The sequence below is a fragment of the Onychostoma macrolepis genome, chromosome 09 (assembly GCF_012432095.1).
Source record: "Onychostoma macrolepis isolate SWU-2019 chromosome 09, ASM1243209v1, whole genome shotgun sequence".
Lineage (NCBI taxonomy): Eukaryota > Metazoa > Chordata > Actinopteri > Cypriniformes > Cyprinidae > Onychostoma > Onychostoma macrolepis.
Window position 1 is genome coordinate 5,124,250 of NC_081163.1, and position 61,334 is coordinate 5,185,583.

The 61,334-nt window shown below is 37.5% G+C and overlaps 5 protein-coding genes across 5 annotated transcripts; 2 read left to right on the forward strand and 3 right to left on the reverse strand.

Moving 5' to 3' along the window:
* Positions 1-4,699: 4,699 nt before the first annotated feature.
* Positions 4,700-7,674, reverse strand: LOC131547138 (C-X-C chemokine receptor type 1-like). Its single transcript, XM_058787474.1, has 2 exons — positions 7,561-7,674; positions 4,700-6,728 (listed from the first exon to the last, which is right to left on the reverse strand). Exon 2 carries the CDS (start codon positions 6,704-6,706, stop codon positions 5,678-5,680), a length of 1,029 nt encoding a protein of 342 aa, XP_058643457.1. The 5' UTR covers positions 6,707-6,728; positions 7,561-7,674; the 3' UTR covers positions 4,700-5,677.
* Positions 7,675-18,931: 11,257 nt separating this feature from the next.
* On the forward strand, positions 18,932-20,217 carry LOC131547544 (uncharacterized). Its single transcript, XM_058788200.1, has 2 exons — positions 18,932-19,478; positions 19,770-20,217. The coding sequence occupies exons 1-2, from the start codon at positions 18,939-18,941 to the stop codon at positions 20,094-20,096; spliced, it is 867 nt and encodes a 288-aa protein (XP_058644183.1). The 5' UTR covers positions 18,932-18,938; the 3' UTR covers positions 20,097-20,217.
* Positions 20,218-30,687: 10,470 nt separating this feature from the next.
* LOC131547058 (C-X-C chemokine receptor type 1) lies at positions 30,688-35,307 on the reverse strand. The gene is made up of 3 exons (XM_058787312.1): positions 35,153-35,307; positions 34,342-34,643; positions 30,688-33,288 (listed from the first exon to the last, which is right to left on the reverse strand). The coding sequence occupies exons 2-3, from the start codon at positions 34,346-34,348 to the stop codon at positions 32,204-32,206; spliced, it is 1,092 nt and encodes a 363-aa protein (XP_058643295.1). The 5' UTR covers positions 34,349-34,643; positions 35,153-35,307; the 3' UTR covers positions 30,688-32,203.
* A 7,052-nt stretch (positions 35,308-42,359) lies between these two features.
* On the forward strand, positions 42,360-56,362 carry arpc2 (actin related protein 2/3 complex, subunit 2). Its single transcript, XM_058787034.1, has 10 exons — positions 42,360-42,588; positions 43,592-43,626; positions 43,802-43,914; positions 45,681-45,726; positions 45,810-45,996; positions 46,591-46,684; positions 48,052-48,178; positions 49,793-49,893; positions 50,141-50,241; positions 56,004-56,362. The coding sequence occupies exons 1-10, from the start codon at positions 42,515-42,517 to the stop codon at positions 56,023-56,025; spliced, it is 900 nt and encodes a 299-aa protein (XP_058643017.1). The 5' UTR covers positions 42,360-42,514; the 3' UTR covers positions 56,026-56,362.
* Positions 56,363-56,868: 506 nt separating this feature from the next.
* Positions 56,869-59,254, reverse strand: LOC131546911 (cilia- and flagella-associated protein 251-like). The gene is made up of 2 exons (XM_058787035.1): positions 58,667-59,254; positions 56,869-57,616 (listed from the first exon to the last, which is right to left on the reverse strand). The coding sequence occupies exons 1-2, from the start codon at positions 58,905-58,907 to the stop codon at positions 57,120-57,122; spliced, it is 738 nt and encodes a 245-aa protein (XP_058643018.1). The 5' UTR covers positions 58,908-59,254; the 3' UTR covers positions 56,869-57,119.
* Positions 59,255-61,334: the final 2,080 nt, after the last annotated feature.

The window sequence follows — 61,334 nt, forward strand, 5'->3', positions numbered from 1 at the left end:
TGTTACTGTGCTTGATTGGCCAGCAAACTCGCCTGACCTGAACCCCATAGAGAATCTGTGGGGTATTGTCAAGAGGAAGATGAGAGACACCAGACCCAACAATGCAGATGAGCTGAAGGCCACTATCAGAGCAACCTGGGCTCTCATAACACCTGAGCAGTGCCACAGACTGATCGACTCCATGCCACGCCGCATTGCTGCAGTAATTCAGGCAAAAGGAGCCCCAACTAAGTATTGAGTGCTGTACATGCTCATACTTTTCATTTTCTTACTTTTCAGTTGGCCAAGATTTCTAAAAATCCTTTCTTTGTATTGGTCTTAAGTAATATTCTAATATTTTGAGATACTGATTTTTGACTTTCATGAGCTGTAAGCTCTAATCACCAAAATTAAAAGAAATAAACATTTTAAATATATCAGTCTGTGTGTAATGAATGAATATAATATTCAAGTTTCACTTTTTGAATGGAATTAGTGAAATAAATCAACTTTTTGATGATATTCTAATTATATGACCAGCACCTGTATATTGCCACGGCTGTGATTCGAGGGCAAGTGTGATATTGCGTTTATACAACAGTTCAACGGCACGAGTGTGTAAATAATTTAGAAATAACAACAGAGTATCTTTAAAAGCCCCCTTTTGTGCAGAACTACTTCCTTCCGCCACGGATTTAAATCTAAATTGACAGTTTAACAATGTAACTAAAATCACCATCACAAACACACGCACCATGTGTACTAAACACTATTAAATACTATTATTATTTATATAAAATAACACTAATTGAATAATCACATTTAATAAACAAAAACAAAGACTGGCCTTTAGATTTACCCAACATGAATTTATATCTCATGTTTGCCAGCGGCAATTTCCAGAAGATCTGGCCGCGGGTGAGGCGCTCTCTGCGGGTGTAATGAGCGCTGAACTGCCGCTGAACCGCTTGAGATCCTGTCTCCGAAAACGTTGAAGCAAATTTTGAAATAGACCGTATCTTTATTAACAAACCGTATATTTTAAGTCCAAGCAAGCACATTCTCGCCTAAAAAATCCTTAAAACTGCATTCCGTGACACAAAACAGTATTATTTTTAAGTTATAGTGGATTTGGGCGTCCGCCATGACACTAGATAGACGAAACATAGATAGACCCGGTTAGAACAAGCGGAGTGATACAAAATTGTGAAAGCGCGTTCCTGTAGCGATACCAGTACAATATCTCACGGTTCTCAACCAATCAGATTTGAGAACCAGAACAAACTGTTGTATAATCATAAATATATACATAGTAAATAATAATATATGTCATATATAATTTGGCATTTTAAAAAGTAAGAAAAAAAAGCGAAATTATTTAGATAAAAATGGGACAAATAATTAGCTGTAGAACTGTCAAAAAAGAGACTAATAATAATTAATAATTATAGGGAGGGATTTGCTGTGTGAGAAAAAACAAAACAAAAACGTGCTTACATCTGGCCAGAAATGGATTATTAGTTCTTCATATACTTCCACTGATTCTTTGATTACCTAAACTCTAACTCTTCTTTTAGTCTTTTTTATTTATTAATATTGGGAATAACCACCAGTGTGCTTTAATTCAAGCTAGGGCTGTAGCTATCGAATATTTTTGTAATCGAGTATTCTACCGAAAATTCTATCGATTAATCGGATAAGAAGAACTTTTTCTTAAAGGTGCTGTATGTAGGATTGACACCTGGCGGTTGAACTAGGTATTGCAGTCCAAATTCAAAATATTGGAGAGGGTTTTTTTTCACCAGGCCCCTCCTCCTCAGACTTGACGCAGGTTGCCAGATTAATGACACCAACAGGAACGAGCACACATGACAATGAATGAAATTAAATACGCTGTGTTTTCTGCCTACTGGCAACCCGGGGTGCCGAAATACAATTGGGTAAACTGGCAGTGGGCGGGTTTCACAAACCATAACAAACACAGACATTCCGGGACTGAATGCACATTTTCAAAGCAGAATAACTGACTGTAGCATTGTTTTTCAGATAAACAAGTATGTTAACTTAGCATGTTTCTTAAATATCTGCAAACATATTATGGTATTTTTATGCTTTAGTAGAGTCAAAATCCTACATACAGCACCTTTAATTAATGAGAAATACTAAATATACAAGAGAAAATAAGACAGGTCTCTTAAAATGAACAAGTAATTTGTTTCCTTTTTTGAAAAATGTACATTTTTATTGCTGAAATTGCATATATTAATAACTGTGAAAACTAAACCCATTTAGTGCATTTAATTGCCATATATCATTCAAAATGCAAATATAAATATATAAAAATATAAAAAGCAATTTCAAATTACTTTAAAAAAGGTAAACATGGTACAACCTAAAACTAAGACATAAATCAAAATAATAGTAATAAAAAAATAATAATAAAACCTAAACATGCAACTTAACTTTCAAGTTTCAGCCTAACTACAGCTCAGGCGTGACATAAGCCTTTACTGTCCTCTTAGAAGGCTTTGTGGCTTTTGTAAGAGGCAAAAATTTGTGGGCAGGAAGCTAACATGGAACAGAAACAACAGAGTCCATACACACAACATTTATTAACACATTTTTCAGCAACATGAATTTAAAGTTATTTGGAGATTAAACCCTCTTAAATGTCTCTCTGCATACTGGTGTGTGTGTGTAATCCTTTAAAGGAGCATGTGGTTGCAAACACAGTGCACGCTATGCAGTTACAGGGATGCACCGAAATTACAATTCTGGGCCGAAACCGAGAATTCTGGATGTGCTTGGTCGAAAACCAAAGCTGCTTTGTAATAATTATTTATTTTATTCAATAATATAAAGTAGTTTTGTAAGACTTTTTAATTTAACTCAATTTTAATGACACAGAATTTAAAAAACACAAGCCAATAAAATAACCACACTTTTATTGAAAGAAAATTGGACAGAAAATATATTAATATTAAATATCAATGTATTATTTTTATTCAGTTCTATGCAACAGAATCAGACATAACTGTTGTTGTTGTTGTTTTTGACTAATTATCCAAATAATGTATAGTCCTGCAAACAGGGTTTTCCTTTCTCAAAATGCGGCGGAGGTGGTACCATCCTGATCATGTGCATTGTGCACACAATGTACCCACCCTTCAAGTGGATGAAACAAACACTTTTTACACGCAACATATTTTAGGTGTTATAATAATTCTAGCTATGATTAAAGAAAATGATATAAAGTTATGTTTTATTTTCTGTCATCTAATGTTTTATTGTTATTTATTCTTAAAATAGCCTTATGAAATGTTTTATTTTTCCTCATAAATTCTGTGTTGTGTATCTGGTTATCAAATGAAGGCATAAAACATTAATTTTATTTATCTTTAAATGATTGAAAAATAAACTTTTTGGCAAACAAAGGGGATTTACTATTCAAATTAAAACATGGAAGAAATGTTGTGTGATCATTCCTTAAATAATAAAGTTTTCATAATTTTAGTAGTAGTAGTATGTACATTCTGCTGAACAATAGTAATATATATCTGCTGCAATGTCTTCAAATTAAACCGGACTTTTATTTTGACGGGTAACCGTGAATACCTTTACATTTCTGTGTGAATATAATATGAAGCTAGTTTTACTCAAATGAAACGGTGAAACGCTAACGAAGTGACTCTCAGAGCAGTTCTGGGGATGTAGTTCGTGTGTTTATGTCCATATTGAGACGCAGAGGCTGAAATCACCGCGAGCGTCACGCGCGCGTCAGTGTGTGTGTGTGGTAAAGGAAAACCCGCGTCTCTGCCATTCATTCATACAGAGATATGATCGCGTAATATGAGTTAATGCTCATCAGATCGCGTAAGTACAGCTGTACTACATACAGCATGTCACAGCACAGTAACGCTACTGCAAACAGGAACAAGTATACTACATAGAAATTTCTTGTCGGTGCGTTATTTGAGTGGCATGAGTGGTAAATGAGCAGAATGCGCACTGATAGAGTGCAATATTGAACGGAGCGTCACGCGGCGGCCGAAAATTCAGTGCATCACTAGTAAATGAACTAAAACGATTCTTCGCACAAATAATTTGCCTCAATGACTTTTTGTATTGGAGTTACTCGAGGAATCGTTTCAGCCGTAATTCACACACACAGAAGTAGGCACACTGATTATAGGTTAAACCGAGGTTAACACTGATGATGAGGATAAACTTGAGATTATGGGATGGACACAGCATTAAGAATTAGAGAAGAGTTTGTTTATGCAAAAAGACAGAAGTGAACTGTATTGTTTCAAAAGCACCTTTTCCTGTTTTCATTTCTCAAGACTTCAACTATACGCAATAAGGATCCATGAATGACGTGCCACATAGACAGGTGCAATATTATCTTGGTTAACACCTAGTCAAAATAGCCATTAAAATTAATAAAACAATCTTTTAAATATAATTTAGAAGATAAAACCTAATAACACTTTTACAGTTTACCCATATTTTGCATTTATCTGTTTGTGTGTGCATGATGTTGTAATGTTTTTTTAGGGTTGTGCTCTTTGAAGGAGGAAAACAGGTTGTTTCACTTCTCTCTGTTTTTTTTTTTTTTTTGTGGAGAGGAAGTGGAGACATTAGTGAAATCATGTCATTGCCTGACCTAGAGCAGACTGATTACTCAAACAGAGTTTAATGTACAAGTGTGAGAGACATATATTTCTGAAGCAACTTTATTTGAAACACGTGTGAAGCCAAAACATAATTTGCTTTTTACATTATTTTAGAATAAAAACAAAAATAGTAATAATTTTCAAATGTTTGTGGTCAATAAGATTTGAAAAAAAATAAAAAATTTTGATAATAAGAAATGTTTCATGAGCAGCAAATCAGCATATTAATTTGAGCTACAGCTTTCCTGTAGCTCAAATAGTAGAGCATGGCGCTAGCAACGCCAAGATCATGGGTTCGATTCCCAGGGAAAGCAAGAGCTGATAAAATGTAAAAACTGTAACTTGAATGCAATGTAAGTCGCTTTGGATAAAAGCGTCTGCTAAATGCATAAATGTAAATGTAATATTAGAATGATTTCTGAAGGATCGTGTGACACTGAAGACTGGAGTAATGATGCTGAAAATTTAGCTTTGCATCACAGAAATAAATTACATTGTTAAACATGAACTTAAAAAAAAAAAAAAAGTAATAATATTGTACAATATTAAAAGCAGCCTTGGTGAGCATAAGAGATTTTACCAACCCCAAAATGAAAAAAAAAATGCAAAACAGAAAATCTCTACCTTCACCTTTTACTAATTTCCGACAAAATCTGAAACCTCTGCAGAGTGTTTTTCACAGATCATTTTGATATGAACACACAGCGTTCAAAGTAAAAGCTTGGTGTGCTGGCTGAAACCACAAAAAAAACCTTTCAAAGATCATTATCATCAGAAAAAAAGCTACAGAAAGTCAACGATACACAAACACGTTCTTATCTATACCTTTAAATCTATAATTCTATAAAAACAAAACTTAGTTTATGTGGAAGCAATTTTCTTAAAGGAACAGTTTATTTAAAAATGACAATTCTGTATGAGATAGTAACGAGATAAAATTTCTGGCTAAACTCTTTCTTTAACAGTATAGCAAAAGAGGAAGAATACGTATAATTTTAATATTATAAGAGGATAACAGTTGACTACAGAGTCACTGACATTTGCCTTGTGCTTCCAGAGCTATGAACAGATCCCACTCGATATTTCGACATTGTGTTTCTCCCTAACAGGCCTTTCTTAAAGAGAGACGTCAGGAGCTGGTTGCGGAATTTCTTTCCAATGAAGGCATACAAAATGGGGTTTATTGCACAGTGGGCAAAAGTCATTGCCTGTGTGACGTACAAGGCCACGTCTATGCTGTCTCTCAGCTCACACGTTTCCATCACCTGGCCGCCTCGCATCAGGGTGTCTATTAACTCTAGGATATTATTGGGCAGCCAGCAGATGATAAAAGCCAACACGACAGACAGGATGACCCGCATGGCCTTCTGCTTTTGGCTGTTGCGCGAGCGGCAAAGCGTGCACATGGTGAAACCGTAGCAGAACATCATGACGGCTAATGGCAGGAAGAATCCCAAAGTGTGGTGGAGAATCCGCAAACTCATCCTCCAGCTGTCCATGCTTCCTGCGGTCAAATTGTCATGGCACGTATACTCCTGCGTATATACAGACACAAAGGCCTCACGATTCACTATAATGGGCAGGGACAACAAACAGGCACATAGCCACACCACTGCACACACTATACCAACCAGATGGCGTTTTTGGGTGAGGAATTGGGTTGCTTTCACGATGGCCAGGTAGCGATCAAAACTAATGCAAGCCAGCAGGAAGACGCAGCAGTAAAATGTGGCTTCCTGCAAGCCTGAAATCAGTTTGCACATAAATGTGCCGAACATCCAGTGGCCGGCGTAATAGTAAGCAGCCCAGAATGGGAGAGTCAAGGCAAAGAACAGGTCGGCGATGGCCAGGTGCATCAGGTAAACATCAGTAGACGTCCTGCGGTTCTCCATGCAGCTCACCACGAAGATCACCACCATGTTGCCCGGCAAGCTCAGACAGAAAACTATGACGTAAACTAAGACCAAAACCGCGTGGTTCATATACTGCATGTTGTCTGGGCAGGGAGACACCCAATCAGGGTATATGAAATCTGCAGTAGTAGCTTCCATGTTTAAGATGTTTGACTGCCAACTGTGGAGGGACAGCTTTATTAGAGCCAGCATATTTCAATATAAATCATTCAAATGATTTATCAGCTAAAAGTTTGGACATTCTGTACAATATGTAATTTATGAAATAAATAAATATACTCATATATGTGTTATTTTATAGTTTTAATGACTCTCTTAACTGCCTTCTGAAGAGCTGCTTATAAACAAATTAAGCTAGTTTTACACTGTAAAAAACTGTTTCAATTTGAAAAAGCTGCTTTAAAATTCTGCCTTAAAATTCATAAATTTAGTTAAAATAATATGTTAAATTGCTCTAAATGACAACTTGGATATTTGAGTTGTCTAAACTTAAATTTTAAGGCAGCATGAACATTTACTTTTTAGTTGAAACAACTATTTTTTAAGGTTAATTTAATTAACTTTGTGCTATTAAACTGAAATGAATCAACAATCAACTGACTTTGTTCCCTTTGCGACATTCACACTGTCAACACTGACCTACATTGAGCTGTATAATGACACTTGTCTTTTTAGAGCTGCTTTACATCTGAAATGATATACAGTATGTTGAATATTGGATTGAATATGTGCAACATAAGTTTTCTTGTTTATTGCTTTGATTCTGCTATGAAACAATCTGTATTGTATACATAAAAGTGCTAAAAGTGCAAAATAATAATAAAGAAATTAGTTGATATGTCTTCAGTTTTGACTGGTCTTAAATGCATAAATCAAAAAGTAGATTTAATTCAGGGAAATATTTCAAATTAAGTCATAATGGCTAATCCACTAATCTTTAATTAAAAGCTGAACAAACTGTCAATATATAGAGCAAAAGTGTATTCTCTTACCGTATAGAATTTACCGTATTCTTATTTTCTGTGATTTTATTGATTAACAGCGCTCAGGTCTGGCAGTCTGGGATTTAGGGACCATTCAGTGAAAAATTACTTGATACTAACTGTTAATATTCTAAGAATTACTGGTTTGATAACAACTGCTTATTACTAGGCTACCCATCCCTTTCCTTCCTGTATGAATAATCAAGAAATGAGGTAGAGCAGAGATACCATCAGCACCTTGGTTTCACAAGAGCTTTAACCAAAAACAACAGTAAAGGGGGGTGGGGGGTTGTTGTTGCTGAGTGACTATCCTGCCCCCTCACTCAAGATGAATATGAAAATCGATTTTAATAATGAAATAAAATAGACTATTTAAAAAAAAAAAATCGCCAAGTACATAGAATTTCTAGCATTAATATTAGGCTACTACAGCAAAAATTGATTTATGAACAGTCTGATTCACAATGTCATATTTTGGCACTCTTGACACAAACTTCCTGCACCACAAAGAATGTACCTCCATAAGCTAAGGGTATATACACTACATTGCCAAAAGTATTGGGTCACCCCCTTCTAATGAACAGGAGAAGAAAATATGGGGGACTAGCTGTCAAAAGTGATTGATTTATGACCCTTATGATTATGACACCCAGGTGTCAAATTGAGACCTCTGACCTCCTGTTCCTGTTTTCTTGATGTTTGTGACACTGGGTTTATGGCAGTGGCCATTTTGTGATCAGGATATGATTCGGCCATTTTGTTTTACCATTTGTTCTGAAGTGTTACAGCGATCTCGGATGGGTTGGTCCATCAAGTGTTCTAGTTGTTTCACACCTTTGAATAAAAACAAGAATGAATGAGATGAGTGGTATTGCGTCCTTTGTTTTGGGATGAAAGACTCTTCCAAATATTTGTCCCTATTACCATCAATGGTTGCTGAATAGATCAAAAAGGCAAGCAATTATCCAAGTCAGCAACTATCTAATCCGTCCACGCTTCTGAAAAAGTGATATGCCTGGACATGTTCTTTTTAGACCCTAAGAGTTGCAGTACATTTTCCACTCATGAAGGCAAATGAAGAAACAAAATAGTTGGATCGCTGTTGTTTTGGCGAGTGAAAAATCGGGCTAAAATCGTGCAGTGTGAACTAGGCATAAGAGAACTTACATGACTTAAAGTGAGATCCATGCAGTCCAGATGCTTATCTGTGAATTAAATTGTTCCCAGACTTGCATGCTTAGCCCTCCTATCTGTGGATTGTGTTGTTGTGTATTTGGATTGCAATGCGTTACCCTGACTGGTAGTATCAAACATGTATTGAGAAATTAGTCAGTATCTAAACTTTTTACACAAATTTCCAAACTAGTCTAAAATCTTCTAGTCTAAAATCATTCTTTCTTCATCTGTCTCTTTCCTGACTTTCTGGGCCTGTATAACAGTGTTTACGTCGACACCTCACCATGGTCTGATCTATAGGCTGTATGTTAATGTCTCTTACCTTCTGAGCAGGAAGGTGTCAGGACATCTACCTTTCCAGGTTGGGGATAAAAGAAAGGTGTCATGTCTGAGGGTAGTTCTTTGTTTTGGGGGGATGGAAGGCATCCAAACACGTGTCTAATATCAAACCCCTAAACGGTTTAGTTCTGCTTGATCTATAGGCTAAATGTTGATAGCTAAGACATCACTGTTTTGATTGTATGAAAACTGAAACATAGAATTAAAAAATTCACCAATTGATGAAAATTTCTATATGCGTCTGAAAAAGGTGCTATGTCTGGTCAAGTTTTTCTTTATCATCTCAGTGTGTGTATGCTAACACCTCTGTAGGATCAGAACAACCTAATCTGTAGGTTGAATAGATAAACTTATAAGGAGGAGTCTTAAGTTAAAAATTATTCAAACCACCAACTGTCCACCTCACCTGTCCATTTACTTCTGACAGTGAAGGTGATTGTGGGGTCTAACTGACAACGGACGACAGTATCCTCTTTGTGCTTGTGTTAATGGCTTTACAGCATTCACTCATATAGATGTGCACAGAATCATGCTTTAGTATGAGCAAAAATGTTGTGTTTGTGACAAACACACAATTTTTTACTTCAGAAAAGTTTTTTTTTTTTTAAATGTATGACTGAACCTTTCTCATTTGACAGACTTACGTTTTCAAATTATTTATTATTTCAAATAATGTTTAACAGCCACAGGGAATACATGTTGTTTTCTAATGTTCATGAAAACTTTATTGGTGTAAATTTCTCACCTAGAACACAAAACTTGTACATTTTGACTATTTTCTAGGTATCATGTCATTTTAAACGGTTTACTAAAAGATTAAAAGACCAGCATCTGTGATTTTCAAAATGAAAGAGATATAAAATATAAGGATGTTTCAACTATTAACATCAATTCCTTTTGACCCTAATAAACTGGTAATGAATTTACTATGGAAATTGATACAATGTAGGCTACAGTTCTCGTACCATGTGTGTAAATAGCTGTGCTAAAACATTTATGAGTATTTTTGCATGCCAACAGATTTTGTCAGGGATGTGTCTCATCTAAGAATCACAGTGTTTTGTAAATAACATTTTTTTTTTTTTTTTTTACATTACTAGATTTAGTCATATTATCAAGATTTCAGATAGCCGTTCACAATTTTTTGTTGGACTGTGTATGTTTTTAGGTGAAGACACCTCTTTGTGAGCTGTCATCATAAAATCTTTTTGAGAAATTTCTTTTAGTGCAACTTTGTGTCTGTCCATGATGTGCGAACACACGAAACATCAACATGAAAAATAAGTCTTGCTGTTTTACCCTTAAAACTATTACAACTGAAACAATCAAACTATTGCACTGAAAGCTGCACATTCATTTAAGTTTGAGCATGTTAAAATTTCCACACTCTTGTATTGATCAATTTAATCCATAACCTTTCATACATTCAAGAGACCAAATCTCTAAGAAAGAGTGTATAGCAAGACAAGAAAATGTTTATAATGCATATAGAATTAGGAAAATCTGTTTCATAAACAATTGTGAAAGGATGACTGGATTTAGTCATCTTGCTCAGATAGCAGATGACATAATTCACATTTCGTCTGTTTGGCTGTATTTGTTTTAAGACTCCTCTGCAAGCTCATGCTAATCCTTGCATGGGAAAGAGAGCATGACGAGCACATACTTATTCATTTAAGAAAATGATTGAACATTTGACTGAACTTTTTATTATTTTGACAAACCTCCATTTCAAATTATTTCCCTTGAGGTGTTTGTCCACAGAATCTTTTTCAACACAACGACATTAAACATTAAAGAATGCCATCAGTCACTGTCACCATCTTCTTTGACTCAAATAAAGCAACATCTCAGGTGTACGTAAGCATCTACAATGTGTGCATGTGCTAAACATCTTTGTTTCTCCACTTCTGTCATATTTATTTGATGTAATGCAAACATATTTTGAGAACTATGATGTTCCACGTTTTTGTAAAGGTTATAGAAAGAATTCAAACATAATCTTTACATCGGAATTATCTTTGCGCAAAGCAAATTGACTAAAAATCATTGAATTACAAAATGCAAAAATGTATACATTTAAGAAAAATTGCTATAATGCATACAGAATACAGAAATCCTCCTCTTGATCTATTGTGACTGACATTTTACTAAGTCAGACGATCAGGATTATGGACGACGCGGCTCACATTTTGTTTGTTGGACTGTATATGTCACTACTATGACTGTACTGTAGGTGAGGCCTTCTCTCTGAGAGCCATCAGCATTCAGTGTTTATAGAAATAAATGAAAATTAAGAAAATTTATTGAGAGTGTCTAAGTCGGTATTTCTTTTTAGGACGATTATTCATCTATTTGATGTGAGACCCCATTAAGTATCGACACAAAAATTAAGGCGTGCTGTTTTACACTTACAACTGAATTGACATATCTTACTATTGTGCTCAAAGCTACACATTCAGTAAAGTTTGAGGTCGTACACAATCTTGAAAAGGCTACAGACACAAAATATCAAGGAATTTTTAAGTGCTCTCTATGTAACTCAAGAGTCCAAGTCACTAAGAAAATATCATATGAATACAGAAAACCCACTCATGATCATCTGGGTATATTTTTGTAAATGTTGTTTTAAATTACTTTTTTCTTGCGCCACTACATCTAAAGCTCTTGTTCAGATGTGCACATTTTATTTGTCGTACTCGTTTCAACATTTCCGCTTGAGATTAAAGCCAAGGTAATGTGACCACAATTAAGAACCATGACATTATACTACATTCCCTTTGAAAAGGTTATAGACAGTCGTTTATACAGGAAACATGTTTGCGCAACAGAAATATGTATCAGTATAACAAATACCTAATACTGAAATCCTCTCTTCTAAATATATTGTTAAAGTTTTAATGCTGATTTTGATGGCCTACCCCACTAGCTGATACCACTCTATACTTTTTCATTGTTTTTAGATGAAGACTATTCTCAGAATCTTGTCAATCATGTCGCAAGTGTTTGCAGGAAAATATGAACAAATACATAAGAAAATAAAAGGATAGTCCTTCTACAAGAGATTGTTTAAACCGAGATTGTGATGTACTGTAGAGCTTTTTCTGGTCTGTCTACAAAGCGGCCACGGGACACACAGATCTTACAGTTTCTCTGTTACATGTACATCTCTTTCATTTAGAACACAATGCTGCACATTACAAGTTGAAGACAGTGTGGAAACACTATTTTATTTGTACACGTCTCTAAACATGACTTTAATAAATAAATCACAGATGTCATGTAGTTAATTCATTGAAAGGTGCATGTTTTTGACCATTTTAGACGGTCTGCACCAGCACACAGACACATGTTTTAGGTATTTATCTGACCAAAAGGTTTGATCCTGGGGAAACACGCACAACAGCAGCTGTGTGTTGTCATGATTGTCTTTATACTGTAACTGATCACTTTTATTGAAACAATGCGGCATGAAGTTACTGTATTCAACAGCACAGTCCCTTGAAATATTGTAGTATATCTTTTTTTCCCCCCTTCTAAATATCATGTATTTAGCTTAAATATTAGTTGTTAAGTGTTTACAAAGTTGTCATGCCTGTTGTTGAATTTTATAACATATATTTCACCAAACCTAAAGGACTGAAAAATAGGTTTAGCATAAGTCTGTATTTCAGCTGTTAGCCTGAAAATGCAAATGAACTGAGATTTCATACTGAGATAATCTACAGAACGTAAAACAAGCTCACAGTTTTGGATTCTAGCTTATGTTGAATATTGTTTGTTACAGTTTCACATGTTTAACACCTCATTACTTGAAGACACGTACTGTATAAATCACAAAGTTTTTCACTGTAGTAGGCCGACTCTGAAACCAGACCAACAAAAATTTGCTTGAGACTTAGCTGTAGCAATATGAAAATTGTTGTGTTTTTATCTTTCTATGATTTGTTCGTGTTTATCATATTCGTATTTATGTGGATTTCCTTGATTTAATAAAATATTTAACAAAATGCTTGGGTAATGTGTGTGAATATAGAATGTGACACAAGGATCTTTGAAAATATTTTATCCTAAAATATCCATGTAACACTCGGAATCATTTAAGATTGAGAATAATAATACAATTAAGACATTAACATTTTACAGGAGATGTGAATGTGAGTTCTTGGCTGATTTGTACATTATTAAATTAAAATAATTCTATTAGAAATTGTCATGAACTGAAGGTGTAAACAAAAACACTGTGCATTTAACAGCGAGATACCTTTAACGCCTTGTTTGCAAGAAAAATATACGATTGTTTAAGAGGTAATAATCTCACTGAATGTATCAAAGCATCCGATGTTTATGACTACTGAAGGCACCACATCCTTGGTTGTTTCACACCTACAGGCCCTACCTACATTCAGATTTTGGTATTTAAATAAGGTTTAGCGGCCACATAATTAACCGGAGAAGACATTGCAGTCTCCTGTTACAATGGCTGCTGCTGTTCCAAACAGTCCTGAAACATCTAGAAGAATGATGTGTGTAACACCGCCAAGAAGTTCTGTTGAAATGAGAGAGGAGCTGACTTTAGAAACATGATAATTCGTATACATTTTACGTAAAATGTGGTTCTATAAAACGTGCATTTACTTACGTTTTTTTTACAAGCACTAAAACGTACAATACTTACGTATTTTCAGCATTTAAACGTACAAAACTGATGTATTGACGACATCTAAAAATAAATCCTTATGAATATTGAAATCGCGGCATTAATTTTATTATTAGTTGTTATATCAATTACCTTTTCAATTGCATCATTAAATAGTTTACTCCTTTACTTAATAGGAAATGATAACATTTCGTTTTTGTTGTGTGATTTCTGCTGCCAACTCGTTTCCAAGACTTCACTTTAAACTTGTCATGTACTTTGTTTGCCATGAGCCACAAAAGGCGTTTTCTCCGACATGCTGTGACTGACAATAGAACTATAAAAAAAAAAACACCAAAACCACAACATAATTACGAAATGAAATGATTTTATTCGTGCGCTGTAATGCAGATCTTCAGAATCCATACGACTGTGAGGAACAGACCCAAATCCAAGCCTTTATTCGACGATCTTCATCTCCATCCAGAGCAGCAAGTCCAGCGACCGTAAAGCAAAGCCCGCGCTGACTGACGCGTTCGTTACAAATTCAAATGTTGCCGCTTCAAACGACAGGTTTTACGGCAGGATAATCAAACGCTCATTGGCTCTCGCCTGCATTCGTCACAGATTGCGACATGCAGTGTTTCTGGTGAGGTGTGTATTTGAATAATGCTAGCACGCGCGCGCCTTCACAAGTTCACAGAGAAGAAAATCTGGATAATATTTTCAGCGATTTACAACATAAATTCTGTTCTGCACCTCACACAAACCTACTGTATTCCGCCAGAGAGGACTGCGGCTGCAACGCATCGTCATTTGGATTACTTTTGGTAGTGCTTTCGACATTTTTGCAATAAATAAATTATTGTAATTGTATTTACCTGTCTGTCATGTTTTTCTTATACTGTACAGAAATATCTATGTTTAGGTTTAGATGCAGGAGTGGGATGAGCGACTATAAAACATTTTTAATGCTATATTGTTTCTAAAATGGTTATTTGATAATATGGCGTTTGATATCCTTTTATATTCGCTATAAAATGGGTAGGTTTAGGTTTGGGGGTAGGTTAAGATGTCTAAAATCTAAATTGCTTATTAATAAAATTATAAAAATGCATATTCGCTGTAAAATGGGTAGGTTTAGGTTTGGGGGTAGGTTAAGGGGTCTAAAAGTCTAAATCGCTTATAGATAAAATGATAAAAAGGCATTAATTTGAATATCTTAATGATATAAAAGATACGTAAATATTTTTACGTTTTTTAGCTAAAAATACGTATCGATTTGTACGTTTTAAACGTTGAAATACATCTAAATTGTACGTTTTAGCATCAATAAAAATGTACAAAAATGTACGTTTTGTGTTTGTAAATGTTACGTATTAATACCTACGTATAAACATGAGACCAGGCTGAATTGCCAGCATCTTAACAAAAATCCTAATTAATGACCGAGTTATCTCATAATCTTTAATCAAAATATCTTTCATCAATCAAAATATTGCGAGGCTTCGCCGGTCAAAGCAAATCCCTAACCAGGCCCCTTGAGGGCAACACCCCCATCTCAACAACCAAAATCCGAAACGTAGAAACAAGACCTTTCCCCCCAACAATTTATTTCGCTCGAATGTACAGAAGATTCGCCACTACTTCCTTGTGACTACAGCTACGCTACATCCCCTGTGAGCAGAGAGAGTGGCTGTCCTCATAAACTCTGCAGTTATCACAGGCTTTCCTAGATCTTGACAGCACAGTCAACGGAGCTACTGCAACATCTTGTTGATCAAAACATTATCTACAGTATATGGACCAACAGAATCAGCTCCAACAATCCAATTTGTCTGAGCTTGGCGCACTCTGCAATTTTTCAATTAATAAGGCTTCGACGGATCTGAACCATAAACCAGAAATTGAAGCTGAAATTGGAATTGCACAAGGCCTGGACCGTCGTGGATTAAAACAGTCGGTCCAGATTCTAGGAAACGGCGACAACATTCTATATCGATTAGGGGACAAAGTTTATCTCCTGGAGAGAATTTAATTCTGAAAAGGATGTCTGACGCTGCGCAAAAGCTGATGGAGCGCGACTGGAGTTCTGGCGCCGCTGCGGATGATCAGTTGAGGTGCGGCTGCCCCGCGGGGAAAACGTGTCACGTGATTGGCTTCATAGACTCTACGTTCAAACCGCATTACCGAGGACAGATGATAAAACTGATGCAAACGGTCATCGAGCATGCTTGCGATCCGAATCATGATTGTACTGGGGATACCAAGCGTGTAAAAAATCTCAAGAATGAAATGGACTTCGTAAGAAGCCTGAAAAATAACCCATGGCCGGATTTGACTGGCATGTTTATTTACAGCAAACATCCAGCCTCTTTAATCGTCAAAGAAATTCTGGATATGATGACGTCAGTGAAAGACACCTGAAAAGGATATTACGCGAAAAAGGATTGTCTCGACGGAAAAGTTACTCGGCCTTAGTGGACCTTGTTGATTTCATCAGTCATCAGCTGCAGTACTCTGGCCAACATCATGGGTACCGATGGATGTACACGAAATGCAGAGAGAAAGGTCTGCGTGTGAGAAAAGAGGATGTGCGCATGGTGCTGAAGGAATTGGATCCTGCAGGAGTTTCAATGAGGAGAGCCAGACGTCTCAGACGGCGCAGCTACTTTGCTAAGGGACCAAACTTTATTTGGCATTTGGACTCGTACGATAAGTTAAAACCATATGGCGTTTGTATTAATGGCTGCATTGATGGCTTTTCGCGTAAGATTATTTGGCTTAATGCCTACACAACTAGTAGCGATCCAAAGCTAATCGGTGGTTACTATATTGAAGCGGTGGAGCGTTTGGGAGGATGCCCTAGAGTTGTTAGGGGGGATCTTGGAACTGAAAACGGTCATGTAAGAGACTTTCAACGTTTTCTTCACATCAGTCATGAAGATGAAACCCTTGACAGCTATTTGGAAGGTGCAAGTACTGCCAACCAAAGGATCGATTACTGGTGGGGGTTTCTGCGCAAAGAGTGCATGGAATTCTGGATTTCCCTGTTCGCTGACCTCAGAGACAATGGATTCTTCGATGGAGGATTCTTGGACAAAAGATTGCTCCAGTTCTGCTGCATGGGACTCATCCAAGTGAGTTTATCTGAAATTATGTTTTAATGCTTCTCTGTGTGTGTGTGTGTGTGAGAAAGAGAAAGAAATTTTGTCATTATTCACCCCATTGTTTCAAACAATACAACACATGACTGTTTTTGGTAGGACACAAAGAGCAGATTCAGAGCAGTATCCATCATCAAGTTGAAGGGTGGTTGGTTTTAATACAAAAGGCGGGATGCTTGAGTGAGAGCTCACTGGTTTTCATCCTTTGTTAGGCCAGAGATGAGAAAATGTTTTTCTACTGAATCCCTGAGCCTTATGTTAAATTGAGTGTATGTTACACAAGGTCTTGAGTTAAGTAGCTCTATTAGACTGTGTACGATAAGTTCAACCGCGAAATGCGTGTGGGAAATGCCATTGGATTACATACCGACGGTCTGTGGATTATTCATTGACTGATTCATCATGTCATTGCCGGTATTGGAACACTTGGGACAAAATTGTTGGCAACGGCCAAACAACGCTGGAAACACAGGTTTTTTTGTAAAACTTATTGCGTGGACTGTTTTGATGGAACTGATGTGTACATATTATGGAGAGGGGGTGAAATGGTTGTTTATGTGTGGAGGTTGCTTGTTTGTATACACTATGACACTTTAATATATCAGTATCAAAAACTCAATGGATGGTATCCCATATTTTTACTGTGGCTTTCGTTAAACTGATGTTTGAGAGATTTTGTTACAGCTTGATGGACCAACCCATCCGAGATCGCTGTAACACTTCAGAACAAATGGTAAAACAAAATGGCCGAATCATATCCTAATCACAAAATGGCCACTGCCATAAACACGGTGTCACAAACATCAAGAAAACAGGAACAGGAGGTCAGAGGTGTCAGATTGACACCTGGGTGTCATAAACATCAAGTAACAGGAACAGGTCAAATCGATCACTTTTGGCAGCTAGTCCCCCACATTTTCTTCTCAGGACGTATTTTTATTGTTGTCGATTAGTGTGTAATGTAGCTGTGTGAGCATAAACAACATCTGCAAAGTTATGAAGCTCAAAGTTCAATGCAAAGGGAGAAATTGTCTTTTACAGAATTAGCATAGCATCGCCTACAGCGAATGACTGGTAAGGGACTAAGACAAAATAATTCTGGGTTAGTGACATCATAAACCCAGATAAACCCCGTCCCCGGGAACATGCAACGAAGGGGGCGAGGCCATGCTGCGCTGCTTTTGAGAAGAGGAAGAAAACTAGGGGTGCATGTAAAAATCTACTCCTATACTGTATGAATCGCGATTCTGTCTTCTAAGGATTCTAATGGATTCACAAGTTTCAAAATCAATGTTCTAAAACAGCCTGTTCCTCGCGTCGCCCTGCGTTAAACATGGATGTGCATGCGGTTGCCCTACTGTATTAAAGCTTTAATCATGATAAAACCACGCATATTAAAAGCTAACATAAGCAGTACCATAATAACAGTGTATCTAAAAGTATGAGACAACAACAAACAAAAAACATAGGCCTACCATTAACAGCCGTGCCTGTTCACTAATATCCTCTGCGTCTTACGGAGCCCTTTACAGGACATTGTGGTGGGAAAAATTCGGGGTGAGTGGAAAAAATTCAGGGTGGGAGGAAACATTTTTTTTCAAATGTTTTGCTTTCTCTTGCAAAACTTTTGCTTTCCCTCGAGAAACTTTGCGTTCTCTCGCAAAGATACTTGCGTTCCCTCTGAAAACTTTTTGCGTTCTCTCGAGAAACTTTGGCGTTCTCACTTCCTGTTCAACACTTCCTGTTTACTTTACGCTTCCAGTGGTTCAGACAGTTCCGTACATTCTTAATGGAGCAGTTCATAGTTTTATTTTGAACTTGGACTGAAGTATAAAGAAATACGCTCAGTGCTTAGTACAAGGCACGGTTTTGACGTCAGTGAAAGACACCTGAAAAGGATATTACGCGAAAAAGGATTGTCTCGACGGAAAAGTTACTCGGCCTTAGTGGACCTTGTTGATTTCATCAGTCATCAGCTGCAGTACTCTGGCCAACATCATGGGTACCGATGGATGTACACGAAATGCAGAGAGAAAGGTCTGCGTGTGAGAAAAGAGGATGTGCGCATGGTGCTGAAGGAATTGGATCCTGCAGGAGTTTCAATGAGGAGAGCCAGACGTCTCAGACGGCGCAGCTACTTTGCTAAGGGACCAAACTTTATTTGGCATTTGGACTCGTACGATAAGTTAAAACCATATGGCGTTTGTATTAATGGCTGCATTGATGGCTTTTCGCGTAAGATTATTTGGCTTAATGCCTACACAACTAGTAGCGATCCAAAGCTAATCGGTGGTTACTATATTGAAGCGGTGGAGCGTTTGGGAGGATGCCCTAGAGTTGTTAGGGGGGATCTTGGAACTGAAAACGGTCATGTAAGAGACTTTCAACGTTTTCTTCACATCAGTCATGAAGATGAAACCCTTGACAGCTATTTGGAAGGTGCAAGTACTGCCAACCAAAGGATCGATTACTGGTGGGGGTTTCTGCGCAAAGAGTGCATGGAATTCTGGATTTCCCTGTTCGCTGACCTCAGAGACAATGGATTCTTCGATGGAGGATTCTTGGACAAAAGTTTGCTCCAGTTCTGCTGCATGGGACTCATCCAAGTGAGTTTATCTGAAATTATGTTTTAATGCTTCTCTGTGTGTGTGTGTGTGTGAGAAAGAGAAAGAAATTTTGTCATTATTCACCCCATTGTTTCAAACAATACAACACATGACTGTTTTTGGTAGGACACAAAGAGCAGATTCAGAGCAGTATCCATCATCCTTTGGTTTCCACAGATGTCTGGATGTTTGAAACAATGATACACTTAGTAAATGAGGACACAATTTACAGTTTTGAGTACTCCATTTCAATGTTTTGTCTAATTTTATTTTTATTGTAATGTTTTATAGGATGAGCTGGATGACACTGCACAGATTTGGAATGCACACACCATTAGGGCATCAAAGAATATCAGTAACCCCAGTGGTCGGCCCAGTGTGATGTATGCATTGCCTGAGCTCTACCACACCAGAGACTTCCTCACCTCAGCCGACACTGAAAGTGTTCAGTTGTGCAAGAACGAATGCACTTTCCGACGCCCCATATCATGTGATCCAGATGTAAATGAACTGTGTAATGTTATAATCTCTGAGTCTCAGTTGAACATTCCAAGAGACCCATATCAAGCTATGAACTTATACATGCATTTAAGAGATGTGATCAGGGCATTACTGTAAGTAAGAAGGCAAGGTCATTTTTATCTGAAATGTTTACATAATTTGTAGACAATACAGTCCCCAGGGGAAACCTGAAACATTGTGGAAAGATTTTATATAGAATTACAATTTACCAGACTACAATCTTGACACATAAAAGTCATTGAAAATGAAAACACTTTTGCTAAATTGTTTGTTTACAAAGTTGTTTATAATGGGAAAAAGAGGCTACTGAGGAAATGTTAATTTCTAAATTTGAACCTGTATCAACATGTAAACTCTGTGTTTAAACTGTGTTATGAAATAATAAAAAAAAGGATAAGGATTCAGAGAACTTTCCTTACTAACAACCAAAGTGGTACTGCATAGAATGGAAATCTGAAATTTCAAATACAGTTTCAATTCAAAAAGTTTGAATAGCCTAACGATAATTAATCCATATTTTAAAACATTAAAATCACTTTTTACACTGTAAACAGTGCATATAAGATTGATTTGACATAAGAATCCAATAATAATTTAGCAATATTAATGGCTGAGGAATACATTTTAAAACAAAACAAACCTGACCACATATTATGTGGTTACATCTTATGTAATTGACAAAAAAGTTAAATGATTCAGTGTAATTTCCACACTAACAATACTTTGCAAATGCAAAAATATAAATTTCAAAATATACTGAAATTGCTTTTGTGCAAACAAAACATTTACAACAAAAAAAACAATCAAATAACAATTAAACCGTACTAACAGCACTGATGATATGCTTTCAAAGAGAACAAACCTGACCACTTGCTGGAAAACTACAGCTATTTGAATAGTAAATTAATGTTATGACAGTCGAATTTAAATCAACGTAATAATATAAGGGCCATTTGAATCCAAAAACTGCTGTTGTTTGTAGCATGCTGTTCTTTTTCACAAGGTACATAATAATACCTTCACACGGATTGTTACCAACAAGTTCATAACTACAGACTATCAAGTTCCAAAAAAGTGACTTTGACTATGAACTATTCCTGACCAGCATCAAATTCACAGGATGTCCATTTCAAAGTAATCACTGGAGAGAATGTTGTCAAACTCTGTGCGGAGGTCTGGGTAAGAACTGTAATTATAAGATAAATCAAGAGTAGCTCCACAGGTATGAGCTACTGGTCTTCTGCTGAGGCCAGATTCTGCATTGAAGCTTACCTTGATTTGATCAACACGTATAACAGAAGAACCAGTGCAGAACCGTATACATTTTTCTGTTTTGCTTTGGTCAGCATTTATGAGATAACGTTGCAGATGATTGAATACCATCTGTTCTTTCTGAGAGCGAATCAGCTGTGTTGTTTGAAGTAGCTGTGCCACTTTTTTGCCAGTGGCCTTCTTTGTGTCATACAGAGACACTAGACTTTCCTGGTCTGGTACTTTCAGCAGTGCAAATGGCATGGCTCTGTAGAAACAGTCTATTACATATTTGGGCTCTTGAAGAATTGCTTTGTGAGCCATTGTTTGGATAGCAACTTTCATGGTGTTTTTTGGAGGGATGCAATGGGAGCCCATTCTTGTGAAGAGGTCAAGCAAATCATCTTCATCACATTCCTCCAGTGTGCCTTGACAAGCCTTTGCAACGGCAGTTCGTTCAGTCAAAGAGAGGTAGTTGTGGAAAGATGACATCAGGACATCATCATTGACTGAGTCAATTAAATGCATACATGCTAAAATGAAAGCACTGGAAAGCCTTACTGGCAGTACACCAAAGTCAAGTAATCCTTTTACCCAGATCCTTCCTACTGCCTCCCATTGAGCTTCAGAGAAGTCTGGTCTCAGTCTAGGAACTCGCTTATCTTCTCCTTCACACTGCTCAAGGAACTGATCCCAGAATGCAGTGTAAACTTCTCTGGACACTCCAGCATCATCTACAGCTTTCTCATTTACAAATTCCATCTTCAGAGTAGATTGAATTATGCTGCTATCCATGAACACCGCCAAAAGATCTACAACCTTTACCCTGTGTATTAAAGTATGCACAACTTTTGCATTTTCTGAGTTTCCAGATGAAGTTATAGGAGAAAGATGGTTTCCTGAATGGGATGGCAAATTTTCTGGTGGTGAAGGCATTTCACTACCCGTCTAGAAAAGGCAAGGTAAAAACAACTTAGAACAATTATTCTGAGATTTCTTTACAATGTGTATTCATTAGTTATTTTCTACTAATTTTCTCACCCTCATATTGTTCTAAACAAGCTTTCCTTTAGTTTCACTGTAAAATGGAACTGTGTAATTAAGTTAAATGCAAAGCAATAATAATAATAATATATATAACTGTAGAATTATAAAATAACTATTTGATCATTTTAGTTACATTTTGAATACTTAAATTTAGTTCCAGATTTTCCAGTTGTGTTACTTTATTTTTTTTCCACTTAATGACAATGTTTTCATGTAGTTTCTATTAAAATTGGGTTAAGATGCATTTTCCTGACACAGCCTAGTCCCCATTCTTTGTAACTGCATGGAAAAAATATATATTTTACAAGCTCCCCATTTGTATTGCACAGAAGAAGAAAGTCTTCCAGGTTTGGAATGACATGAGCAACAGAATTTTCATTTAGAACTGTTCCTATAAAACTTACATGGATCTTCAGTCTTGTGTGATGTGATTTTAGTCTTGTTCACAAATATCATAAATGCCTACTTATAGGTATTAGAAGGGACTCAATGAGGAACTTTGTTCATTATAAATTCATGTTTTAAAGGTTTGTTCTGATGTATTATGTATATGATCTATACAGACTTTATTCCTTCCTTAATCTTCTTTGTAAACAAACAAAGCCAAATCTTACAAAATTAGGACTGATCATCTATGATCTAAAGGACTTTCACATGCAAAACATATTTTGGCTCTCTTATCAGCAGTGCAGGATTGCTATAACTTGAGGGTGGTGATGGCACCTCATTTTCAGCTTCATTCAACTCTGAATTCTGGAGGATCAATAAATATGCAGAAATGAAAGTGAAACACATTGTCACAAAAAACATAAGAAGAAAAAAGCAGCATCACTTGACAATGTAACAGCTGCCTAGTGGTGAGAAAGAAGCACAAAGCAGGGGACATTGGATGTATTGTGACCTAAAGCCCCCTGAAGATAATTTATATTGTAATTAGGATGTACAGTACATTGTAGTTTTAAGGTGATCCATAGTTTCTATTTAATGTTTGTGGTTTGAATATTTAATTTTCAAATCTATACTGTGACATTCGGTCCATCAGGATCACATTACCTGTATGATATTCTCATTCAGATTCCATGTTATTTTAACTTCTTGGTCCTCATCTGTTTGTTCAAGTTCTTCTCCTTCATTCCATTCAACTGTGTCTTCCTTATCATCATCTCCAAGATTCTGAACTATGCTGTTGTGTAGCGGAGGAATCTGATTGGTCAAGTCAATGAATTCATAGCTTCTCTGAAATCAAAGAGCTCATGTGAATGCTGTGCACTTTGGATATCTCTGGGTGGTGAAAGAGTCGTGTGAAGTGCCGGGTGTCTCTAAGGTAAATCCACTCTGAGGAACATCCTCCATTCCTCTTATACTCTGGGCTTCTCTAATTACTTGTCTCTGAAAAACATTCAATATAACATTCATTGATTAACATTTAATTCCAAATGCAAAAAAAATATTTAGACAATCGATTAATCAACGGTTGTTTCACAGATTAATCAGAAGGCTTTGATTATTCAGTTATACAGTCTATACATTTTCATATACAGATAGAGCTACTTTATAGCAGAAAATCAAGTTGTAATTCTGACTGAACATGACACTGTTGTTTTCATGATTAATACTGTAAATCTGCTTGTCATAAAGCAATGCATTGCATAAAGTATCATATAAATAAACATGACTTGAGAGCTGGTGCAAACATATCGAAATCACTATGATCAGATATTTTCACACCGCTGTCATTTTTGTAGTGTGTTTATTTTTTAAACAAAAGTGCACAGCAACATTGGGATGTTTGCTAACAGTAAACCATAACAAAAACATGTGCTATGTTATGACTAATTGTTTCAGCCCTAAATAATGAACAACTTTTCTGTGACTGTATTTACAAATGAAGCCCAAAATAAATTCAAATAAATTCAAGTCAGAGTCTTCATGATTTTACTCACCTTCCTCTTGGTGCCTTTGTTAGATGAAAGTCTGTCATCCAATAAATGTGTGCTTGTATCCTCATGATCACGGTCATGTCCATACGATGACACTTTTGCAGCAGGTCTCTCGGTATCACTGTCTAATCCGTCCTGTAGTAATGAGTTCTCATTACATTCTTCTTTATCATCATCAGATAAAGATTCTACATCTGTGAGGCACACCTCTTGTTTAGTGCAAATGTAAAATCTCAACAATTTCAGTTTGGTTAGTTCATACAGATCTCCAACAGTGCTGTCCATGGGAATGTGGTTTCTTTTAAAATCACAAACATGAAAAGTGAAGTCTGTTTCTGGACCTTTTGGTGACTCTCCATTTGGGAAAAAAAGTTTCTATCCCATTTCCATTATTTGTAAAACAGTTGTCTTTTTTTGAACTGTCAAATGCCTAGTTCCACCACCATTATTGGTCCTCACTTGTTGGTATCTATTACGGCCGAAGTGAAGCCATCCAATTTCAATTCTCCTGGAGGTTCTTTCTGCAGATACATTTTTGTGTCTTGCCATTAAATTATTCTCCTTAGGGAAGGCTTTTCCATGCAAAGTTTTAGAGGACTTTGATCCCAGTTTCCTTGCTTCAATTTTAGCTCTCAAATTTTGTAACAGAGATTCTTTACCAGAGCAGGCAGCTGTTTGTTGACAGAAGGAGATGACAGCCAGTCGGTCAATCTGAAAATGCAGTGAAAATGTAATTTTATAGATTAGTTTTTGAAAGAACATAAATGCACCCATGAATTCATAATACATTAATTAAGAGTCTATATTTATTAACATGTTTTTTTAAACATGTAACAACATTTACATAGAAAAAGTAACAGTGAAAGTCACATCTATTGATCTATGTGTCATACTGATTTTACAATGGAGTTCTGTATATGAACTTTGAGAGTATAGATAATCTAACAAGCTAGCTAGTAGGTACTGGTAATTACAGTTGAGTGAAAATGTTTGCACCCCCAACCCCCCAAATTCAATTATGTTTAGTACTGCCCTGATGAAGCTCTTTTACATAACACATTTATTATAACACATCTATTCCACATGCAATAACTTTTCACAATTTAATTTAAAGGACTCAAGACCTCAGTGATGCTCAAGAAGGCAACACACTATATTAAACTATAGTAAACTTTTCATCAGTATATGGTCTGTGTAATTTATATGAGATAAAAGGTTTTATTCCTTATTTTTACACATCATTCATTACAGTTTACACAGATCATAACTTTATCAAAAGAATACATTCTCTGGACTCTAGTGTGTTGAATTCTTAATTATCAATGGATATGTGTATTGTTTGTAATAGTTCTGAATGAGTCCCTTAAACTGTCCTTAGTGAAAAATCAGGTTCTCAGCATCATATAGGCAACGTAGGACACAATTAAAATGTGCAGAAAATGCTGGGAAACCAAAGAATGTGCAGTAGCTCAAAGATTTTGCTCAACAACAGTGAGCACTTTTATGTCTCATGACAAAGCAGTAACTCATGAAAGGCACACACACACAAAAACAACAACAACAAAAAAAAACAGTCAATGATTAATGATCATCCAGGATCATCCAAACATTATAAAAACAACTAGGGGGATGCACATTTTTGTTCAGTTTTCATTTATGTTATTGTGGAATAGATGTAAGTATCTTCTGTTAAGTAATATAGCTATATTTGGCTATTTTACAGTTCTAAAACTATACAATGAAAATGATCTCTTATTTTTGCAAACTTATACACTCCTAGGCCCTATAAGATAATTTTATTACTAGTGAACCAGGTAATTGTTGGTATGTACATCATTTCTGATTCTATATGAGACTTGGCATGTGGAGACCTGTCATGTGGTGATGTACTGACAGCCTCTTGTTCCCCTGGCTAGCAATAATTAAAACATAGCCTAGGGCTATATGTTAACCTTTTTTATGGATAGGATATTTAACGTTACACACACGGTGATAACGTACACGTCAACACCTTTGGTTGCATCATTAAAAGTAGCTATCATTTACATATTAGCTAAATATAGGTCCATTGGCCTTTAATGAAATATTACCCACCTTGTCCCTTTTCATGAGGATGATGTCCTCTTCTGGAACATCTCGTGACCTTAAAAACTCCTGCAGATCGTCCTCCATCGCAGAGCTACAACAATTATTGTTACAGAATTGTGGTGAGTGTATAATCACGTGGAGGTTTGGTTTATTCTTCTATTTAAGTAATAAAAATGATTTTAATATTTGATAACTTACCGCGAAAGACTGACAACCTTTCTCCAATGCAGCTGTGTACATCCAAGATCACTGAAGTGACGCTACACCAACAAAAGCGCGAAGCACCATGCAGATGCCTCTCGCAGAACACACCTTTCGCGGTTTTGCGAGAGAACGCAAATGTTTTGCGAGACAATGCAAAAGATTTGAAAAATATTTTTTCCTCCCACCCCGAATTTTTTCCTCCCACCTCGAATTTTTTCCACCACAATGTCCTGTAAAGGGCTCCGTAGCATCTCAATCGGGCTCAAATTGATAAGCAATGTAGACAACGCCATTGTTTATAATACAACCGGAGCACATGCAGCTGAGGCAAGGATGGGACGTTTAGACGCGCACTAGAGGCGGTTTATCCAATCACAACACACTGGGCCAGCTAACCAATCAGAGCCCACGTGTATTTCTAAGGGAGGGGCTTCATAAAAGCAGGAAATGGTCAGAGAAGGGACATGGAGGTGTGAAATAAAGGTAAATTATGTGAAAATAATGCGTTTTTTAACAAACGAAACATTAACACATGTTAGATTGCACCCCATAAACACAATCAAGCCTAGAAAAAAAAGTCAACCACCCCTTTAAAAATGATTCAACTTTGTGCTTTTTTTTTTTATTCCACTGACTTGCATGTCGCGTTTTTAAAGATGCTGTATGTAATTTTTTTTGACTGTATTAAAGCATAAAAACATCATAATACATTTGCAGATATTCAGGAAACATGCTAAGTTCACATAGGCTACTTGTTTATCTTAAAAGCAATGCTACCGCCAGTTATTCTAGTTTGAAAACATGCATTCCATGTCGGAATGTCTGTTTTTGTTTTAGTCTATGTGATTCCGCTCACTTACAGTTTAGCCAATAATATTTTGACAGCCTGGGTTGCCAGTTTTTAGAAAACACGGCATACTGCAGCCATGGAATAAATTCATATTTAATAATATCCTACCCACCTATTATCAGATGATCTAAATCTTCTGTTCGTCTTTTTAAATCTCCTTTCATCTTTTAGTTTTTAACAGCTCCTACTTGCTGTGATGGAGCAGTTATGAAATATTGTTCTTGTAAATATTTCCCATCATTTCAGTAATACATATGCATGCAAATTACAGAGAAGTGCAAATAGTGAATTTTGAATCTGTTTCTTTTGTAAACTCAGAGGTGTGGATTTGGACAATACGACCTTGGTGTTTGTCAAAAAAACAGTAGTAGTAATTTGTCCAGGGAATTTTACATGGGTGGTGGGAGAAAAACACCGACATTCTGAATTCGGACAACACATTCTCACTTCCAACTCATCACACATTGACGCTTGGTCAGGACCCCTTGGCGTCACTTTTTGATGCTCAAGGTACCCCTAGCATCAATTTTTCGACGTGCAGGGTCCTCTGTTGTTTTCAGTTATTTGTTTTAATTTAATGGTTTGCATGCATTTGTAAAAAAAAATAATAATAATTTTCTATAAACTTATACTTTCATTGGAGCACCTAACCCTACCCCTAACCTAAACCTACCCACTTCTGAACAATAGAAAACATGTAACAGGCAAATATAAGCGCAGTCACAAACTGGCCATAAACAAACAGTATTAAAGCATTACAAAAAAGTCGTGTTGCCTTCTGAAGCCATACTATGTCTTCATGCGAAGAAGAGAGTAAAACATATGGTTTTATCGCTGAAAATAATCCCACTCCGTTAATGTGCTCACATCTCATTCAAAAAGATACTCCCGTAGCATGACGCAATCGGTCACGAGACGTACAAGAACCATTGGCATTTCACAACCAAGGCTGACGTAAGGCTTCTTCTGGCGATATTTTTCGAATTTGCGCACAGACTGCAGCAGCAGCACACCGCATGAGCTTTATGGCGGATGGAGACGGCGATCATGCCTGTTTCTCTCACAAATCAATTGTTTTGTCTTGGAAGACTTGGAATATTATTAATTTTTGAATAAATTACGATGGTAGTTTTATCTACCTGTTATATCTTTTTAGTTTTATTGACAAATGGTAGGTTTAGGGGCAGGGCCGGGGCTAGGGGAGGCAATTGCCCCTCCAGATTCTCCTTGTGCCCCTCCAGATCATCCACTGGATACTTAAAAAAAAAAAAAAAAAAAAAAAACTGACGTAAATGAGTCTCGTTGATAGAGTTGTGAGTGAGGGCGCGGGTGCAGCCTCCAGATCCAGCTAATTATAAGCGTTTTTAGACTTGTCCTTTCCACTTAATTTGACACTATAGAATGTTAATAAAATAGGAAGTTGTAGTTTGGGGTCAGCAATATCTTTATCTTATTTGCAAAAGATTTGTTTATTTTTATTTATTTTTTGTTTTTAATAGCGATATCTGGCAACACTGCATCAACAGCACTCAAATTGACAGTAATCAAAAAAGCCTATGGACAGGTTATTGTTGACAGGATATGACATTCAGTAAGGGAAAAGCAAAAATATCATGATATTATCTGTCAGATATGTTATCAACGCTGTCAAAAACAGTATTTAACACTACACAGATCTGTAGAACAAGGTTACATAATGAAATGAAATACACAAACACTAGCGCAATGAAGAAGTCTATGCCATGTCATTCAGTATAATGGTTAAATGTTCACAAATCATGTTATAAACATTCATAAGAGCACTAGACATAGTTATCAGCTATATAGCAATTGTTATTAATAAAAACTATAACAGTAATACATTGTTGCATGAATAATAAACAACTGATAAAATTATCCACCACAAACTATAGTACAGTAGGCCTATTAACAAATTTTGATGCAACAGGGTATGATTTTAAACACAATCATCACTCCAAAACAGAGAAAACATCTTCTACAAACATCTACATGTCTGTCCCCCTCCCCCCCAACCACTGTAAAATAATGCTGCCCCACCAAGTTTTCGAAATGCCCCCCCCAGTCACGCAGTCCTTGAACCGGGCCTGTTTAGGAGCAGGGGTTGAGTTACGTGTTCATAAATGTGTAAATAGTGTAATATAAATAAAACTATAATAAGACTGATTACATTGAAAAATCACACCCCAAAATATATGCAATAATGGCAATATTATTACCCAATAATTTAGTCATGACGATAAAATTCCCAGTACCTTTCGTGTTAGCATATTGATGCCAAGGGTTTCTTATTTGAAGCAATGGATGACCCTGCACGTCGAAAAATGCAACAAAAAGTGACACCAAGGGGTCCTGACCATATGTGGGAGTGAGAACGTTTTGATTCGTACGGCAATAAAATCACAGACTAACCATGACAAAAATAGCTTCAGTCCCCAAACAATTACCATCCGAATAAGGCTAAACATGTTTTTCAAGCTGGATACTTAATGGAACGTCATCACCCCCTTTAATTGGGCTACTTTAGACATAACATAGCAATATGTAGAATAGCAATGTGACAGTGTTGTGTCCGAGTCCAGTGTCGAATCCTAGTTTTTATCAGAAGGGAACTTTTGAATTTGGAGTGTAAAATGTGAAATGTATGTCTAAGTCTTGGAAAACCTGGATACATGAGGAAGCATAGGCCTATTTATGATCTAAAGACCTTCGAGATTAGATTAATAAAATCTTAAAACGACTTGGGAATTTAATACATGTTAGTCAAGCTAACATGTTTTTTCAGAAACTTGAGTTAAAAATATTTTTACAAATCTGACAGAAGACTCTTAAAGAATATTCCACTGAAGAATATTCCCCTCATAAACATTTTAGAAACCTGAGATATGATTATTTCAAGAGTTTTTTTTTTTCTAGTTATTTTTTCTATTGTTTGTGACATACACTGAGATTATATATTTTTGGATATCAAACCAATCCATATGCAAAAAGCTTTAACTCCACTTTAAATTTTACTTTCAGGCTTCTCCTTTCAAAAACTGAAACGTACAACAATAAATGAAAAATGTGCCTATGAAATAAAAACTCAATTGTAACTTAAACTATATTTAAAATGAACTAAAAAATAGTGTGATTAAGATTAAAAGTAGGCTAATGTTATCACATTCATCAAATATCACACATCACATGACACTAAACACAGAAGTGGCCTCAACCACACTTGTGAGACACTATCTGACTACTGATCATTTTATTTTGCTTGGCTGACTGTGTAATAAAGAGATGTACAGAGTGTCCATAACATTTTTATTTTTTAACTTACAAATGAGCATGAAAATCAAATAGTACATCCATTATAAGTCCTGGAGAGGTTTTTGTGTCATTGCATCTGTTTAAGGCTGACAAACCATTACACCACAAACACTTCACGAGTACAAAAATATAGCTTTGAGTAGCTTTGATGAACTTTATAAAGTACTATTTATAAAGGAAAAAATATAAAGCATTTAGAAAAACCTGATATTTACATTGTTTGCTGTACATCATAGTGCATATTTAAAACATGCACATAATCTCTTTGTTAAAACCCTTTGCTTACTGACCACATACAGACTAGCTGCCTTGACAAAAAGGCTACAAAAAGCTTTTGAGTGTGTTGTGCTGTAAGCGATTTTGGCTATTTTGCTAACTTCAACCACACACTTCTCTCCAAACCAGCAGCTTAGCATTCTGCAATAGCATGTGTTTGCTTAATAGCAAGTCAAAGAGTTCATCACCCTTAAGTCTTTAAGATATCAGAAACGGGTCCATCCTTCAATATAAGTCTATGTAGTTTCTCATTTGTGTTACCATCCGCCAGATAAAAATGGCAAGTTGGATCACTCTGAAAAAGCTTGCATTCATGTCCATAATGCAGAAGTTACACGCCAACGAAGTTACATTTACCACTGTCCAGCAAATTTTGGTCATTTCAATAGGAATCAATCTGAAATTTGTATGATGGCGAAATATTTCCCCACACGGTTTTCACAATGGGTTCACAAAAACTGACAAACAGAAAGCTGATTGGTTTGAAAGTGGCTTAAATACAGTATGAGCTGTGCGCTACACAGACAATGGAACTTTTTTGCCTGTTAAATTTCATGGAAATTTCGCTATATGACTTTTAGGGTTAGGGTTTTTGTTGAAATCACTAACCCACCGTACGAGTGATAGTAAAAAATTATTCTTTAAACCTCTAGAAGCTCAACCAAGCAATAGAATGCTGCACATATGTATTTTTGTAGGCCAGAAGTTCCATTGTCCTGAAGTCAGTGGGTTTTTTAATAAATGAAATGAGGTCTGTAATTAACACAAGCTCAAGATATTTTTGTATTTTATTCTACAACATCAAATACATCAGTAAAACCCCCTTCAAAAAGTTGTTAATTTGTGAAGATTATCCTGATAAACTTTTGATGGCCACAGAGCTTATTTTCTGCAATAATTCAAAAGCCAATGGAAAGAGTTTTTGCATCATCATTGCAGTACTCATTTACTTCTCTCCCAATCATGGATTTTGCTCTTTCTGACCAATAGAGGGAGTCAAAGCATCATGGCAATTAGCCTCTACAACAAAGGGTTGTTCTAGCTCAAAGTCTAGCAGTTCTCATACACTGATGCCCATTGTGTAGTTCACAGGAAGCTGGAAGTGGCTTCTGAGGTCAAAGAAGAAGATCTACTAGATCTGGAGACGAAGAACCACTCGAGAAACCTTATCTATGGAGCGTCTTGCAGTTCTCATACATTGATGTCCATTGTGTAGCTCACAGGAAGCTGGAAGTGGCTTCTGAGGTCAAAGAAGAAGACCTACTAGATCTGGAGACCGAGAACCGCTCCAGAACTCCTTTTCTACGGAGCATCTGCAGAAATCTTTTTCTGAACTTCTCTCCCACAAAGGCGTACAACACCGGGTTCACGCAGCAGTGCAGAAGGCCAAGGTTTTGAGTTGCAAACATGGCGACGTCCACCGACATCTGTGTGAAACAGCTGAACTGAACCACTTTGGCTCTCAGGAGGGTGTCAACCATCATGGAAACATGGAAGGGGGTCCAGCACAGAAGAAAGGCTACAACCACAGCTATGATGACCTTCATGGCTCTCTGTTTCTGGAAACCGCGCGTACGCAAGAGCCGCTCCACTGTGATGCTGTAACAGATCAACATGACCACCAGAGGGAAGAGGAACCCGAGCAGATGCCTCATGATTCGCGTGGCCAGTCGCCACTCGTCGGCGTGATTCGTCTCAAAGCGTTCTGCACAAACGGTCTTCTTGGAAATTTGCTCGAAAAATGCCTCGTTGTAGAATGATGGCAAGGAGAGCACCAAGCCTAAAACCCACACCAACGCGCAGGCGACTCCGCTGCACAATCTCCTCTTAGCCTTCCGGGACTCCATTGCTCTGACAATAACCATGTAGCGATCCACGCTGATGCACACCAGGAACAAAATGCTGGTGTAGAAGTTCACTTCCTTCACCAGGCAAACCAATTTGCATGCAATATCACCAAACACCCAACCGTGGATCACGGAAACTGCCGAAAATGGCAGAATCAAAGCCAGTAACGTGTCGGCCACCATCAGGTTGAATAAGTAGATGTCCGAGGCGGAAAGCAAGAGTCTGTTGGAGGTGATGACCCAACCTACTATCAGATTCCCAGGAATAGCCATCAGAAAGATGAGCATGTAGAAGACGCAGAATGCAATGTTAACGGCATCCGCCATAGTGATGGAGGAACAAAGCAACGTCTTCTCATCCACGACAAAATCAGACAAGTTCTGGAGATCTGTGTAGTTGAACTCTTCATAGTAGAATTCACTGAAGTCATCAATATTAAGAGAGCTGTTTGGATCTGTTAGAAAATGACAAATAGAAATTATTAAAGCAATGTGTGTTAAAATGGAGACATTTATTAATAATAATTTCACTACTTTTTGGCACGTATAGTGTAGTTTAGTAGTTCAACTACAGTATAGAAATACAATTGTTATCCAAAAAAAAAAAAAAAACCTTAAATTATTTTTCTTTTCTCTTCATCTCTTTTTAAATTCACAATAAAAGTTAATTTTTTATTACTTATCTAGGAAAACTCAAAAAAAGAAAGCACTGCCCATATGTCAGACGAATAAATAAATATTCATGCTACTTCGTGTTACATGACATGCTACTTTCAATCAGTTTGCTCTTGAATGAATACAATTCATAAGTTAGTTTTTTATTTTTTATATTTATGAAAAAAAAAAACAAGAAAAAAGGTACAAGAAAAGCACTGCCCATATGACAATAAAAATAAATAAAATTCATAATTGGCATGCTACTTTTTTTTTATCAGTTTGTTTTTAGAATGAACTAAATAAAATAAAATTAGTTTTTCATTTCTTATTACTATAAAAAATTTAAAAAAGAAAAAAGGTACAAGAAAAGCACTATGACAAGCAAACAAACAAATAAATATTAATGTCATCTGATATATTAACTCTGATTTTTGTTGCATTTACCAAATGGGTAGTTGGCGTTTAAAAAGTGTTCCCGCAGTGTAACACATCTTAAACGATTTTAATATTAAAGCAATTATAATTAATAATTATAATTATTTTATATCAAGCTTTTAAAGCATGCAGTATTTATTAGCTCATAAGTGAGCATCTACATGTACTTTTAACTTTTAAAATTAATTCTCATACTGCAGGACTATATAAAATGGATTTTTGTGGGGAAATTTGAAAAGAAATGGTGATCAGGCACAACACCTAAAATATACATTGTCTCATATACATGCATATAACATTTTTAAGGTTTATAAAACCTTAAGTATTAAAAAAAAAAAAAAAAAAAAAAGTTTTGATAATCAGATTTCAAATGATTGCCTTCTAAATAAATTATACAGTTAAGATATTGGACTCACCAGTCATCGTAACGTCTTTTTTGGTGTGGTGTCGTATGTGAGAATAATCCAGAGAGTTGTGTGCTGAGGGCTTCTTTATACCCTTTGAAGTGATGTTGTTATATCCTGTTTACCCAAGTCTTAAAGGTTACTTCAAGTGTACAATCTCAACTAAGATGCTCTAATTTTTCAATATATATTCTCTGTATCTGGAATCATCTTAGAAAGCCTTTTTCTCTTTCACAGGAGACAAGCTGATACGTTTCTAACATCTGAATGAGATGCAGAAGATGAGGATGTTTGGTGGTGTTGCTTTTATGCGGCTACAAGAAAGCAGAAGATTAGAGATGTTAGCTGGGGAATTTGAAACATCCTAATGGTCACAAGATCATCACTCATGTTCAGTCTAGGACATAAACATGATCAAAACACTAAAAGTGAAACTAAGAATCACATGGTCTAAAATCATCCAAATATATTTATGATATGAAGTCATGAGGCTATATTCTGGAGCCCAGTTCATAACCAAATATATTGAGTGTGAATACTTTTGGCACATTTGGTGAGAATTTTATTTACATTTAAATGACAATATTAAAAATGTAAAAGAGTGCAACATTTTTGAATTTTAAATTAATGACTGTAATGTTTTTTGATACAGTGATTAGAATTTAGGAGAAAAAGCATGAAGTTTATAGTTATCTCTGAGGAAAGAACTATAAACTTTAAGCAGAAAACCTGACATGTGTAATATGGAAGTGATTTTTCAACATCGGAGGAAAGATGTGTCACATGTGAAGAGATGCGAGGCCGCACATCATCATTTACCCACATTTATCCAGGAAATTGAGCAACTCCGTCCCACTGGGTTTGTCCTGAAGATGCTGTAAACAAGCGTGTTTCTCACATGAGAAGCAGCCCGTTTCATTTCATTAGCTATTTTTAAATGCAGGTGTTATTTGGGAAAAATCATCAAAATTAATTGAAGATTAGCAGACATTTAAAAAAAAGAGGTTACATCTTTGACACTTCATTTATAAACAATGATGTGGTGTGTAGGTGTCACAGATCCGCCCACAGCATCATCCACACCAACCACCTACACCCGTTCGCAATCACCGGAGTACTGATTACCACCTGTCATCACTTACCTGCTCGCTATATCAAGTCACTCACCACAATCCTGCGTTGGTTGGTATCAAGGTCGTAAGCCTGGCTCACTTCCCTACTCACCTCTTGGATTGCCTGGATCCTCCGTCCTGTAAGCCTCACCGACCGACCTATCACAAAAGTGTCACTTTGAGTTGGACGAAGTCACTGAGTTAAAGGACCCCTTTGTTTTAAGTTACGTTTTGTTTGAAATCCTTCGGGATCAGTTTATGTTTGTGGGAAGGAAATAAAAGAAGTGTGTTCCCACTAACCCTGTGTTTGCCTCTCCGTCCAAACCTGACAGAATACCAACCCCTCAAAAAGGAGTAATTGGACGTTGTTAAACTGAGATGGAAGACCAAGCTCTTCCAACACCGGACCCATTCACCGAACTAGTTCACGCTCTCCGCGAAGCCCTCCAGCCTCCTCCGGCCATCCCATCTCCTTCCGGGTGCCCAATGGCCAAACCTACCCTCTACTCCGGCGATGCGGCCACCTGTAGTGGCTTCTTGCTTCAGTGTTCCCTGTACTTTGAGTTTCAACCTCACCAATTCCTGAACGATCGGGCAAAGATAGCTTTCATCATGTCCCTGCTGTCCGGAAGAGCCCTACAGTGGGCTGAGGCGCTCTGGAATTCACACAGCCCCGTCGTGCGGTCACTGGGTGCCTTCACCGACCATTTCAGTGAAGTGTTCAGCCATACAGCCTCCTCCATCTCCGTTCACGAAGAGCTCTTTCAGTTACGACAAGCCAACATGTCCATCCATGATTACACCGTAAGATTTCGCACTCTAGCCGCCGGCAGTGGGTGGAACGAGACAGCACTTCTCGCCGCCTATCGACGGGGTCTTGCACCCTCCATAAAACAGCAGATGTCTGTTATTGAAGACTCAGTGGGCTTGGAGGGCTTTCTCCAGAAATCGTTGCACATTTCACAACAGTTAAATGCTTGTCGTCGGAGACTACCCCAGCAACCACCTCACAAGGATCGGTCCCACTTGTACGGAACCCATGCAGGTGGACCGGTACCACCTATCTCCGGAGGAACGGGCCCGCCGGAGAACCCACAATCTTTGTATGTACTGCGGCTCGGAAGTCACTCCTGGTAGCCTGCCCGTTCGCCCCGCGAACTCCACGGTGAGTACGGTCCATCTTCACCCTGATGTTTCCAAGATTCCACATAGTGATGCTCTAATCATTTACCTGAACCGATCCTTTCCAGTTAAAATCCTCATTGACTCCGGAGCCGCCGGAAATTTCATCTCTTCGGCCAGCCTCCTTCAACTCCAACTACCCCGGCCCGAGTACTACATCCCACCGGATTTCCACCATACAAGGCAAACCGTTGAGCAAAGGGCTGGTACGTCACCACACTCCAGAGGTCACGCTCGCGTTGGACACTTTCACGAGGAACAAATCTCCTTTCTTATCTTGGAGGAAGCCATTGTGGATGTGGTGCTGGGTCGTCCCTGGCTCGTAAAACATCATCCAGACTTGCATTGGAGTTCGGGAGAAATCCTTCGTTGGAGTGCTTCCTGCTTTGAAAAGTGTCTCCCCAGTCTCCCGGTACCTCGCCAGTCCGTACCATCTCTCCCACTCAACTCCACCACCGTGAGAGCCCTACCACACTTACCTCGGTCAAGATTCCCAGAGCCTACCTCCCTTACCAGGACGTGTTCAGCAAACGGCCGCCACTGCCTTCCTCCGCACAGACCCTGGGACTGCACCATTGACCTGTTACCCGGGCCAAACTGCCTAAAGGTCACGCCTATCCCTCTCAATCCCGGAACGCATCGCCATGGAAGAATATGTGAGAGAGGCGCTACAGCAAGGGTTCATCCGTCCCTCCACATCTCCGCAGCCTCCAGTTTCTTCTTTGTCGCCAAGAAGGACGGGGCCTCCGCCCATGTATAGATTACAGAACGCTCAACGCACAAACAGTCAAATTCGCCTATCCCTTACCACTGGTCCCAGCTGCCTTAGAAGAACTTCGTGGGGCCGAGTTTTCACCAAACTCGACCTCCGCAGCGCCTATAATTTAATCCGAATACGGAAAGGAGATGAATGGAAGACAGCCTTTATCACGCCCACCGGGCACTACGAATATCAGGTTATGCCGTATGGCCTTCGAACTCTCCATCAATATTTCAGAACTTCATGAACGAGATCTTCCGGGACATGCTCAACCGATTCACCCTCATTTATATCGATGACATCCTGATCTACTCTTCCACCCTCGAGGAGCACCAAGACCATGTTACCCAAGTTCTCCAACGCCTCCGCCAGCATCAACTGTATCTCAAGCTCGAAAAATGTGAATTCCATCAAACAAAGATCCATTTCTTGGGATACATCATCGGCGGATGGAGTACAAATGGATCCAGCCAAGGTGAAAGCCGTAAAGAATTGGCCACAACCATCTTCTATCAAGGAGCTCCAACGGTTCCTCGGGTTCGCCAACTTCTATCGACGTTTCATAGCCCATTATAGCCATCTGTCAGCTCCTCTAACCTCTCTCCTCCAAGGAAAACCGAAATCCCTTATCTGGACGCCTCAAGCGATGCAAGCCTTCCAAAGGTTAAAGTCCTCCTTTTGCACCGCTCCAACACTCACCCATCCAAACCCCAATCAACGCCGTGGTGGAAGTGGATGCTTCGACGGTGGGAATTGGCGCGGTCTTGTCGCAGCCTAAAGGCGAACCTCCAGTGCTTCACCCCTGTGCCTACTTCTCCAAGAAGATGTCCCCAGCAGAACAAAACTACGACATCGGGAACCGCGAATTACTGGCAATCAAACTAGCACTGGAGGAGTGGCGGCACTGGCTAGAAGGCGCACAACATCCGTTTGAAGTGATTACTGACCACAAAAACCTCCAGTACCTTCGCGAAGCCAAGCGCCTAAACCCCCGACAAGCCCGCTGGGCCCTTTTCTTCACTCGATTCAAATTCACTATCACCTATCGTCCCGGCCACAAGAACCTCAAGGCCGATGCTCTGTCCCGTCTGCACCAGCCCGACCCATCACCCGAACATCCAGAACCAGTCCTGCCACCCAAAATATTCGCTTGCCCCATCATATGGAAGGTGGATGACCAGATCCGTGCTGCCACTCAATCTGAGCCTGCTCCGCCGGGAGTTCCAGAGGAAGCTGTACATACCAGCCACCTTCCGTCTCCCCTTCTGGACTCTCTACACACGTCTCCGGGATCCGCCACCCGGCCACAACGCACTCTCTCGCTCCTTCGAACAAGTACTGGTGGCCCAACATGAACCAGGGCGTTGCCCGTTACGTCCGAGGCTGTGCCGTCTGTGCCATCACCTCGACCCCCGTCACTTGCCCGAGGAAAACTGGTCCCCTGCCGATCCCACGCCGCCCTGGTCCCATATCGGAGTTGACTTTGCCACAGACCTACCACCCTCCAACGGATCTACCACCATTCTCGTTGCGGTCGACGGTTCTCTAAGGCCTGCAAATTGATCCCCTTACGAGGATTACCCACAGCCCTCGAAACTGCGGAAGCTCTCTTCCAACATGTCTTCCGAACTTTGGCCTGCCGAAGACATTGTCTCCGACCGAGGGCCTCAGTTCACTTCCAGGGTCTGGCGTAGTTTCTTCCGGCTACTGGGAGTCTCTGTCAGTCTGTCCTCCGGTATCACCCACAGACCAACGGCCAAACGGAACGGAAAATCCAGGAGATTGGGCGCTACCTGCGCGCCTATTGCCATCGCCACCAGGACCACTGGAGCAAGTACCTACCCTGGGCCGAGTACGCCCAAAACTCACTGCGGCAAGAAACTACCGGTCTCACCCCATTTCAATGCTTGTTAGGATTTCAACCTCCGCTCTTCCCTGGACCGAGAGCCTTCAAGTCCCGCGGTTGACTTCTGGTTTCGAGAGAGCGAAAGAGTGTGGGACACGGCGCATGTCCATCTCCAGCGGGCAGTACGGAGGCACAAAAGACATGCAGATACCCATCGCCGCCACGCCCCTATACCGTCCGGCGACCGAGTCTGGCTCTCCACTCGGGATATTCGCCTCCGCCTGCCCTGCAAGAAGCTAAGCCCTCGCTATGTCGGTCCCTTCCCTATAATAAGACGGATAAACGAAGTCACCCACGAGCTCCAGCTCCCAGCAACTTACCGCATTTCACCTACCTTCCATGTATCCCTATTAAAACCGCTCACTAATCCCGTTCTCCCTCCTTCCGCAGAGCACGAAGTACCTCCTCCTCCCGAGGCCGACCCCAGTGGGACCATCTACAGAGTCGAAGAAATCCTAGACTCCCGTCGGCCAGGCGGCCGACTCAATACCTGGTGGATTGGGAGGATTCGGCCCGAAGAGAGATCATGGGTAAACCGAGAGGATGTACTGGACCCTCGCTTCTTTCCGACTTCCACCGGTCGCACCCGACCGCCCTGCCCCAAGAGGGCGTGGTCGCCCTCGCCCGTCGGTCCCGGCGCCAGGAGACGCCCGTGGGGAGGGGTACTGTCACAGATCCGCCCACAGCATCATCCACACCAACCACCTACACCCGTTCGCAATCACCGGAGTACTGATTACCACCTGTCATCACTTACCTGCTCGCTATATCAAGTCACTCACCACAATCCTGCGTTGGTTGGTATCAAGGTCGTAAGCCTGGCTCACTTCCCTACTCACCTCTTGGATTGCCTGGATCCTCCGTCCTGTAAGCCTCACCGACCGACCTATCACAAAAGTGTCACTTTGAGTTGGACGAAGTCACTGAGTTAAAGGACCCCTTTGTTTTAAGTTACGTTTTGTTTGAAATCCTTCGGGATCAGTTTATGTTTGTGGGAAGGAAATAAAAGAAGTGTGTTCCCACTAACCCTGTGTTTGCCTCTCCGTCCAAACCTGACAGTAGGATAATATCATCCTATATAGAATATAAATCACACCAATTTATTATTTACAATTTATTAAAGGGAAAGTCCACCAAAAATGAAAAATGTACCATTATTTATTCACCCTCATGTTGTTCCAAACCTGTATGACTTTCTTTTTTAGCATAACACAGAGATACTTTAAAGAATGTTGACAAACAAATTCTGTTCCTTCTGTTGTATTTTTCATCTTCTTCAATATCTTCTTTCATGTTTCACAGTACAAAGAAAGTCATACAGGTTTGGAACAACACAGGGGCGAATAAATAATGACAGAACTGTCATTTTTGGGTGGACTATACCTTTTACAAATATTATAAAATAATAATTCTGATAATTGAGAATGTATGTACATTCATGAATATGCACATAGCTGTAGAGATTGAATCTTTAATATTCAGAATAGTGATAAATGATCACTTAAACATTTACAGTCTTGAATATTTGGTAACATTTTTGAATGCAGTATCTGTTAATGACTAAAGTGCTCAAACTCTGTTTAGATATACTTTACTGTCAACAAGGTGCTCTAACACAGTGACACATGTTTGTAAAATCTAAAACAGCAACAGAATCTGATCTGGCCTCCTTTCTGCTGTGCTCAAGACAGGAAGAAACACGTTTCTGTGTGAAGAATAAGAAGGAAAGGAATGCAAGATGAGATATAATGTGGTTGTATTACAAAATAATGTTATATAAGTTCAGTATTCATATTAAAATATGGTAAGCACAAGATAAGGGAAGAAAATCCCAAATGAGGTCTTTTTAATATCTCAACAATCAAAATATTGTCTGCAATCAAACATAAGTGATTCAATATGAACTCAAACAATTTTCATCCAATTCTTCCAAGTCCATTTTATGGTGAAAGATAAATGACCATCCCACCCCCATTATATTCCAAATACAAACATTTTCTAGACAGAGCACGGAAAAGTGTCCTTCTCAGTTTACAGTGTGTGTAAATGGCAGTGGTTTTCCACTGTGCCAATAAAAAGAAAGTTGTGAAAATTCTTGTCCGCAAACTCAGCCTCAGGCTCAGCTGATGCATGTTTATGCCACTTCAGTAAGAATAAAGATGACACCATGCCAATGAGCCAAATGAAAAGCACTTTAATGGGAAAATAGAGAATAGGAACAAGATCCTAACTCTTAAATGAATACATCACCCCAAAATAGATTTTTCCCCCCCAATATTTAATCACCCTCATGTTATTTCAAACCTGTATGCTGGATTCCCCCCCATGAAGAATCTTTAAAGAATCTTTAGGTACTGTAGTTATTTTCCATGCAAGGACACAAACACATGTTGGGTTTCTGTCTGAATTTTTTAATATGTCATGATGTCCCAAGTCAGGAAAACTGCCATACAAACACACTGCTGAAAATATCTAAAACATGACAGCATATTCAATCAAAGATGAATCTCTTAGGTTTATCAAGCTCACTCAAATTTAAGGCAAATGTAGTTAACAAGGCTGTTTATACAGATTTACATATATCTTAACAGTATAATAACAGGGCTAAAGTGGGATTTTATTATCTCCTCATAGCCTCATCTCCTTATAGTCTATAACAACAAAGCTGTTTGTCTTTTTTCAGATTTTTTTAATTTTAATTTTATTTTATTAGGTCTAAAAGAAATCATGGAAATCACAAAACAGGCTGATTTCTATACATTTAAAACATGTTATGTTTTAATATAAGATGTGACATCATTTTTGCGTTAAAATATTTCATAAAGAAAGAATAAAGCGTAGAAAGCCGTCTTTGAAAGTGCAATGTTTGTAAAACTCCTTATTTAGTAATAACGAATAACTGGAAACGTCATGGGAATTCTTTGGTCAAAAGGTGGTGTGGGGACCTTTGAAGAACAAATAATTATTTAAAAAATATATATTATTTTGAAATTGGAAATCTCGCTGTAAATTAAATATTAACAGCATAAAGTATTTTGCTTAAATAACTAGTACAAACGAACAGGCAGTGACGCGGGCAGCCCGCGGGTCTTTCGAGTCAATGCGGAAGCGGCCAGAGGTGTAGGAGCAGGAAAACCAAAACGATTGTAGTAGGATTGTAGAAAACCAATATTTACTCTTATTTTTTTAATCCCACACAGCCACTAAACATTCATTTAAATCATCATGATTTTGTTGGAAATCAACAATCGGATCATAGAGGAGACTCTCACCCTGAAATTCGACAGCGCGAGCAACGGGTAAGAGGAAGATCTTCCTGTCTGAGACACAACTCGCATCAAACATCGCTCATCTAATGCATGCATGCTTTGACACGAGCCATATTTTCTTTGCATGGATAAAATTACACGATAACGCACGCTTTGGTGTTGGATTGATTTTGTTTTGTCAGATAATTTGTGGATTGTCGAGAACTGAAGCATCCTGAATGGGGTGTGTCCAGTAGGATAGGTCACGTAAAAACATTATTTTTGTGTGAGTGTGACATCAACGTGTCAAGTGATTGCTGAAACGGGTCTCTCGGGTGATTCGGACCATTGCACGAGTCGCGTTCGGCTGACCTGATTTGTAAAAATGTTTAGTCCCAGTAAAGACCAGACACTTCCTGTTTATGCCTCCGTGTGAATGCATGTCTCTGCAAGAACAAGCAAAGATCAGCGGTTCTTTTAGGCCCTTCAATGCACGATGAAGTAACAGATTCCTTGGGAACTACTTTCCCCTTCATTCGTCTCCAGTATGTGGCTTTGCGCGTGCTCCACGCGCCTGCTGTGACTCATCATCAGTGCATATGAATATGTTTTCACGCTGTTTATTTTTTTTTAGTTATTTTATTTTAGTTCAACTGAAAAGTCATGAAATGGCTTATTGCATCTGAATGAAATATTCAATATTTCACAAAAGTATTACAGTTCTGTCATTACAATCTGTCATTGTTTACATTATTACTGTGATGCTTGATTCTGATTGGTCAGTCACGGCATTCAGGTAAAATATTTCTGAATGATGTCCATTGTCCATGATAACACTGTATAAATGCCATTTTAATATTGTTTAAGCTAATACAATTATTTAAACAATAAGTATTTTATTATTCATAAAATAAACCACCTCAGCTTGATCACCTTGGAAGACTGTCCATTATCCCTTTACTTGTTTTTTTTGTTTAGTTTTTTTTCATTGGGAAAATGTTCTCTGGATAGCCGACCATATAAACTCACAAAACAATGTTTTCTTTTTGTTTAGGAACAAGCCTGAAGCAGTAGATGTTACGTTTGCAGGTAAGGTCGAAATATGAATGACCTCAGCAGTTGGAGTCTGTGTTTCTGTTGTCCAAACGTTTGGTCCAAAAGATGACAGTTTTATTATTATACATGCTTGTTAATGATGATACAATAACAGTAATGTTTGTTTTACTGATGATTGACATGAGATCTCTCTCTGTTTTTGCTACAGACTTTGATGGTGTGCTTTACCACATCTCCAACCCCAATGGAGACAAAACTAAAGTAATGGTCAGCATCTCTCTCAAGTTCTTCAAGGAGCTTCAGGAGCACGGCGCCAATGAGGTACGAGAAATAATCTCGAAACCTGTCAAAAACTGTATGTGCATTTGACTATAAAATCAAAAGAATAATCCAAAAAAATTGACTATATCTCTATACGAAATATACATTACCATTCAAAAGTTTGGGGTTTGTAAGATTTTTAAAATGTTTTTTAAATGTTCACCAAGGCTGCACTTTATTTTATAAAAGAGAAAGTAATATTTGTGAAAAATGGTTTCTATTTCAATATATTTTAAAATGTTACTCCAGTCTTCAGTGTCTCATGATCCTTCAGAAATCATTCTGATTTGCTGCTCAGGAAACATTTGCTATTATTACGAATGTTGAAAACAGTTGTGCTGCTTAATATTTTTTGGAAAGCGGCAATAGATTTTTTCAGGATTCTTGGATGATTAGAAAGTTCAAAAGAGCAGCATTTCTTTGAAATAGAAATCTTTGTATCATTAAAAATGTCTTTACTGTCACTTTGCACAATTTACTGCATCCTTACTAAACAAAAGTATTCATTTCTTTAAAAAAATAAAGACCCTTGACTTTTAAATGTTAGTGAGTTATTAAAACGTTTTCTTTTTGATTTTAGGTGAGATATGATCTGGACACGTTTTTGTGAGATTTACCGCTTTACGCTCTCCATTTAGAGAAGATGCATACTTACTGAGCAATTGAACTAGTAGGTTGCAAGATTGCAGCTGGTTTTTGTGATGTTCGTAGTGTATAAATTGTAATTCTCGTCTGTTTCGAAAATACAGCTAGATTTCCTGTGGACACTTATGCAATGTGACGTTGCAGACAGGAATTTTATTTCACTCGTTCTTTTGGGTCATTCTTACATACTCTTTTCGTCTTGTGATTTTACATGATTCAGTCCACGGTGATCACATTTTAATCACCATTTAAGGGTCTAAATGACATGCGTCTATGTGAAACAGGAAGTGCCTATGACTCACTTTGGATAGAGGAAGTCACATGTTTTAAATAAAGAAACATGAGTTCGTTGTTTAGTAAACGTTGCCAGTGGTCAGGTCATTTAGTGATAAGCTGTTGTTTTAAGTCGAATCAGTTGAATTATTATTTGCAGGCATAGTTCAAGATCGATGCAGTTGCGCCTGCAGGATTTGGAGTCAGTGTATTGAGAATATGAATGGATTGTTTTTAGGGCAGGATTTTCATGGGTCTTGAGGGTTCATGGAGTTGAGGTTGATGGGTGGCCTTTTCCCTGCCAATGCAAATAAATATTCAAAATCTGTTCCAGCCTCATTCAGGACTGCCAATGTAAATCAAATGAATGCAAATCAGAGGAACATCCTGCAGAAATGGCCCTCAGCTTCCTGTCTGCACACAGATACAATCTCTCAGACAAAAATGAATTCAAATACCTTTGCTTTGTTTTTTTTCTGGGAGCTGTTTTATTTGTTGAATCCTGTCTTTATTCTGTGACATTCAGGCTAAAATAGGTGATAAAATACAGGTCGCTCAGAGCATGTTAAAAATGGCAGGAATCAAACAAGCCAGTGCTTGTCGTTTTATACATGGATAGTTGACATGAAGTAGTTGTTTGGAAGTTAATGTGTCACAATTCGATTCAGTTACGATTCAGATTATCGATGCATCTTGATGCTTTTTTTTTTTTTTTTTGCTTTTTTTCTCGATGTGAGACTACTTGGTACTTTCAAAGCAAAAAATTCTTTATGGATCATAACAAATATACTTCCAGTATCTTTATTATTAAAACAAAATGAAAGAGATTTGTATTTGTTGTGTTTCAGTTGCTGAAGCGTGTTTATGGAAATTTCCTTGTGGCAGCAGAAGACGGTAAGCCAACCAGTTGCTGTTTTCATTGCGATTCTTACTGCAAGAATTTTGGTTTGATGGTTTGTTGTTGTTCCTCTCTGAAGGGTACAATATTTCACTGCTCTTTGACCTGGAGACTCTTCCACCCAACAAAGAGGAGATGATCCACCAGGCAGGCATCCTCAAGAGAAACTGCTTCGCTTCCGTCTTTGAGAAGTACTTTAAGTTCCAGGAAGAGGGTCGTGACGGAGAGAGAAGGGCTGTTGTCCATTACAGGGATGACGAGTCTATGTAAGCTTCTTGAACTTACTTCAGGACAGTAGGGCTGCAACTAATTTCAGTAATCAATTCATCTAGTGATTAAAAACGAGTTCTTTAATTTTAAATTAGATTCATTTTATTGGCAAACATTATTAAAAATGTGCAAGGCTATAAGGAAAATGTAAATCTACGAGTGTATGCAATTTGCTTTGTGTAAAACAATTTAATATTGTTACAATATAAATAGCATAATATTAATATAATTAGCTTAAAATCAGCAATATAATTAGCAATAAATATTTTAATATAGTTTTACATTATTAAACATCTTGACACTTTGAAAGTAGAAACTGAGTGGTAAAATCTTTTAAACATAAATTTATAATTAAAATAATTTATATTAAAATAATTAATTCCGCTTAATTAATTCAGATAAACTTAAAATATATTTGAAAACGTCATGTGAATTTATTGTATTATAAGTCTGATTAGATTAATTGGTATTGGGAAAACAAAACAGAAATACTAAAGTTTAATTTAGATCAGTTTTGCATCTGTTGCACAAAGCTTGCAATCCAGCTCGTATCTCACCTGTGTTTGTGTCTCTCTTGTCACTGGCTTCAGGTATATCGAGGCTAAGAAAGACAGAGTAACTGTTGTCTTCAGCACAGTGTTCAAGGATGACGATGACGTCATTATCGGGAAAGTGTTCATGCAGGTTTGGTCATTTTATCTCGTTCTCAGGTTCAATCTTGACCATTTCTGTGCTGCCTCTTGCTGTTGACACGTGCCCTCTGGGTGTTTTGCAATCCAGCTGTTTTGTGTTATGGTTTCACATTTAAATGACAAGGTTAAACCACCGAACGTCAAGCAATGCTGTCATTTCTGTATTTATAAAATGAGATGGAGTCATATAGACTGACCTCAAAACTTATAAGCTGTATGCTTCATTTTATATCACTAACATATGTACAGTAGCCCCAAAAAGTATTTGGGCAAATAGGCCACAATTGAAAATGCATAAATATGTTTGCATTATTTAAAAATATCTTTGCAAAGGGTATTTCTTTTAAATAAATATATAAGCAAACACTAACTTCCAACAAAGTTTGTATATAATGCAATGGCATTATGGCCTTTTTAATGTTTTGAGGGCTACTATATGTACATTTAAAAAATAATAGTTTTTTGCTGATGTATAAAAATATCTAAAGATTCTTGAAACAAGATAAATTTACACGAGAAGCAACATTGAATAAGATTTTCAGATTTGTTTTCATAGATGGTATTTTTAAAATGTATTTTAGGAAAAAAAGTTCTAATTTTATGCAGTGTTTTTTCCTATAAATGTATCCCGTTTCAAGGATTTTTAGATATTTTAACTGCAAAAGAAGACTTAAATATGTATTATTTCCTCAGTGTATATGCGATTTTAATTGATCACAATACAGTAAAAACAGTAATATTGTTAAGTATTATTACAATTAAAATAAATGTTGTCTTCGGTTTCTAACATGGAATAAAAATGTTAATTGATATTTTGCCTTAATTCAGATTTTTTTCCTCATAATTCAGATTTTTCTCTCTCAATTATGTTTTTTTTTTTTTCAGAATCGTGAGAGATAAATTCAGAAATTTGAATTTTGAAGAAAAGTCAGAATTGTGAGATAAAAAGTCACCGTTACCTTGTTTATTATTATTCTGGTGCAGAAACAAAAAATCTGTATTGCAAGAAAGAAAGCTAGAATTACGAGAAAAAAGTTGCAGTGACCTTTTTTTTTTATGTATGTTGTTTTATTCTATGGCAGATGTGGGCTTCCATAGTTTTGTACTTTAATATATGTTATAATGCAATAATTTTTTTTTCTGGAAATGTTTGCTTTTTTTATAATCCAGTGAATGAAATGCTTTACAAATAAGGGCATTTCTAGTCTAATTTGACTACTTTCATAAAATCACTCACACATCATAATGTCAGCAGTGCAAACCACCACCAGAACAGCTGGGGTGTGTGTGTTAACAGTGGTGTTTTGGCAGTCATTATGATGACAGGACAGACTGATGCCTGTGTTTCTCTGTGTTCAGGAGTTTAAGGAGGGCAGGAGGGCCAGTCACACGGCTCCTCAGGTGCTGTTCAGTCACAGAGAACCTCCTCTGGAGCTGAAGGACACTGACGCCGCGGTGGGAGACAACATCGGCTACATCACTTTTGGTTTGTATCATGAGGTCACATACACATAAACATTCATTTAGTGTCTTTTACTTGCAAAAGTGTTCATTTCAGACCCTGGTTGAACACTATAATCAACCACAGCTGCTAGTTGGAACAAAGTTAAATACAGACTCTCATCAGGTTCACTTGGTAAATGGTATTTTGGATGTTACGAGGCCAGAACAAAGTGGTGCTGCTTACCTGTGACAGGTGCACTTTTTATTTGCATTCGGATCAAAAGAGCAAACGCCCAGCTTCTCTTCATGGCGGTTACACAAACCTCTTAATGAATTAAAAAAGTGCCACACCCTTTTATCAAAGCCAGCAACATTTACCAGCGCTACTCCACTTCAGTTTTTCATGCAACCAGGAAGCATCTAGAAACATGCAATGTTTGCTGAGTGCTTATTTAGTTTTGTTTTATTTGTTCATTTAATTCTGGTACCCTGCAGCAAGAAATGCAGAGCAGCAGTAACTGAAAATACTAATCTTTGTTACACATTATTTTATTAAATGTGTTTAGTTAATAAAATTGATCTTATACCTTTAGTATTACACATAGACATCAGTTCTGGTTTAAATATGATAGATTTATATAATAAACCTCTATAAATAGTAACTGCCCTGCAAAACGACGACTTAAGTTTTTAATTAGTTTTTTGCATACGTTTTCCAGTTTAAATATTTAACTTCTTTGAAACAGGATACAATTACATGAGAAGCAACACTAAATAAGATATTAAGTCCTGTTTTAATAGACTCTCTGTCTTTAAGTGTATTTTGTCTTATTGTACTGGCAGGTACAAATACTTTAGTTGCAGTAAAAAATTTTAATTGTATTTTTATGATACAACATAATATATATGTGACCACAAAACCTGTCATAAGGGTCAGTTTTTTGAAAATGAGATTTATGCATATCATCTGAAAACTGAATAAATAAGCTTTTCATTGATGTATGATTTGTAAGGATAGGACAATATTTTGCCTGTTTGAAAATCTGGAATCTGAGGGTGCAAAAAAAATTTGAAATATTGAGAAAATTGCATTTAAAGTTGTCCAAATGAAGTTCTTAGCAATGCATATTACTAATCAAAAAGTAAGTTTTGATATTTACGGTAAGACGTTGACAAAATATCTTCATGGAACATGATCTTTACTTAATGTCCTAATGAGTTTTGGCATAAAAGAAAAATTGATAATTTTGACCCATACTATGTATTGTTAGCTATTGCTGCAAATATACCCCAGCGACTTAAGACTGCTTTTGTGGTCCAGGGTCACATATATAAAATGTATTAAATTAATTATTACCTCAACAACAAAAAAATATATATACAGCATTTATTTGAAATAGATATCTTTTGTAACAATATACACTACAGTTCAAAAGTTTGGAGTCAGTAATTTTTTTCTTATTGACACTGAAAACTGTCCTGTATATTTGGTTGAATAAATACAGCCTTGATGAGCATAAGAGACTTTAAAAAAACAAAAAAACATCAAAAATCTTACTGATTCCAAACTTTATATGTAGGTTACCCAAACATGTCTCAATTACAGTAAGTTTCATATTATATTTAAAATAAAAATACTGATATCATTTCTCAACAGTGCTGTTTCCTCGACACACCAACGCCAACACCAGAGACAACACCATCAACCTCATCCACACCTTCCGGGACTATCTGCACTACCACATAAAGTGCTCCAAGGTGAGACCCTCCTCAGAAACCCCTCTTTGCCCAACATCGACTCTTTGTGTTTATGAAGGGTTGAACGAGGGCCCTTGAGTTTGTAATGTGAAATTGCAATTGCTTTGTAATGTGCTTCTCAGTTTGCATACTTGTCTTTCAACCATTCAGCCCTTTGTACGGCCAGATGAAAAGAGAACTGCTATGAAGTTAATCTTGGGAATATAGGTGTTTTCTACTCTCATAGGTGTGTTTTCTCTCGTTTTAGGCTTACATCCACACTCGTATGAGGGCTAAGACCTCGGACTTCCTCAAGGTGCTCAACCGTGCTCGCCCGGACGCTGAGAAGAAAGAGATGAAAACAATTTCGTAAGTGCTGTTTCACAATCATTAGTATTTCACACTTGTATGAACCGCACAAAGTCATCCAGATCTTTGAAAATTAAATCTTTTTCTCATGGGCATTTTTCCAGTAGAGGCGGTTGATTTGTGCTGATGTTGGTGCATATCTCTGGGTTTTATTGAACACCAGAGGCGTGTGCTTGCAAAAGATTCATTTGTGATAGTGTGTGTTTGAATTTTCATTAATTACACTGAGGCGTTGCACCATTCGCTGTCTCTTAGAGGCTGATCATATCAGAGCAGATTATCATGTATTTTCATATTGCTAACTTAGCTGGTTGTTGTTTGAGCTTGTTTAAACTGAAATGTGGCCAAATGCTGCGGATACTTTCCTGTCTGCTTCTCCAGTCTTCTCTGGAATCAAAGAAAAAATCTGTATTTTTTCCTAGTAGGTTGGAGCCAAAGAGAAATAGATTTTTATCTATAATGTAGAAACATTTTGAAATAGACCAGCCATGTGCTCTGTTTTATGTCACTGTGCTTTTAACTTGGAAAACAAACTTGTTTAATGACTTCCTAGTGAAGGTCAACACTGCACATAATACTGAAGAAAGATCCGCTGATTGGAGAAGTTGTTGTTGCCACTGAAAAAGAGCTCAACAGCAACCACCCACTCCCATAATGCATTGTGAAAGAAAAGTCTTATCTTAAACATTCTATATATTTTGCAATAAACTTCTAAAATATGGCATTTTATACTTAAATTATTCTTCATTAAGTAATTTAATTTCATATAGATTTTTGTTTTCAGTCAAATTCAAATGTTGTGATTAATTTCAGAGCTTGTTGAACTCTTTGAAGATTTTGTTAAATGTCTCTGGAAAGATGCATTTAGAATTTAATTTAAGAAATGTTTCCATAACCAAGTTGCTAGTCACTGTTGACCTCTATAGTTCATAAAGTATAAAACCAAACACTTCTTGGTTGTAGTTTAGAAACAAGATGTTTTCCTCAATCAGTTAATATTTGCACAGTAAAAACGACCTCCTTAGTCAAAGAATTCACAATGACTGGAACGTGAAGTGCTTCTCTGTGTCATCAGACTTTAAAGATTCTTGGGTAACACTTTTCAGGAAGTTTTCATTCGCTAACAGTTAATGCATTAAGTATTTTTAACTAACAATGAGCAACCATTTTCACAACCTTTATTAATATAGAGTAATATATATTTCCACATGATGTTTATAATTAATTCATGTTTGTTCATAATGCATTAGCTAATGTTTATTTATACAGCTTTAAATGTAAAAAAAAAACAAAAAACATATCATTATATGTAGAAATAGTACAAAGGTCCCATTAGGTGACATTGGTTAATGCATTAACTAACATTAAGCAACAATGAGCAATGCACTTGTTTTTTATTAATCTTTCTAATCTTTATCTAAAAGATATTTATTAAACTTTCATTCAAACTATTCATTGTCAGTTCATGTCAGGGTCATTAAATAATATAAACAGATGCAACTTTTGTTTTTAAAAATGTATTAGAAAATGTTGAAATTGACATTAAGGTTAATAAGTGTTTTATGTTAGCTAATGTTAACAAATGGAAACTTATTGTAAAGGGTTATTGTAGAAATGAATGGTCATTGTTAGTTTATGATACCTAATGCATTAACTAATGTTAACAAACTGAATCATTTTGTAAAATGTGCTATTGATTTTATGACTTAAGTGTTACAGATTCATCCTTAACTATAAATCCTTAAAGGGGACATTGGATGCAAAATTCACTTTCACATGGTGTTTGCATATAAATGTGTCTTAGCATTCACTCTTTTTTTTTTTTTTTTTTTAATCCCCCCCCCAAAAACCTAAACGGTCTCAATTATCATGCCATTTTGGTTTTCTGAGCAATATAACGTTATACTGCTTCCACGTTTTTACAGTGTTGCGTGTTATAACAAGTGATCGACCGATATTGATTTTTTTTTATTACCGATACCGAATATTTGCATGTTTTTGTGTCCGATAACCGATATGCAGAACCGATATTAATTTACTGTTATAAAGTAAATTAAAGACTGAGTGTGAAGTAAGTCCATGCTTCACTTTGGTTTTTCCTCCTTTCAGTCATCTTAAAAAAAAAAAATGTTTTGAGAATTAGCAGTCTTTCATTGTTAAATTTAATCTTCATATTACAACAATAAAAAAAACATTTTATTTATAAAAAGGATCAGCAGCAACACTAATATTAACAATAAGCAAAATAAATGTAGAATTTCTAATGTTTTCAAATGGAGAAAATAAAGGACAGGAGTCATATCAACTTAGCTTATAAACCTACTAAAACTGTAGTTTAAAATTGTTTAATAGGCTAAAGAGTGAAGAATAATTCCCTGGATAATGTTAATTCACTGAATAATATTCTCTGGAATATTGGAATATAACAAAACATTGTATTTTATTGCATTTCTCAACTGGCATGTTATATCAGAATTATTAAGAGTTTTTGTTGTTCTAGAATCTAGCTTATGAAATGCCTGCTGACAGCACGGTTTATGCATGTACACAGAACTATAGGCTACTCAAACTGCGATCGATCGCAGAGATAATAAATAATTAATTTCCATAGAGTTGTATTTGTTTAGATGTTTATTAGCGAAATAATGGTTATATAGTAAATGTTAACATAATTTAGGGTGCATATTATTTAATTCAGGCGAAGTTATGTCTTTATTGGGACAGACTGACAGATTATCTTATGTGACTCTATTTCTATTTCGTCTCTATGTGACTCTATTTCTATTTCGTCTCTATGTGACTCTATTTCTATTTCGTCTCTATTTCTTAGAGACAAGCTGCATAAACTAGGCCTACATATCAGGTATTAATGTAAAACATGTAATTTGTGCATTCATGGCTGTAATGTTAAATAAAGTTTAGTAACTACAGTAAATCGAGTACCTGTGCACGCTGTTGTTGTCTCGTCTCCCCTCAGACGCGCTGCAATGGCTATGCTGCATGCAATTCTCAAAACTGTTTATCGGTGAATCCGATATTACAAAACCGATATCCGATTATGGAAAAATGCTTAAATAACGATATATCGGTCAATCTCTAGTTATAACCAATCACACACGATTCCGTTGAGTTTATGATTGCAATGGCCAATCAGAGGCGTTCAGATTAGTCTGCTGAAAAATCTGTTACTGCTTTTTGAATAACTGAGGAAATGTAAGCATTATAATTAATAACTTACAATGTTTCGATTAAATTGTAATCATGTTAAATACAAATTCAGTCATATTAAAAACATTAGGCTTCTTTTAGCTTTACACTGGAGTTGGTTCACTTTCCGGCAATGAAACTAAGTAAATAAACAATTAAATTTGCACAATAATATTGTGTATTCGCGATCTCACAGGCTGGCGATATGACAATTGAGCATATCGCTCAACACTACAATGCTGGCGTTTTGTAGTTGGATGTAAAAGTGAACATAAGAGTTTTCATTTTCTCCTGACATAAGAGCCACTGAGGATGCAGTGGATTTGTTTTGTTTTTGATGGTTGCGCACCACAGAGTATGCAAAAAACGGAACGGAGGGGTGGGGTGGGCAGTGGCTCATTAGCATTTAAAGAGACCTGCACCGAAACTGGTTGCTGTGAACAGAGATGTTTTTGACAAGGTAAAAATGTTGTTTTACATGACCATTGAGGAATTTTAACCAAAGTATATTGCAGACATTTCACGAATACCCTAAAGAATCATACCAACTTGTGAAAAATGGGCATCCGATATCCCCTTTTAAGAATCATTAATTGTAATTCAGAGACAGTGATATATTTTTTTAAATGTAATTTTTGTTATATTGGCAATTTTGGTTATTATGTATATGGGTAGTTGATGAATCAATGTATCCTATGGTGTAAAAAAATAAATAAATAAAAAACCTCTAACGTTGAAGATAAACCTCTCATGCTGTTTATAACTCTAATAATGAAGATATATTTTTCTCATGTTATTTGTATGTTATTTTTTTTTCTACATTTTTGCTATGTCACACCATAGGACACAGTCCAATTTATGTATACAGTGTGCGCAGAATTATTAGGCAGGTTGATATTCTGGTCATATTTGTTTTCCAAGAACATTTTACCAATTCCAAACCACATCAATCTTAATAACTACTATTGATTTTGTATTTAATAATTTATAAGTGATATATAATTGTCCATGAAGGCTGATAGTCAGAAACTTCTTATTTCAGGTGTGCAGAATTATTAGGCAGGTTTTCCTTTACAGATAAAATGAGCCAAAAGAGATTGAACTCAAGAATAAAGTTAAAAATTATTAAATGCCCATGAGAAGGATGCAATACTAATGCAATAATTGAATTAGCAAAGTTAAGGCTTGACCATTGGGCAGCGAAATGCTCATTGGGTCAGCACGGTCAGAAAAAGCAGGTGGAGAGGAAAAGACACGTTAACTGCAAAAGAATTAAGAATTAAGGTGAAGAATTAGTTGAGAAACCATCAGGAACCATTTAGTCTCCAGCGCCATCATGTTCCAGAACTGCAACCTTCCTGGAGTCTCCAGAATTACAAGGTGTCAGGTTCTCAGAGACTTTGCTTGGGTAAAAAATTATTTAAAATGGCCCTCACTTAATAAGAATAACATGCTGAAGTGTTGTGAAATACATGAAGACTGATTTTGTATAGAATTTATGGACAGATAAGTTGTGAGTGACTCTTGAAGGACCAGCATCACATCCTCTTGTGCCACAGTTTGAAGAATTTATCTTCCAGAATCTGGCAGTAAGTTTTAGGAGCTCATTTTTAATCAATCCTGCAAGACAGACTTTTCAGGATAGGAGATGAACTAAAATGAGCTCCCAAAATGTACTGCCAGATTCTGGAAGATAAATTCTTCAAACTGTGGCACAAGAGGATGTGATGCTGGCCCTTCAAGAGTCACTCACAACTTATCTGTCCATAAATTCTATACAAAATCAGTCTTCATGTATTTCACAACACTTCAGCATGTTATTCTTATTAAGTGAGGGCCATTTTAAATAATTTTTTACCCAAGCAAAGTCTCTGAGAACCTGACACCTTGTAATTCTGGAGACTCCAGGAAGGTTGCAGTTCTGGAACATGATGGCGCTGGAGACTAAATGGTTCCTGATGGTTTCTCACCTTATTCTTCACCTTAATTCTTAATTCTTTTGCAGTTAACGTCTTTTCCTCTCCACCTGTAATTTCTGACCTTGCTGACCCAATGAGCATTTCGCTGCCCAATGGTCAAGCCTTAACTTTGCTAATTCTATTATTGCATTAGTATTGCATCCTTCTCATGGGCATTTAATAATTTTTTTAACTTTTATTCTTGAGTTCAATCTCTTTTTTGGCTCATTTTATCTGTAAAGGAAAACCTGCCTAATAATTCTGCACACCTGAAATAAGAAGTTTCTGACTATCAGCCTTCATGGACAATTATATATCACTTATAAATTATTAAATACAAAATCAATAGTAGTTATTAAGATTGATGTGGTTTGGAATTGGTAAAATGTTCTTGGAACAAAAATATGACCAGAATATCAACTTACCTAATAATTCTGCACACACTGTATGTATATATGCATATGTGTGTGTGTGCACTTTTACATTTTCTTGGCATCAATTGTCTGTAGTACATTCTTGCAATACTGATTCTATAGCTATATGTATTTCACTGTTTGACCTGTGAATATGAATGTAACCCTCACATCATCTGTCCAGGGGCAAGACCTTCTCCCGTTAAGGACATGATGTGCAATCCCGAGACCAGCATCCGTGGACTCCATCATACACCTCTGGCCAGTGATGTCGATCCTCCACCTGTAATTTGCACCTCAACAGGGAGACGATTAAATTCCTTGCTTTGCATTTATAGGATAAATGTTATTTGTATGTCGGATAAACGTTTTTTTGATACGCTCTTATGTTTCATTGCGTAGCTCTGTTGTCTGACAGTGTTTTATTGACATTAGTTATGCAGTATTTTCCCTTTCCTCTTTCCTTTTGCCTTCTTTGTTTCGCCAAATGCATCAATATTGGACATCATGAAATGGTCATGAATAAACCCGTCTTCTATACAAGAGATTCTTTGTCTGTTATTTGGGGTAAAATCACTGCATGCATGCAAAAGTTTGGGGTTAAAAAATGCAGATACGAAAAAAAAAAGTTATTGAAAAAGTCTCTTATGCTCACCAAGGCTGCATTTATTTAATCAAAAGATACAGTAATATTGTGAAATATTATTACTATTATAATTTTATTTGAATATATTGTAAAATGTAATTTATTATTTGATGAAAGATGAATTTTCAGCATCATTACTCCAGTCTTCAGTGTCACATAATCCTGTCACATGATATTTTTGTGGAAATCATGATACATTTTTTGTTCAGGATCCTTTGGTGAATAGAAAGTTTAAAAGAACAGCATTTATTTGAAATAGAAATCTTTTGTGTAATTATAAATGTCTTGCTGTCATTTTTGGTCCACCCTTGCTGAATGTATTATTTCTTTCAGAAACAAACATTATGACTCCAAACTCTTGATTGGCAATGTACATTATAAAATAACAACGCTGAGCAGAAAATGAAAATCATGCATGTTTTAATGTGGCAAAGGAGATTGCTAAAATAGTCATGGTCATCACAAAGACAAATTGAGCTATACGAAGGAAAGACAGATGAAGAAAGACTAATGCTGATTAGGATGAGGAAATAGAAAGTCACTCGTTCTCCTACATCTCATCTTGAGAAGCCTCCTCCTCCGCATCGTGTTCAACAGGTTACTTCTGTTTCCTCCACCAACTCATCTTCCTCTTGGTTGTTTTGCTAATGCCCTTTACACCTCCAACTCCATTTCTGCCGCTTCCTCTTGCTCATCTTTCCACTTTTCCAGTGCCAACTCCGTTTGTTGTTCCCACTCCTCTTGCTCATCTTTCGCTTTTTCCATCGCTAACTCCAATGCTAACCCCATTTGTTCTGCCGCTTCCTCTTGCTCATCTTTCCACTTTTCCAGTGCCAACTCCGTTTGTTGTTCCCACTCCTCTTGCTCATCTTTCGCTTTTTCCATCGCTAACTCCAATGCTAACCCCATTTGTTCTGCCGCTTCCTCTTGCTCATCTTTCCACTTTTCCAGTGCCAACTCCGTTTGTTGTTCCCACTCCTCTTGCTCATCTTTCGCTTTTTCCATCGCTAACTCAAATGCTAACCCCATTTGTTCTGCCGCTTCCTCTTGCTCATCTTTCCACTTTTCCATTGCTAGCTCCATTTGTTCTGTTAACTCCTCTTCCTCCCCAAAAAAGTTGATGATGGCTTTCTTGAGTCCGATGGAAGGAGCTGGAGACAGAAAGCTGGAGGTTAGAGTAAGTCTTTAGTTATTCATTAAGACATTTACAGACATCCCACCTCTCCCGGAATGAAATATAATATCGACTCCCTGACGCTCGCGAATTATAAACAATTTACAGTAAATCGAGCGTGCGAGAGAGAATCGCTATTTCCGCCTGGTATAAAGATGTTGATCCGATAATGGTCAGCCAAGTGGTACAATATTTACCTGCTGTGATAATGCGTTTACATACACATTTTTAAAAATCGTTTTTATCGTACCTGTTTTCCTGGTGTTATCAGTGCGTCTCCTCCTGTGACTGCTTGCAGTCAGATTTCATTTTATTTAGTGATCATCACTTTCACTTTCGATTCACGAATAATGAATGTACAAACGGGTGTTTATTCTCTGGGGCCATTTCCTGGAAATGGGTTTGGTCCTTATGAATCAGGTGCCTGTTACAGTTTGAGAAAGTCATTTAGCAAAGATTTTTAAAATAAAGTGTTTAAATTTCAATACATTGCATCGCACAAGCTAAATTAACAAATTATAATATTATATGTTACTGGATGACAAAACTAGTCTTAAGTGTCAATTTTTCGAAATTGAGATGTATACATCATCTGAAAGCTGAATAGATAAGCTTTCCATTGATGTTTGGTTTGTAACGAGATACAACTATTTGAAAATCTGGAATCTGAGAGTGCAAAAAAATCGAAATATTGAGAAAATTGCCTTTAAAGTTGTCCAAATGAGGTTCTTAGCAATGCATATTACTAATCAAAAATTAAGTTTTGATACATTTACGGTAAGAAATTTACAAAATATCTTCGTGGAACATGATCTTTACTTAATATCCTAATGATTTTTGGCATAAAAGAAAAATCGACAATTTTGACCCATACAATGTATTTTTGGCTATTGCTACAAATATACCCCAGCAACTTATGTTTTAAGAACAAAGTTCGGGAGGAGCACGTCAGATACTTAGCCTAATTAGACACAAGTGGTACGCCATCAGGCTAATTAACACAAGGGTATAAATACAGCTGACATACCTCCTTTCTTTTGACGGCTAATCAGCATCCGGTCTGCACCTTTTGCTATTACTTCACCCGACTTTTTTCCGTCCAAACAACGAGACCCATGCTGGGGATCTTTTCGGATCCTCCGGCCAATCTGCCGGCCCCAGGATCGGTATTTTTCCCCCAGACACGGCCGCCGTGCTCCTGGCTTCGTCGCGGCCGCTGCTCTCAGCTCAACCAGCCACACACTCTCTTCCACTGGCGTCACTTCCATGCTCTTATCATTCGGATGCAAAACAATTCCTCCAATCGGGAATTGGATCGTATTTAAACATAAGCCAAACGCTGATTAATTCCGACGCACCGTTTCTCGGAGGGTAAACAATTGGATTCGAACGATCTTTTTCGTCACCCCGCAAACCAGCCAACCTCACTCTTAAATCCATTTCAGCAGCCATAGATCCGAGAAAAGCCCGAACTCGCTTCGCTCGACACCACCATTGTCCCGCCCAACACCCGCGAGCGTCAGGTCGCAGCAGCCTTCAACGAGCCTGGGCCGCGCCCCAGTTCTCACCGCAGCAAGCCACACTCGCTTCCCGCTTCGGCTCAGCCTTCACCGCGGCTCTCCCGGCCGCAGCGCCGCATGCAGCCGGGCCTCTAGCATTTGTTTCCAGATGCTAGCGCGAGGAGGCCTACGCTAGAGGCGCAAGCATCAGTGTTGCCAAATAATTCTTAATTAAAATCGCTCAAGACAGGTAATTGTTGATAAGTTGTTAAAGGACGTCGCGACATCATTGGATGTTAATGTCACTATATGACAGTGCCTAGAATACACACAGGAATTACTTAAACTCCGTATTTTTCACCAGCATTTCTTACCGCACTGTTTAAAAAAAAAAAAAAAAAACTAAATTGATGTTCCCAGAATTCCCTGCATTGCATTTCAAATTTTGTTTGAGTTTGATTGTTTTTTTTCTTTGAAATAACTGTTTCTTCTTAGTTTTTCTTATCAGTTATGTTTATTAAGGTTGTTTGTTACATCTAATGTTGTTAAATGAATGTTTATTGCAAATTTCAATTTAATGAGTCTCACCATGATGGTGTTTAGTGCTTGTGTGAATGACACTGTGCTCCATCTATATATGTTATTTAAAAACTGCCTGTAATGAGCTTTGGTGCATCACGTGACTTTCTCATAACCACCTGCATTTGGTGGTTATCGGTGCATTTCAAAGGTACAACAGACTTAAGTACTTCAATAGGTTGGTATATTTAACATTATATCAGTTAATGAAGTTACGGTATTTGACTGTAAATTTAAGTTAAAACCATAACACTTAAAATTATTTCTACCGTGTTATTTACGGTAGAAATCCAGCAACTACAGCTGCCGGTTTTTACCGTAAAATTTAAGCAATTGTTTTTACAGTACAGTGTGTAATTTACACACAGCATTCTTTAAATAGATAAGATTGTTTGAAAATTTTTGTTTCCTGGATAAATTGATCACAATACCCAAAAAAAAAAAAAAAAAAATCATAAATGGCTAAATCGGCAACACTGTAACATTTGGTGGGACACGCTGGAATGTCCAGGTAACCTACAGCAGCAGGAGCAAGCACGAGGTTGCCTCCGCCTGCAACAGGCCCACACATCTCAGTCTTTTTCTCCCGCTACGAATAACTTTCTTTTTCCTTTACAGTGGCCTCCAGCTCCCGTAGCAGACACTAGCGTGAGGTTACTTCCGTTAGCAGAGCAGGACACGATAGCTCTTCAGGACTCCCTTCCTGTGGCCTACAGCTTCAGCAGCAGGAGCTAGCCACAAGGCTGCCTCTGCTCACAATACCGACCCACAAATCGCGGCCCCTGCTCCTCTCTCACAGCTCTCTACTTCATTTAACGTCACTATATCCTCTTCTACAGCAACATCACTGCTCGTCCCACCTAATGCTGTTGCCTCGGTGCCACCGCTAGTGGCTTACAACATCTAAACGCCGATCCTGGCAGGTGCAGACATAGACCCCTCACCCAAGGCAGCACCAATGAATAATTGGGTAACGGATGCATTGCAGGCCACATAGGCCATAATAATCGTTTTGAAATAAGTATCAAAAGTAAGTAACGCATGGTTCTGTTGAAACTTCTTATAATTTATTATAAAATATCATGTAAATACTCATTACATCAAAGCCTAAGAGGACTCCAATGGCCTGACAATCGTTTATATCGGTGGTTCTCGGGCCTGTCTTGTGGGCCCCGGCCGCCGCGCGGTTCGTATGTCTCTCTCATGGGCCGCACCCATTTCAGGTCTTGCAGACTCTACTAATGAGCTGATGAGTTGGATCGGGTGTGTTGAATGGGGGAGGCATGCGGGTTGTGCTGTGGCTGGTGGTCCCCGGGATGGGTTTACGAACCACTGGTCTATATGCCACCGTGCGATCTCTAATCCTCGTTCGGCTAAACATCCAATTCAAATGTCCACTTAATCTTTAACATTTGGCCATTTATTTACGTCAGAAACTAACGTAATTATTACTACCACAATTATCGTAAATTATTGAATATGGATGTCAAAAGGCTTAACCATCCGACTTGCGAGTATTGATCTCCCATCGGATGTCGCGAGAGCCTCCCGGCCGGACAACCTCATCTTTTTTCCTCCTACGTCAGCGCCGCTGGCCCTTCAAACAGGTGAGCACGC

What these genes read in the sequence shown, in the direction of transcription:
- LOC131547544 (XM_058788200.1), top strand. Translation starts at nt 18,939, where the DNA reads ATGGTGCTGAAGGAATTGGATCCTGCAGGAGTTTCAATGAGGAGAGCC. An exon ending in GCTGCATGGGACTCATCCAA is followed by an intron (nt 19,479 to 19,769) that starts GTGAGTTTATCT and finishes AATGTTTTATAG; the next exon opens with GATGAGCTGGATGACACTGC.
- LOC131546911 (XM_058787035.1), bottom strand. Translation starts at nt 58,907, where the DNA reads ATGGAAGTGACGCCAGTGGAAGAGAGTGTGTGGCTGGTTGAGCTGAGA. An exon ending in TAGCCGTCAAAAGAAAGGAG is followed by an intron (nt 57,617 to 58,666) that starts GTATGTCAGCTG and finishes TTCTGTCTCCAG; the next exon opens with CTCCTTCCATCGGACTCAAG.
- LOC131547138 (XM_058787474.1), bottom strand. Translation starts at nt 6,706, where the DNA reads ATGGAAGCTACTACTGCAGATTTCATATACCCTGATTGGGTGTCTCCC.
- arpc2 (XM_058787034.1), top strand. Translation starts at nt 42,515, where the DNA reads ATGATTTTGTTGGAAATCAACAATCGGATCATAGAGGAGACTCTCACC. An exon ending in TTCGACAGCGCGAGCAACGG is followed by an intron (nt 42,589 to 43,591) that starts GTAAGAGGAAGA and finishes CTTTTTGTTTAG; the next exon opens with GAACAAGCCTGAAGCAGTAG. An exon ending in ACCACATAAAGTGCTCCAAG is followed by an intron (nt 49,894 to 50,140) that starts GTGAGACCCTCC and finishes CTCTCGTTTTAG; the next exon opens with GCTTACATCCACACTCGTAT.